Source organism: Nicotiana tabacum, chromosome 5 (assembly GCF_000715075.1).
Source record: "Nicotiana tabacum cultivar K326 chromosome 5, ASM71507v2, whole genome shotgun sequence".
NCBI lineage: Eukaryota > Viridiplantae > Streptophyta > Magnoliopsida > Solanales > Solanaceae > Nicotiana > Nicotiana tabacum.
In genome coordinates this window covers 44,947,446-45,019,534 of record NC_134084.1, presented here as the reverse complement: position 1 = coordinate 45,019,534, position 72,089 = coordinate 44,947,446, and the positions used below count along the sequence as shown (strand labels likewise).

Here is a 72,089-nt window from a genome sequence, read left to right as displayed (position 1 = left end):
CGTTGAGCATATGTGGTCTAATTTGAAAATTTGTGTGAATTCAATATCAATCAGTAGCAATTGGATCTATGTAAATGATATGTGAATTCAGGAGTAAGTCTGGTGACATTCAGCCTGTTTACTAGTAATTTTGTCATTGGTCGTGATAGTGTGATAAAAGGTCTACTTTTGATTAAAGTTTTCTGAAATCGTTTGGTAGGCAAAACATAGTTATTGTTGGGTGATTGGTATCGAAACTAGTTAAAAATCATGAAACAAGATTCATTCATAATTGGTTTGGTTCATTAGAGTAGCAGGTCTTGATAAGTAATTAGTAGGACAAATTGATTTAGTGATTTCGGAATTCACGGCTATCAGCTAAATGAGGGTACGCATTGTCATTATAGTAGTTCGTTGATATTATATCAAATGTGACATTGGAATTGTACCCATATTCATTGGGCTAATTGGGCTGTATCAACGTCGTGAGGCAGGCCCATTTTATTTAAATTTGGTTTTTTAGTTTACTGCAATGTAATTCAAATTCCGAATTTGTTAGTCTTTTAAAGACACATAAATAAGTAGTAAATCATAGTTACTTCGGGATTGCTACTAGCCTCGCCCGAATAAAATCACATACGCAGGCTGTCAACAATTGATTATTAAAAATGTTTAGAATTTGGGAGGGCCATTTAGCGAACTTCACGGCCTTCCCCAAAATAATGTTACATCAGAATCTTTAGGCGCAGTATTAATTAAATTACCTTCTTAAACTCGGGTGCGCATTGATGCGACCCAAATCCAAATCTCGACAAAGTCAAAATGTGTTGACAATCACGGGTGCATTGATTGTGACGTGGTTCGAAACGCGTTTTCACGACGTCGTAATTCTTATAAAATGAATGATGATAGAAAGGAGGTTCACAAATTGAGACGAGCCTCACCGCACAAAAAATAAATAAATGTGGGGCCCTCAATAAATAATTATCGAAAATAATTAGAATTTGGGATGGCCGTTTAGCGAACTTCATGGTTTTTCCCCAAAATAATACTACGTTAGCATCTTTAGGCACGATTTAATTAAATTACCTTCTTAAATTCGGGTGCACATTGATGCGACCCAAATCCAAATCTCGATGAAGTCGAAATGTGTCAACAATCACGGGCGCATTGATTGCGACGAGGTTCGAAACGCGTTTTCATGACATCGTAATTCTTATAAAATAAATAATGATAAAAAGCGGTTTACGAATAAAAGGCACATAAGCTAGCATGTATTAGAATAAGATAAAATCAAATACAACAGTTAAGCGATCGTGCTAGAACCACGGAACCCGGGAATGCCTAACACCTTCTCTCGGGTTAACAGAATTCCCTACTCGGATTTCTGGTTTGCGGACTGTAACAGAGTTATATTCTTCTTCGGTTCGGGATTCAACCGGTGACTTGGGACACCATTAATCTCCCAAGTGGCGACTCTGAATAATTAATAATTAAATTCCGTTCCGATTGTCCTTTAAATGGAAAAACTCCTTTACGCCCTTACCGGTGTAGGTAGAAAAAGGAGGTGTGACACATTCTCTCGAACTACTCTAACTGATAATCTTTGCATCTCTGAATTACCCCACCAAAGTTTCGTTATTTCTAACCCCACTTTTAAATTCTAGTAATGAATCTCTTCAATTACCCAAAAGTGGTGTTGTTCAACAACAATCTAACCTAGTATTCTTTCTCAACCAATACAAGGCGATTAGACACGATTAATTAAGGGTCCATTCAATTAATCATCATACAAAACATAGTTGAACAATCATATAGTAAACCCGGCTCGATTATAACAAAACTGGGTCAAAACTTCATCTAACAATTGGTTCCATCAACCCTAGATTAAATGTTTAGCTACTCATGGTAAAATAAGATAAAATCATTCATAATTCACAAAATAATGATAACAAGAAGAGGAATGAAAAACTCTAATGGTGTCTTGATCTTCTCACACTTGTTCTGCCTTCAATTGAGTCTAAAAACAAGCTTAACCTTGACTTGGGAGAGTTTGTTGAGTTTATATAGGGTTAGGATAAGTTTCCCACACTTTACACTTTAGCCCTTAAACTTTCTTAGCCTTCTCCAGATCGACCGCAGTCGCGGGCCAACCGTGGTAATTTTAGACTTTCTTCTTTCACCGCATTCCAGCCGCGGCCTTACCGCGGTCGCGGTGGACTGTTGCCCAGTTTTTCTTCGCCTTTTCTTGCTTGTTTTCATCCGGGCTCTTCTCGATTGGCCTTGTATTTATATATTTGACCCCAAAACACGCTATATCCTCCTCCTAACTCGGAGTAGTTCTTGCAAAGCATAAAAACCTCAATTAGAGCATTTTGTTATCATTTAGCACTTAAGACACCAATAAAGTATAGTGAACTTCGAGCTTTAATAGCATATACATCGCATAATATAGGCTACCATCATATTCTCCAGAGAAGAATTACTCAAGAAAGACATTGGATGTAGAATAAAAGATTCTAAAGACAAAAGACCAAATAGTTTTACTGTTTTTCTTTTACTTCCTATGAAAAATTGAATAAATTTTGCTCACATAACTCGAGTTTTAAATAATATAGTACATTTATTTACATAAGAAATATATAGATGTTTCATTTTTTCCTTAGCCATGATTTAATGGAAAATCATACTAAAAAATAAAATATGATTATAGTTAACACCTATATATTTCTTATGTTGAAATGGATGTGGCACCCTCTGCTTTCAGATACTATTTACATTTACCATTTGTTATACTATTCGGTAAAATTTACTCCTACCATTATATTATTCGGCTAATTTATTTCTACCATCAACAAACATTTAAAAATTACCCCTCAGTCCATCAGATGACCCAGAATCTCCCAAATTATTTTAATTAAATCATTTAATTAGCCAAATATCTGAAGCGAACTACACATGCAATATGACAACTTCAATTATTTAAAGTTGACATATTGCTTGTGTTGTTCGAACTTTAAGTCTTATAGGTCAAACAAAGATTTCTCTATAGGGGTAAGCAATTCAAGAGGAAAATTGCTCTGACTTCTCTCTAACCCTATAGAGAGAGAACCAACCAAATCACAGAAAATCCACAAAAAATCAAAACAAATCTCATCCATACACATCAATCAACAACAGCCACATCTATGCAATCTCTACAGCAAATCTATACAAAGCAATCAAAGACATTGCAACTCAAACACAGATCATGATGAAGAACAGCACCACAACCAAGGAAGAAAAGGATCTCATTTCACAGAGTGCACACAAACCATTTATGGAAACAAACTACAGAGATACAGTAACCAACAAACAAACTTTTACTTACATGGACTTTGATTATACACTTTTTAGTACACTTATCCTAGAAGAAGAAAACGATAGCCCATCAAATCACCCGAACTTCATACCATCACAGTTGAGGATAAAACTAGACTTTACCAATCCTGGAAACAATCCATAATTATTAAACTACTGGGGAAACGTATGGGGTACAACTTACTGCGCACCAAAATCCGAAAAACTTGGAACTCATCTGAACCCCTTAACTTAATAGACTTGGGCAACGATTACTACCTTATAAAGATCTCTTCCATAGATCACTGCCTAAGAATCATCAACCATAAACCTTGGTTTATTGGATCACAGTACCTTATAGTCAGGAAATAGACACCAAAATTCAACCCAGACGCAAACCACATCAATTTTTCCTCCATCTGGATACGACTTCAATAACTACCCACAGAATATTATGACCTTGAAATGCTAAAAAAATAGGCCAAATGATAGGAAACGTTTTGAAGATTGATAGCTGCACAACCAACACAATCAGGGGACGGTATGCAAGGCTATGTATACTGGCGAAACCACTATCAAAAAATGTCATGATTGAAAAACATCTACGGGATATTCACTACAAAGACACCAACCTACTATGCACAATATAGAGATACCTGGGACACAACCTATATCAATGCCCAAACAAGGCAGCAACTTCCGCAACGACTAAGGAAAGCGACGAACCAGAAAGACCACTTGAACGCTAGAAGACGGTATCATACTCCAACAAAAGGTACACTACTCCAACTTCACTCCCAACAATTATAGAAAAAGAAAAAGAAAAATTAGAAAAAGAAGAAAAAAAAACAAAAATAACATTAACAGAAAAAAAAGATTAAGAAAGTCAAAAAACAAATACTGTTGAAAGAATGGATGGGGAAAAAAAGGAAATTGATTGAGGAAATGACACTTACATCATGACTCCTACTACCTCAATACCTAAAAATACCTCCACACCTACAAGCACCCCAAACTTGGGGACAAAGGCATTTGTTCCCTATTCTACCTCTAAAATATCTCAAGAGTCAACTATCCTTCCACAAAAAAATCAATTCACAATCCTTAGCCAACTAGACTTGGAACATAAACTGCCAAAACAGAAGAAAGAGAAAACTGACATAAAAATCATATCACCAACACCTTCATCTGCCGGCTACAATCAAATCCAAAAAAATTACCTATTTCTATTTTCAGCCCAAACTCCTAACTACCCACCACTTGTACCACAGACAAAAGCAATCTTTTCTGCTAATACTTCTACTACGGCCTGAAAGATACTGACTGCAGCAAACAACAATAATACCAAAAAAGGAACACCCAAAAGTACTCAAGGACAAAAACAAAATGGTTTACATTTTTACCCAATCTGGGAAGCGGCATACTTCTTCTTCTGTGCCCGTCTGATTCGGTGCTGTCTTCCCACTTCACTAAGAAAACCACATGCAGCAACAATAACCCACACGTTCATATTAAAAAAGACAACACCCCTAATACCCCTCCAAAAAAGACTACTTACATGAAATCATATCAACCTATGAAGCCTACTCCCTCCCTACTACCCACCCTCACCCTCTCACTGACGGCCAAGAGCTCTCACATCCATCACTCACCCAATACCCTCCCATCAGTCACCTTACCCACCCATAAGCCCAAGCAACCCCCCCCCCCCATTCTAACTGGCCAATTTATCTCCTTCCGGTCACTCCCTCCCCAAGCACCAGTCTCCATTTCACCTCAACCACAACATGTATTAACAATACCATCAACGTCCCCACTAGCGCTATCACCACCAGTACCTACCGCATATGAGGGAGATCCACCAATACCCTCTATATCAATACAATCACTTCCAAGCACACTACTACTTCCAAACAACAATAGTCCCAATAATGCCAGTTCCTATACTACATCACCCACCACCGACCCATTTGTTGGATGTAGTGGGACTACAACAATATATCATAAAGAACATCCAAGACCTCGTCGACCAGCTACAGGATTGGGGACCCACACAGCAGTGCGAATAGAAACATTGCAGAACATGGAGATGTTACCATTGGAGATGGTAAACCACCTCATAAAAGCCACTCAACGACAGTAACAAATGTAGCGGACCTACCAGCAACCATAGGCACATCAATAATCGCAGGTTTAGATCCATATAGAAGCCCAAGCAGAGCAACAAATTCCTACACCCCCCACCAAACACTTGGTTGCTCTCATCACCAGACACAGAGGAGTTACAGCTACCTGCAAACCTGGACATCGCAGTGGAGGCACCATTAGTGGAGGCAGTAACAATTGAGATACCAACACCGCCATTTTCCCCTTTGAATTCGGAGGCAGACATAATCAACCTAATGAACAACCAAGGAGTGCAGTCACCAAACATCCTAGATCAAATGTTGCAACACATCACTCTATGGGAATAAATGTCGATAACACTTCACAAAAATAGAGAAAAATGATATTTCATCATAATTCAAAAAAATATGCTTCGCATAACATTGAACATCCGTACCTAACCCTTCTTGATTCCCCATAAATATGCAGTTCTGATTCTCCCCAGGAAGACTTACCATTGTCGACACCCAATGGGGAGGATCACCCGCTAGTTGCACACCTGCACATGTCACTGGCCCCCGGTGGGAGCTCACGTATAATAAATGAAACCAAAATGAGGATACTCCTTTGGAACTACAGAGGCTGCAACAACCAAGAATTCAGGTGCAACTTCAAAGACCTTATGTATTGGAAAAATCCCTCTATCATCTGCCTCATTAAAACACGCATGCAAAGCCACTATGATCTCATGGAATTTATTGGTTTTACGGATCTCTTTGAAATTAGCGCAGATGGCTACTCTAGTGGAGCTGTCCTTATATGGAAGTATAAAGAATTTGAGATGGACCTAGTAGTTGTGATAGACCGGGAAATCTATGCAAATATATAGGTCAATAGCAATTCAAAACCTTGGCTGCTCTCCTTGGTTTATGCCAGCATCTTGCTAGCAAATAAAAAAAAATTACGAAATAATCTGGAAATTGTAGCAAAACATAATACCTACCCGTGGGTACTATGTGGAGACTTTAATGAAGTCACATCTGCCTACGAAAAGTTTGGAGGAAGGCCCATAAACAGTAGCAGAAGTACTGTTTTTCTTAACTGTCTTGACAACATTGATATAATTGACTTGGGCTTTGTGGGCCCATGTTTCACAGACAAATTTGAAGGAAATGAAGGCAACACCAAATTTATGAGCAATTAGACAGATTCCTTGGGATTCTAACTGGGTAGAATAATTCCTTTATACGATTGTCACACACTTACCCCATACACATTCGGATCACTGCCCACTAATGCTCAGTCTGACAAAAACTATTAATAAACCTACACCTGTTTTCTGCTTTGAAACAATGTGACTCAATCACCCACTTTTCCTAAACATTGTTAGACAATACTGGAACAACAATACAAATTACACAAATGCTATCACCTGTTTACAGAACACGTGGAAGAATGGAATAGGTCTACTTTTGGGAATATTTTTAAAAAGTAAAAAGACTTCATTTAGAATGTATACGTGGGCTCAAGAACATGGACTCACAACATAAGACCAACTTCCACACTACTCTTGACAACAACCTTATTCATGATTATAACCTTATCTTCCAAAATGAACATGATTTTTGGAAGCTAAAATCAAGAGTACAATGGATAAACGATGGGGATGCAAATACAAAATTCTTCCACCTCTCAGCTATCTAGAGAAGTAGGAAAAACATAGTACTAGGACTTAACGGCAATATTGGGAACTGGACTTTTAACACTAAAGGAATTAATGACATTATTATAAAGCACTTCTTAAACATCTACACAACTGATCTGGAATCATGTACATATTCTACACAAACTAACCCAAGCAACCTAAATACCCTTTCAGAGCAGGACAAAACAGCTCTCACTAGGCCTCTCGCAATAACTGAAATTACCAAAGTTATTAGTAGTTTCAAACCTCTTAAGGCTTCTGGTCCGGATAGTATCCACCCAATTTTCTTCCAAAAATACTGGACAGACACACAATCAGCTATCACATATACTTGTGCTCAAGCTTTTAATACACTATTTATACCCCCCTGACTTAAATATACCTATGTAACTCTCATTCCCTAGGTAAAACACCCCCACAATATCTTCCAATATAGACCCATAAGTATTTGCAACATTGTTTACAAAACTATAACAAAAATTATCGTAAATTGTATTCGCCCTTTCTTAAAAATATTATCAGTCCTAATCAATGTAGTTGTATTCCAGGAAGAAGAGAAACTGACAATGCAATAATTGTCCAAGAAGCAATTCACTCATTCAAGTGTTGTAGGGGTCGGGCTGGGAAAATGATGCTAAAAATTGATCTAGAAAAAGCTTTTGACCGACTTGAATGGTCCTTCATCAGAAGCTCACTGAATGATCTAAATTTCCCATAGGACCTAATCACCCTTATTATGAATTGTATAACCACCACTATAACCTCAATCATTGTCAATGGAAAGCCTACTATTTTTTTAACCGTCAAGAGGCATTCGTCAAGGGGACCCGCTATATCCTTACCTCTTCATCATCTGCATGCAATTGCTAATATCATACATTGACCAACAAATGTATATCTTAAATTGGAAACCAAACACGGCAAACTATTCCTTATAAAAAGGACAAGTGGTCGTTGCAAATATAATTCGATTTACAAGTCCGGAGTCGAATCCCACCGAGAACTAAGGCTTAGCTACATTTGTTCACTATCACCAAGAATACAAGCTTGAACAATTCCTAAATTATAGATATTAAGATTCTTATGTTTAACTAACTAACTAATAAATTAAAATAATAAATTAATAGTAAAGATACTACATGTTGGAGAAAAGATTAAGGAAGTCTAGAGTTATGATTTTCCCAATTGTCGGAATCCTTCCCGCTATGTCTTCTATAATTTTGCCTAAGTATTCTCTACCGATCATGAGCGCTCTACGTGTTGTAATTCTCTCCCAAGTAATTACGACAATTTACTAGACATACTCTCCCGAGTTACACTAGCTGGCTTTAATTACAGATCACTTAGATCGCACCTAAGGTTTCGTTATCCCTAATCCCACCTATAAACCCTTGGTTATTGATTCCTCATATACGTCGGAAGTGATGTTGTTCAACAACTACCTAAATATGCACTCTCTCTCGAGTAATACATACTAAATAGGCACAGCTAATTGAGGGCCCTTCAAACAACCACAAGTATAATATAGTTGAACAAATAGAGAAAATACTACGGCTCAATTATATAAAAATATAACAAGAATTATCCTACAAAAGGTTCCATCAAAACCCTAGATAACAAATTAGCTATTCATAATAGTATGTAAAACTACAATGCTAAAAGTCATAACCAACAATGAAAAATAGGAAGGGTAAGGAAAAACTCGTAGAAGAATTCCCCGCCTTGGTATGTCACGACCCCAGTTCGCCCTCCGTGAACCATCGTGACGGCACCTAGTCTCTACGACTAGGTAAGCCTACACTTGCGGAAGATAACCAAAACCTGCGGAAGTAAAACAATTTAAAAATAGAAATAAGGCAATAACAGTGTTAAATGTGTTGCTCGGCATACACCATATTTATATAGATATCAAAACCAAACATAAATCCAAGACCCGAAAACCCACGAATCACAAGCTAAGAAAAAGAAATACTCTATAGCTCTAACTCCGAAATTTTGTCTAATAAGAACAGAAGTACAAAAGGGCTAAATACTAAAAGCATGAATAGAAAGGGACTTCTCGGTCTGCGGATGCGGCAGGTGTACCTCGAAGTCTCTAAGCAGTCGCCTCTCTCAAGGATGGTAGGCCTAAGTAGAAGTACCTGGATCTGCACATGAAAAACATGCGCAGAAGGGGCATGAGTACACCACAGTGGTACTTAGTAAGTGCCAAGCCTAATCTCGGTCGGGTAGTGACGAGGAATGTCAGGGCCCTACTGAGGTTAAATACAATATAAGGGTTAACAGTGTGGAATAAAATGGTATAAATAAGTGTAACAGTAAGAAATAACATATAATTGACAGAACAACAACTAGAATAGAGACAAAACAAGTCACAGAAAGAAATACAGCTCAACACAGAGATAACAATCGGGGCACCTTCCAGGATACCGTCCTATAGTCCCAATTACAACTATCTAGTGGATCTCCCGGGATACTGTCTCATAGTCCATCATATATATGTCCGAAGGATCTCCCGGGATCCCGTCCCGTAGTCCAACTATCAATGCGCGGGGATCTACCGGAATCCCGATCCGTAGTCCCAAATGTAAATACCCAGAACTGGGGGAATCTACCGGGTGCATTCCCGTAGTTCCATATAGTTGTGCAGGGGCATCTATCGGGAATCTAACCCGCAGTCCCAAACTAAATCTGCAGGGGGATCTATCGGGAATCTAACCCGCAATCCCAAAGTAAACAAACAAAGGGGAGCTACCGGAATCCCACATCCATAGTCCCAATGTAAATACACAGCAGCAGCAAGAAAAATATTCAGAGAAGGGAAATTTCATATTAAAGCAACAAATAATTCTAGTCTAGCATATTGCACAGAGTTCAGGTAAACAGATTGAACAATTAAAGCAATTAAATTACTTAGACATGCTTTCCTAAGCTAATAACGGGATTAATAGTACAAGTAATAAAAGCGGGAGAAGCAACATACTGATAAGTACTTAAAGAAAATTGGATTTCTAACAATTTGCACAAGTACGCACTCGTCACCTCACGTACAAGGCATTTCAATTACCAAATATATCAATCCGAAGGGGGAAGATCCCCCACACAAGGTTAGACAAGTCACTTACCTCGAACCGGCTCAAAATCAACCCAACACCACGCTCTTGACATGCGTACTCGACTCCAAATGGCCCAAATCTATTCAATTCAATCGCATAATGTAAACAACACTTCAGGTAACTGATTCTACAATTAAATTCTAAGCTAATACGTAAAATTATGTAAAATGACCAAAATGCCCCTTAGGCCCATGCCTCGGAATTGGGTGACATTTATATTTTCAGAAACCTCGTACTCTCACGAGTCTATACATAACAAGAACACTGAAAATCGGAGTCCAAATGGCCCCCCAAATCCTCATTTAAAGGCCTCTTAAACTCAAGCTCTAATTACTCATTTTTCCCAAATTTCTCACCACTAATTAGGTCTTTAATTATATAAAAACGAGTTATGAAGTTAAGGATGTTACCTCTAAGCGATTCCCCTTTGTTTTCCTCAAAAATCTCTCTCAAAAGCTTTAAACTGGGATGAAAATGGTGAAATAATCCCTCAAATTCGCGAAGGCAACTATTTATATGTTCTGCCCAGCGATTTCTGCATTTGCGGATGCGGTCCCGCTTCTGCAGAACTAATGTTGCATCTGCGACTTTTCACTTATAGTCCAATTCTCGCATCTGCGACTCCCAATCCGCAGATGTGGTATCGCTTCTGCGGAATTACAACTGCTCTTGCAGTTCATGAAGAAGTCCCCAATTTCCGCTTCTACAGAAAATTGCCCGCATCTGCGAAACCCGAAGAAGAGACCAAAATCCGCTTTTGTGTCCCCTTAGCGGCTTCTGCGGTGCCACATCTGCAGTCCCCAAACTGCAGATGTGAAAATACCAGAAGTCCAGCTGCTGCACAACTTCAACTCAAAAATTTCCTCCGTCAACCATCTGAATTCATCCCGAGGCCCCCGGGACCTCAACCAAAGGTATCAACATATCATAAAACCTTATTCAAACTTGTGTCAATCTTCAAAACACTTCAAACAATATCAAAACAACCAAAACATATCGGATTCAAGCCTAAGTTTCTAAAATCTTCTGAATTCCGCTTTCTATAAAAAACACAACCAAAACACGTCTGAATGACCTGAAATTTTGCACACACACCCCCCAAATGACACAACAGAACTACTGCAACTCTCGGAATTCAATTCTGACACTCAGATCAAAATCTCGCTATCGAACCAGAAACTTCAAAAATTCAACCTTCGGCGTTTCAAGCCTAAATTAGCTACGGACCTCCAAAACACAATCCGAACACGCTCCTAACCCCGAAATCACCCAACGGAGCTAACGGAACCATCGGATTTCCATTCTGAGATCGTCTTCATACTGTTCCAACTACGATCAACCTTCCAACACTTAAGCTCTCATTTAGGGACTAAGTGTCCAAAACTCTCCGAAACTCAAAACCGAACATTCCAACAAATCAAAATAGCAGAAATAAATACGGGAAAAGCAGTTAATAGGGGATCGTGGCATTAATTCTTAAGATGACCGACTGGGTCGTCACATATTGTGTCTCGGCCTCCTTAGGTCGAATCTCGGTTTCCTTAGCTTCCTTAGGTCTAAAATATGTCAAAAGTATGTCCAAGGTCTTCAAAATACCGTTTTTCCATGTATATATATCAAGTAGGGTTGGGCCCAAATAATTACACCTTCTCCTATGCGAAAAAGGACATATTTTCCAGACAGGACGTGCGCGGACGTGCTTGAATCGCGCTCAGACCGCGCATATCCACTTTGATTCTGCCTGACGAGCGCGGCCGCGCTCTTGATGCGTACATTTCACCCTGTTCTGTTTGGAATTTAGAAAAATGTAAAATATGAAAGTTGTAGCCCTTTGAGTTAGATTTCCAACCATATATTGTGGAGCCCAAATGGAGTTCTGAGCAAAAGGTTATGTGTATTTTACTAGATAATTTGTAATATGCCTACTCGATTCTTCGCTTGTTCCAGCTATCATACGTTGACTCCCGAACACGATTCCGGCTTAATTCCTTGAGCTTTTACTCAGACTTCAAAGCTCTAAATCACTTTAATTCATTCCATAACATCTACATAGCTCGGAATCACTCCTACAAGGCATAAAACACACAATTAGTGCAAAACACTAGCGATTAAAGCTCAAACTCAATTAAAGTGCAGTAAATTAGAGTGTAATAAGCTACTAAAATACGCAATTATAGCCTATCATCAATACCCCACACTTAAACCATTGCTCATCCTCGAGCAATCAAACTACACTTTATATAGACACGACCTTTTTAAACAATTCTCCTAACTCATCACACCAAGAATATTTAAAATAGACTAAGCACAAAAGTGTAACAGCTTAACCTCAAGATTTGACTCACAAGTACCACGAATTATTCACAACTCACCCACTTACTCTAACATGTAGGTCACTGACATTACCTTTCCTTCATGAATCAAGTGCCCTCGCACAACAAAAGAGAGTAGTTCCACATACAATACAATTTAAGAACAATGAGGAACTCAAGATAGAAAGAATTCACTCACTCTCAGAATTGACATTCATATGCCACAAAAGATGCACCATAGGCTTGCCCGTAGTGTACTACTCTACAAATTGAGCTTATTCAGTCTAGGATCAAGTAGGACTTTATTTGGTTGTAATATAGACTGCGGAACGGGTAGGATACATTTAGATGTAAGAGTGACTACACCTCCCTAAGCACTTTAATACATATACTTTAACATTCAAATCCCATACTTATGTCAAACCAACTTCGCCTTTACATTAATGTATTTTACCCCAAACTTCTTTAAGCACAAGCACAATTACATCAAGAGTTCACCACTTATCAAGGAATTTTTTTCCACAACAATACAACTTTTTTTTTTCTTTCTTTTCTTTATTTTTTATTCATGTGGCTCTTACTTTTTCAAAATAGTGGACCTTTCTCCTTATTTCATTAGTTCCACTCAAAAGCCAAACAAACCACCCCACACTTTAACTTTTACACGGCTCATAACAATTCAAGTGCTCATGAGAGGTTAGAAGGTTCAAATAGATGGTTAATTCAAACAAATGGGTAAAGCTTATAATGTGGTTGCCAAAGAAACAGGATTATAGGCTCAAAGGGGTTAACTACGATACATAACAATTAGGCGGATAAAAGATACATATCTGGCTCAACAAAGAAACGCCTATATCACTTCTAAGACTGAATAAAACTACTATTTTGCTTTGCAAATACACGGGGCAAGTTCTAGGCATCAAATGCAATGCACAGAATAATACCCAAACCTCACACACACACATGGCACATAACTCACTCAAGATTAGATTCATCAAGACACTCTAGTCAAAGCAGTTAAGCAAAGTTAAAATCATACAATTTAAGGTACTTATACAAGAGTCAAAAACTGAGCCTAAGTGTCACAACCAAAGTACTCACTATTCTCAATGCATAACAAAGTCAAGAGATATTGTTTCATTTCAAAACACAACACAATGGCTCCTATTCCTAAAAAAGACTAACTACACCCGGTTCAAATAAAACTCTTGGAAAAGAACCACGACACAAAGAAAAACCAAAGGAGAATTGCTACACTACCTAACTTTAGACTTAAATCCCTCAAGAAAATTATCTAATAGATCCATCGTCGAGAAAAGTCCAAGCTTTTCAATTTTAAAAAAATCAATTATACTAATATAACTAAAATAGCATAGAAAGTTACCTAGACAATCCCCCCACCCCACACTTAAAATTGTGCATTGTCCCTAATGCACACCCATACATACAAGAGGATAAAAGAAACTCCTTGGTAGGCCAAAGGCCGAAGCACTAGCATCTCATAGGGTACTCAGACTTCTCCCATGCATAGTCCTTCGTGCGGGTACCTCACACTTTGTTCCAACCATCTAGTTTGTTGTTGCATCCTTTCAATAGCTTTGCTTTCCATGCTCCTAGAAAATCAAAAATCGACAATACAAAAATAATATAATAATAATAAAATAATAATAATAATAATAATAATAATAATAATAATAATAAAACAAAAGAAAGCAGTAAAGTTGGGTTGCCTCCCGATAAGCGCTTGATTTAACGTCGCGGCACGATGTGAATCACTTTCTGCCTCCCCTTCGAATTTATGAATTGGACCCCAAGTTTTGATTTTGCTATGTGATCATGCTCCTGGGGTGGTGGAATGAATCTGACTGGCCCAATAAAATAATGTAGTATTCTGCATTTCTTGGCCTTTAGATAAGGTGTGTAATCCCGACTTTCTGGCAAGAAGAATTCCAAAATGTAAGCACCTTGTTCCTGATTTCTTGACTCCTCAAGTGGTTCGGATGACTCTATTTTTATATCATCATCCAAATACAATATGGAAAAATGTTTGGAGTGTGGACCAATGCGCTCAACTACATGAACGTTGGGACTGTCTACATTCTCAACACTAATGACAATAGAGTCAACTAAATATGTATCCTCAATATCCTTGGTTGACTCTAATATCTCTTCTACGATATCGGCATCCTCAAAATCTAGATCGATTGATTGTTGGTGTTCTACTCTAGCCTTCTCCTCTAGCTCATCCTCATATTTTTTTAAATCCTCCAGTATAATGGCAATTTCTGCAGTCAATTCATACTCATATTGGCTATTATCCACAATGTCAACTTGTTGCGATTTACAAGGTTCAATTAATTTATTCGCTTGAGCCTCCAAGTTGTGAATAGTTGCCCCTTGCCTTTGTACCAGCAGTTGTATCTCATCATATTGTTCTATAAGGAACTTTAGCATATCCTCGATCTCTTTCAGGTCCTCATAACTGGGTTCTTTGTTCCTATTAACTTCACCATCAAAGTAAGGGGTTGGGGGAAGATAAGAAATATAAGCACAACCATGAAAGTGACCATATTGACCACCACACATATCACACACATTCCACACATAAGATTGAGTTGGTGCATATAACTCGCTCTCAAGAATATTTTGATAATTTTGCCTTCATGATTTCCTCCACAATATGCATAACGAGGATCAAAAATAGAATTACCAACATCAAAACTCTCATAATTCCAAGTTGTCATGTCTCTTAAATCAAAAATAAAAAAATTAAAAATAAATAATTAATCAAATACACGAAAACAAAAATAAGTTCAAACTTGCAACCTAGAAATATGTACACCTACAGCTACACCGTTAGTTCCCCGGCAACGGCACCAAAATTTGATCACGCCCAACTATGCCTTATAAAAAGGACAAAGCGGTTGTTGCAAATATAATCCAGTTTACAAGTCCGGAGTTGAATCCCACAAAGAACTAAAGCTTAGCTATAGTTGTTCACTATCACCAAGAATACAAGCTTGAACAATTCCTAACTTATAGATATTAAGATTCTTGTGTTTAACTAACTAACTAACAAATTAAAATAATAAATTAATACTAAAGATACTACAGGTTGGAGAAAAGATTAAGGAGGTCTAGAGTTATAATTTCCCCAATTGTCGGAATCCTTCCTGCTATGTCTTCTATAATTTCGCCTAAGTATACTCTACCGACATAAGCGCTCTGCGTGTTGTAATTCTCTCCCGAGTAATTACGATAATTTACTAGACATACTCTCCCGAGTTACGCTAGCTGGCTTTAATTACAACTCACTTAGATCACACACACAATTTCGTTATCCCTAATCCCACCTTTAAACCCTTGGTTATTGATTCCTCACATACATCAGGAGTGATGTTGTTCAACAACTACCTAAATATGCACTCTCTCCCGAGTAACACATACTAAATAGGCACATCTAATTGAGGTCCCTTCAATCAACCACAAGAATAATATAGTTGAACAAATAGAGAAAATACTACGGCTCAATTATATAAAAACATAACAAGAATTTATCCTACAAAAGGATCCATCAAAACCCTAGATAACAAATTAGCTATTCATAATAGTATGTAAAACTACAATGCTAAAAGTCATAACTAACAATGAAAAATAGGAAGGGGAAGGAAAAACTCGTAGAAGAATTCCCCGCCTTGCTCCTATTGTGTCTCTGTCTCCTTAGGTCGAATCTCGGTCTTCTTAGCCTCCTTAGGTCTAAAAAATGTCAAAAGTATGTCCAAGGTCTTCAAAATACCGTTTTTTTCATGTATATATATACCAAGTAGGGTTGGGCCCAAATAATTACACCTTCTCCTACGCGAAAAAGGACATATTTTCCGGATAGGATGTGCGTGACCGCGCTCAGACCGCGCATATCCACTTTGATTCTGCCTGACGAGCGTGGCCACGCTCTTAACGCGCACTTTTCACCTTGTTCCATATGGAATTTAGAAAAACGTAAAACATGAAAGTTTTAGCCCTTTGATTTAGTTTTCCAACCATATATTGTGGATCCCAAATGGAATTCTGAGTAAAAGGTTATGTTCATTTTACTAGATAGTATGCAATATACCTACTCGATTCTTCGTTTGTTCTAACTATCATCCGTTGACCCCTGAACACAATCCCGACTTAATTCCTTGAGCATTTACTCAGACTTCAAAGCTCTAAATCACTTGAATTCATTTCATAACATCTACATAGCTCGGAATCGCTCCTACAAGGCATAAAACACACAATTAGTGCAAAATACTAGCGATTAAAGCTCAAACTCAATTAAAGTGCAGTAAATTAGAATGTAATAAGCGACTAAAATATGCAATTATAGCCTATCATCAGAAACCTATTAAAATAAGTCACAATGTGCCAGCCATATACCACCTCTTTTTTGCGGATGACCTAATCCTATTTGCTAAGGCTGATAACTCTAGCGCAACCTCTATCATTAACATATTCAACTTTATTGCCCACCGATCCGGCCAAAGAATTAATTTTTGAAAACTAAAAATCATTTTTTTTATCTAATGTACCGCCTACAAAACAAGCAACGCTGGCTACAACACTAAACATTAAGATAAAAACAAATGTAGGTAAGTATCTGGGTTTCCCAATCACTAACATGCAACCAAAAAGCTGTGATTACCAATTCATTTTGGACAGGATGAATACTAGACTTAAAGGTTGGAAAGCCAATCTACTGAGCTTATTTGGCAAAGTAACCCTTATACAATTGACTCTCTCAGCAATACCTACACACTCCATGCAAATAAACCTTCTACCAGCTAAGATTAGAAATAATATCAATCGCATACAGTGCAACTTTCTATGGGGGTCAACAATAAGAAAACGAAAAGTTCATCACATCAATTGGAATATAGTAGCTTCTCCTAAAAGAGAGGGTGGACTGGGATTGTATAAAGCAATAGGAAAGAATATTACACTCCTTTCTAACCTACTATGGAGATCACACACAAACCCTGATACCACCAACAATAACAACAATCTAGTATAATCCCACTAGTGGGGTCTGGAGAGGGTAGTGTGTACTCAAACCTTAACCCTACCAAAAGTAGAGAGACTGTTTCTAAATAGACCCTCGACATCCTTCCCTCCAAGAACTCCCCACATTTGCTCTTGGGGTGACTCGAACTCACAACCTCTCGGTTGGAAGTGAGGGTTGCTTACCATCAGAGCAACCCCTCTTGTCTAAAGCGCTGCCAAACAACAAACCTTGACACCCTTTGGGTAAAAACTCTTAAAGAAAAAATATACCAAAACACAAAGAAGAAATCACACGGTTTTCAAAAATAATGACTCCTACATCTGGAAAAGTGTTGCCAAACATACTATTTCTTCTCCAAAGGTATATCCTGGAACATTGGAAGCGGGACAAAAGTACGACTTTGAGAAGATAGGTGGGTTACAGGTAGCCAGGCACTACGGGAATTAATCAAGGGACCACTCAACATGGAAGATTCTACTAAAACAGTTAACATTATCATTACCAATAATATCTGGAATCTAGACACACTAACATATGACCTACCAAATACGATCTCTAACATCATACAACAAACTTACATCCTCTTCTCTGAACACCTAAATGACTCCTTCTTCTGGAAAGAAATTGAGGATTGGAACTTCACAACGAAATCAGTGTACAATCACTTCACTAGACTAACAGGGACTATCCGACAATAGGAACCTTTTTCTCTAGTTCTGGTTATGGAAAGTACACTGCCATAACAAACTAAAAACCTTCCTTTGGCTGCTACTACACCAACGACTACCAACTGCGGCTGTTCTATACCAAAGAAACATAATAGAAAATAATTCTTGCAAACACTGTGGTATAGAGGAAAATAAATACCACCTCATCTTTCAATGTCCCATCAACAGCAACATATGGGGATAACTAAACATCAGTCCACCAACACATTCAAACTATCTTGACTGGATAAAAGAAAATTGTACCTTAGATGCTCGACCAAACAATTTTTCCATACCTTTGGCAATAATAACCCCTATTATCCTTTGGCATATTTGGCTAAATCGCAACCAAAACCTCTTCAATAATGACTCCCACCACATTGATACCAGAAAAATAATTATGTACGCAATGGAATATCTCTGTCTCGCAAATCAGAATTTCAAACACCCAATAATGACCAAAATATTGCTAAAATGGACCCCTAACCACACAACATCTATAAACTCAATTTAAATGGTGCACACCAAAAAAACTCTGATAAAGGAGGAGCAAGCGGAATCATCATAGATTCCAAGGGTCAATGGATTGATGGATTCTCTTACCATACAATGGCCTCATCACCCATCCAAGCTGAAATCATCGCCCTACTAAAAGGATTGAAACTTGCGTTCACAAAAAAATATGGAATACCGCTTATAGTGGAAACCGATTGCTAGGTATTACTACAATTCCTACATGACAATTGTCACACTAAAGCTAATGCTAATCTTCTCCATGATTGCAGGTTCTTGTTAGAAGCACTGGATCAACCGGAAGTTAGGCATGTCTACCGTGAAGGAAATCAAGTGGCGCACACATGAGCGAAGTTTGGAAGCAACTGTAACTCACATGTTAATGCCGAGTGTGGCGAGCACTTCTGGAGTGAACCACCTTTATTTGTTTTCTCTACTTTCTGCAAAGACAAACTAGGGATTGTTCCGATAAGATCAATCCGACACTATAATAACTCTCTTTATTTTTAATTCTTAATAATAATCAGCGCCCCAGGTGCCTTTATAAAAAAAAAATTCTTACCGGTCTAAAGTTAATTCTAAAATGGTTAAATTTTAAAACATTATAAATTATGACTACTCCTTAAATAGCTTCCTAAATATGGCTATTTGTGCACTCGCTTCTGCGAATGACCAACCCAAAAAGTGCCGAAGAGGGTCTAAACTCTAAACCCTCTCGCAGGAGCGCAAGCGCGGAGAGCACTGAGCCATGAACGTCGACGGCATCGTAAGAGATGAAACAAACCTCGCCGGAAAAGCTGAGGAGAAAGAGTACTCATACGAGGAGGAAGAGGAAGAGAGGATGGTTGAAGAGTTAGGAATGTACAGAGGAAAGGTGAGATTGGTGAACAGTGAAGAGCCAGCAGAGGAGACTATGTTGCTTTGGGGAATTCAACAGCCAACGTTTTCAAAGCCCAATGCCTTCGCCCGTCAAACTTCTCTCCAGATCCCTATTGACGCTTGTGGCCGCTCTCTCTCCATTCTTCAGTCCCCTTCTAACCTGGTTTGTGCACTCCCTCTGTCCCAAATTACGTGATTCACTTTCCTTTTTTATTTGTTCCGGAAAAAAATGTACCTTTTTATACGTAGAAACAAGTTAACTTTAAATTTTCATACATGATTTATAGCTCCACCATTATTTATGGCTTGTTTTAGATAGTTTTTCCTTTATTTCTTAATGGATTACTCTTGATTTAACTCGCTTAAGGTCAAAATGAGTACTTTTTTTTTTTTTTTTTTGGGGAGGGGGGTTCTTTCTGGTAGTTTGTTTAATTATCAAATGAAGATAAAGTAAGTTTTTATTCTTTATGGAGAGAAATTGATGAAATTGTCGGGAGAAACTTTTTCTATGCTTAGAAAATTATAAATTGGTTAATTATGATTAGTAGATTATGGGGGTTTTGAGTTAATATTTGGTTGTTTTGGGTATATAATCAGCCAATTAGACTGAATTCCCAAATCCACATCGACTTATCAATTGGCAAGTTTTTAAGGACTTCATGAAGATGAGTGAAAAGAGTGAGCCAGATAAACATGGATTTTGTCATTCTTATAATGAGTTAAGTCTAAAGAGTTAATACCCGAGAAGCAAATTACCACATGAAAGTTATCATCATTGATCAAGTTCCATGGTTTTTAACAGGCAGAAGATCTTATGAGTAGTAACTAGTAACTAAATTTAGCAGTCAATTTTAAGTGCAGCAAAGTCAGTGAAAACAAACTGCCAACCATCCAACGACAAATAGCGTGATCTGACCTTCGAGAAACTTGAGCAAATTTAGGACATGGTCTTTTTTCTCAAGGTTCAATACATGATTATCACAACTAGAACATTTTCAAGAAGTAAGCTTAGGAACAAAGAGGAGTATTGTCTCCTGCTGAACATTAATTGGAGTCTGCGCCCAAAATGGGCTCTGAAATGAACTGCGCTCCACTAATGGGTTCTTCTCTTTTTTTGCCCATTTAGGGCAGTTCACCTATAAAAAATGTGACATGTAGCCCAATAATGATTCTCGTTTCCGTCAAAAAGTTAGTTTACACTAGGCTCAATTTAAAAGTAGATTGCATGCTTCTTACGCTGGTTAAACATGTGACCTACTGTTAAATAGTGCATAAAATAAGCTTAACTTTTTTACTGAAACGGATATCACTATTGGGCTATAGGTCGCATGTTTTATATGTGAACTGCCCATAAAAGGACAAAAGAAAAACAAACCCATTGGTGGAGTGCAGTTCATTTCATAGCCCTTTTTTTGAGAACAGCAGCATGTAATTTTCGTATGCCAAAATTTCATAGCCCATTTCTGGCGCATTATGATACTCATTTGGGAATCATTAGTAAGTTAATTCTGCTGTTACAATCCATCTAGTTCAGCCTACTGTTAATTTTAAGCCAACACTGTTAGCGTTATTTTTTCCTTGTCATTGCCTTTGAAGGTCATTGTCTTATAGGTATGTATTCTTCCCATGTCCTTTCCTTACACAGGACAAAGGAGATACTGGTATTATTGTTAATTGCTAACGGATCAAATCCTCATTACTTCAAATAACCTGCACTCCCCTCCCACTTGTCTGACTTGTACTTCTTGCTACCATGGGCCTCTCGAACAGAATTAGGGCAACATCAGAATCAGTAGCTCGAGATGTTTTATATATAGTAAATCACACCTATTGTATAGTGATAAAAAAAATAACACCTAGTCCTAGTGTATATGAACTTTAGCTGCATATTCTGCTTTTACTCTTGAAAATTATGATGACTTGGCTAAAGTTTGTGTCAGTTAGACACTTGGAATAGTAACTTATGAGATGACTAATAAGCTTTGGCAATGACTTGACCCAGAGGCAATTTAGGTTAGCTGCTGTTAGTTTATCTGCTGAAAGTTGAAATGCTTGTGAAACAATGTGATCTCCTTGCACTGGTAAAGCATTGACATTATTTCGGTTGCTCTCTCTCTCTCTCTCTCTCTCTCTCTCACACACACACACACACACACACACATCAAATTTCTAACGACCAAGCTGTATTTTGTATTTCAGGGTACTCCTGGAGTAACTGGTTCTGTAATGTGGGATAGTGGAGTGGTCCTTGGGAAATTCTTGGAGCACGCTGTAGAATCAGGAAGAATTCATCTTCAAGGCAAGAAGGTTGTTGAGTTGGGCTCTGGCTGTGGATTAGTTGGGTAATGCTGTTTATATTTTATGACATTGATATTTGATTCGCATCCTCTCGAGCCGAGGGGCTTTTGAAAACAGCCCCTCTACCTCCCTAGGGTAGGGGTAAGGTCGGCGTATACACTATCCTTCCCAGACTCCACTTGTGGGATTTCACTGGGTTTGTTGTTGTTGTTGTTGTTGATATCTGATTTGTCAAAATGATTTTCCAGTCATTATTGGTTTAAGCTAGTGGATGGCAGTCAAGAGTTTGAAACGGTGCACTTGCACGTTCCAACAAAATAATGTTTGGATTAGTTCCTATTGTAGTTTCTTGTCTCCGGAATGTGTATGATAAACAAGGCATGGCATGTGCACAAAGTAAAGTACTTGCTCACAAATTTATGTTGGTAGCTAGTAGTAGAAATTAAATGTTTAAATCACTCACTTTACATGGCATAAGTATACTGTTGTTAAATGGTACAATTCTCTTATTAAGTTTCTCATACAATGTTTCCAGCTGCATTGCAGCTCTTTTGGGTGGTCAAGTTATTCTTACTGACCTACCGGATAGACTGAGGCTACTGAAGAAAAATGTAGAGGCTAATTTGTATGGAGATGTAAGAGGTTCTGCAACAGTGGATGAGCTCACATGGGGAGATGAGCTAGATCATGATATAAAGGATCCTTTGCCAGATTATGGTAATAATCTGAGATGGTCTCATTCCCTATAGCATTTTATTCACAATACATAATCAAATACCATATTCTTATATCTGCGGTTGTTTAGTTTCCCTTCACAATGTTGTCGCATATTGCTTTATATTGTTATTTTCTTTTCTTATCCTTATCTTTTCTTTGTGGAGGAGGTGAACTAGAATTAGTTATATACTATTTAACTGTCTAACCACAGAAGTATTATTTTTCCAGAATTCTTGTCAATAATCCTTTTTTCATTTATAGATTAGAAGCCTTATCGAATGAAGGTTTTGTAGAACTTGAAGTTGTTGTTGTGTATATGACTGGCTTCTATTAAGTTGAGACATTTGCCAGCTTTAGGCTTTTAATATATTAGAGCAATCCTGAAAGGCAAAATGGGTAACACCCCCCCCCCTCTTTGAAATCAATTTGTCCGTTGACAAGTGGTGAGTAGATCTATGTATGTAATCAATAGACTAAATATGGAGAAAATTACATCTTCAATAAGAGATATATGTCAATTGGCTACTTTTGTTTTATTTTTTCCTTTTTAAAAAAAAAAAAAATTGATAAGGATGTCAAGTGGCTGCATAACAACTACAAATGAATCAGTTTGTTTTGACCCTTGCTCCTGCTCTTAAGAAGCTTTCTTACAAAGTCCGACCAGAATCAAAACCTAATTTCATTTCTCCCTCACTTGAAAAGTTGCGGTGGGTGTATATGGGTTGTTATGCACTTTGCCATTCTGGAACCGTACCCGGGATTTCCAGGTATGAAGCTAACCACGGACGAACCTCCTCGCCCATTTCTAACTTTTCATTGTAAAGGGACTCATCTTCATCAATGAACCCCAAGTATTCATTCAGTTCCCTCCCGGTGAATACCACATATTTGTTTCTCACCTTGGTCACCTTAGTGACCTTCAAGATATGGGCCACATTGCTGTAAAATTCCTTGACCATATGCTTATTTGCCTTCAAACAATTATCTTTAAAGAACTCCCAACCCGCTCGAGCCTGAAACTATCTATGAACATTGGGGTGTAGGGGTGGAAGTTCTTTGTCAATGAAGCTTCTCTCAAGAATCAACTTCTGTAATGGCCACCATTCCCTAAACTTGTGGAACGCCACCTAGCTGACAAATCGATCTTCCCAAACTTCAGGTTTTCTAGTTCATTCAACACCCCCAACCTGGGGCACACCACTGTCCGGTACCTCATTATCACTATTCGTCCCACCTTCTACACTCTCCCCAGATACTGAAGCTGTGGGGGAGGTGGAGTATTCACCGCTGCCTGTTGTTGAGCCATCAGACAACTCAGACGGTACACGTTGTAGGGCTTGGGAAGTATGTGAAGCTGGGGCTGTAGGAGTTGGCCCTGAATCAGAAGAGATGTATTGAGAGGGTACGTACTCACTCCCCGATTGGTCATCTATAACAATTTGTTTCCTTGTTTTCATTTTAGGTCGGGGAGTGAGTTTAACTTGTTTTCCTTTTCTGAGTTAGCAAGTAGGTATATATAGGTTGTTCGTGCTATCAGTTTTAGACCAGTCCAAAATTGCTGCTGAGCGTATATGGGTTGTTGATACTCTTATCTTTTTTTTTTTTAGAATTTGTTGGGTCTGATTAATTTTGCCTATTTATGAAACACTGTTGCCACCTAATCTTGCAAAGAAAATGGATGTTCTTACCTACAGCTTTACACCCTCTCACCGCTCCCTCTACCCATAGCAAAACATGGGACACCACCTCAATGTTTTCTACGTTGACATGCCAAAAGATTTTTTAGGGACCCTCAGGGTTTGGTGCAGAGGTAAGACTGCAGCATATGATGTGTGGGTTGAGCAGACGAGTTTGAACCCTGTCATGGATAAAAGTCTGTATTTAAGTGGAGAAGGATAGAGGGACTGATCCATTATCCACTTAGTTTCGAATTGCGAGCCAGCTAGCCCTAGGGGATTTCTCTGTTATTTAAAAAATATCACATACTCAGCGTGATAGCTCACATACCACCCCCTTTCTCTTCTTTCATGTTCCAAAGGCCAGGTAAATGGTCTCTGGTCACTTGTCCAGTTTGCATATCCTTGATTTTAGTTTACTGTTTCATGTTCTGAATATATTTGTATTTCAGTACTTGGATCAGACGTGATTTATAGTGAGGGAGCTGTCATGGATTTGTTAGCAACACTTCTCAACCTCTCTGGTACTCAGACAACAGTTATTTTAGCTGGAGAACTCCGGAACGGTATAGACTCTGGATATTACTAAACTTCAGATGGTCTGGAGATAGATATATATCATGTGATTTTCTTGTGGCAGATGCTATCCTTGAGTACTTCTTACAAGCAGCTGCAGAGGATTTCACTATTGGCCGTGTAGATCAAAACCAGTGGCATCCAGATTGTTGCAGTCCTCGAGTGGTAATATATGTTTTGGTGAAGAAGTGGAGAAAAGAAAAGTAAGAATCAAGGCTGACAAAGAAATGGCACGAGCCATTAGAACATTGGAGACTCATTCACAAAATGGAACCAACGATATACCTGTGCTTCACATATGATCTGCTAAAGTGTTCTACTGGCTTTCTTTCTGTGTAATCCAGTTGTACCATTGGGTAGATAAACCAATGACCTAATTGTTTTTCCTCATTGACGATTTAGTGATTTTCAGTCATGTAAATGTCATGTCCATCTGTTAAATAGTGGGGCTTGTTATGCAAAGGTCTATGCATTTGGCTTTGGTTCATTCTCTTGTTAATGGTTGAATCATTTGAAGGTTGTGCTTGGAAATTATTAATATCTCTTATTTGGTATATTTGGCTAACTAGTTTCTTGGTTCTGTTTTCTTACTTTCTTTTGGGATCAACAGTGTTTTGTGGAAATTTCTTCATGTAGATTATATTTGCAGAGATGGAAATACTCAAAAAAAAACGTCTTAATTGGCAATAGCTAGAAAAAAAATAAAGGACTTGAACTAAACAAAGAAATAGTTTATCGGTTCAAATAAATTACTGGGCTATTTATTGGAACTCATTTGAATAGCTGCCAGCTAAAGGAATTTTTTAATCTTTTCATGCTTCGATGTCCAACAAAAAGTTAGCCATGGAATTTTTGATTGTTAGCATGATAAAGATGCTTCATTTTATTAACACTTCATCCTGTATTATCATTTTAGGATGTCATTTAAATCCTAAGATGATACTAGAATTTTTGACTCTTAGGTGTGTTTGGTATGACAGAAAATGTTTTCCTTCATACCAAACACACTCTTACACGTCCATATTTTACTCATGATTGTATCAGGTTAGAAGCCATGCAGGTACCCTGCCTGGTAGGGATTTATTTATAAAAAAACAAGTATATTTTTGGAACCAAAAAAGTACGCTATTGTGCAATTCTTAAAGTTAAGAACATAGTCAGATACAAGTCAAAAAAAAAAAAAAAAGCTCCCTTGGAACTATAGCTTGTATGACCAAGATTCTCCAAAGCCAAAAGCATTTTCTTTTTCTTTCAAAAAAGTACTTTTTTTTAAAATTAAAGTATTTGGCCAGATACTAATTGCTGCTCAAAAGTGATTTTTAAATTAATTAACTAAATACAAACCGCTTCTTACTAAAAGTAGTTTTGAAAAAAAGCATTTTAGAAAGAAAAAAATACTTGTCAAAATTAGTTTATTTTAGAAACTTATCCTAAGCACTTTTCATTTGTTTGACTTCACAAACCTTAGAAAATGCTCCACATCACCAAGCATGTTTACCAGGTTGTGCAAATTTTGATGCTCCAAGGCAAGAAATTACTGGTCGGGATAGTAGAAATTATTCGGAGAGAGCACATTCCCTTTTGGTAGCAAGAATGATGATGACAAATGGTTGTTGTTTGACCAAAAAGTATTAAACCCTTTTGTCAAACTAATTATCAGAGATATAGAAGGTAAATCTTAGCCAAACATAATTAATTTTAGATCCAAATATGATGAATACGAAAATCGAAGAAGAATAAGAACGTGTAATATTTCTTAATATAATTATTGTACATCGAATATGAATGATAGGCTTACATCTAAGACAGATTTGCACCATGATCATGGAAGTAAGGAAGGAGAAGAAATTATGGGGGACGAAGAGATTCCCCTTGTTGACTCTATTGTGATGGCTATCAAGAATCACCCCCCTTTCTCTAGGCTCAGCTCCCCCTATATATATTAGCAATTTTTCTTTTATCCAATGATCTTTGACCGGCGTACTTTCTTATGATTGTACCCTTTATCGCTCGCTCAAACATTACGCTTCTTCTGCGATGTAAGCTTTCCGACGATTTGACCCCGGCAGTGACCGAGATGCTCTTTGCTATCACGCCTCGAGGGCATGATTACGGCTTGGGCGACCCCTTGTCGTTCCCTTTAAGAACAACCATTCTATGATCAGATTTTGACCCATAGAGTTAGTCCTTCCGTCCACAACGGGTGGACTCTATCGATTCAATAATTAGGAGAAATTTAATAGCATTGAACGAGGTCCTTAAATCGAGGCGGCGACGTGATGCTTCAGTGGTATCATCGGACTGTTATGTCAGTTCGGAGCTGAATCGTTGCATCGATTCGAGATATCATGGATACCCATTATGCATCATTATGGCGCACGTTTCCCAAGAACCGTATCGTTTCCCGTGCCCTTTCAATTTTTTGATTGGCGGCTCTTGGGTTTCCCACTTAGGACATTCATGTTCCTATAAATAGGGGGAACCTATCATTCGATTGTTACACTTTTCGGTTTACCTGAGGAATTTTGCAAACTTCCACCCTCTTCAATATTTCATACTTTCGATTTCATACTTCTGCTTTCGTCTGAATTTGACGTGACCATCTTCTCTTTTCCTTCATCACTCTTGTTTATTTCAATCAAGTTAGTCAAATAGTTGGTACTCCTTCCCAGACCGACAAATTCGTCGAAGCTCCGGTGCTGGAAAATGAAGTACCTCCTCTTAGAGAGGGAGTGGAGGTGACGGAAGATGAGGGAGTTCCGATAATGGCTGAGATACTACCCTACCTGGGGAAATTATGGACTGATTTTAACAGCATCACCGGAGAAGAACCAGAACCTGTCCCTTCTACCATGGATAAAGTGGCGATTATGGCGCTCAAGACCAAGTGGGGAATTCCAAACCATATCGAAATGGCGCCGGCGACGGGAACGGACATTGTGCACTTGCACCGCCCGGGGTACTGCCCATTTTACGCGTATCCTTTTATTGTCGGATATATGTTTCCTCCCCCCTCTCTAGTGGTGGACTTCTGTCGTTTTTACGAAGTGTGCCCGGTTTAGCTTTCAACGTACGCATACAAGCTCTTCCTCATGCTTCTCAAGTATGTGGAGCTCGCCGGTCGAGGGATCACTTTGGGGCATATTCTTAATATTTTTGTCCCTCAATTTATTTTAGGCACGATGATCCACATGTGTCATCAAAGAACCAAGAGTTTGATGGTGAAGATGGATGATAAGGCTAATCACCGCTTCTAGGAAAGCTATTTTTATGTGCGGATAAAACACCTTATGGCGGACTCGGCGGGGTTCCTTGAGACGTGGAACTTCACACGTAAGTTTTCCTTTGTTTATTTTGCGATTCTAAGGCGATCGTCGACCGTTCTTCTTTAGATGGCATTGCTAATGACTTGTTTTCGCTTTCGTAGCCGAGAGATTGCCTCCCCTGCCAGTTGACGACATCCGTGAGTGGGTAAACGCCATTCTTCCCTATACAATGGGGGTTTGCGTGTGGGCGTCCTTCTATGAGAGATATAGGCGTAAGCCTCTCACTGGTGAGTGAGCCCATTGCAGTTCTTTGTTCTTTGCCTTATAGTTTGATTTTGTCGTTGTATGACCGTATTTCATTACTGACAGGGAGGGTGCGAAGGACGAGGGCTCCTCTGCTTGCGTTGCGTCAACCAGCGCCTTCTATTCATCCTACGCTGAGGGCTACTGCATGTCCTGTATCAAGAACTACTCAGCCTGCACCTATGGCCGAAGCTGCATGTTCGGAGATTACTCCCCCCTGCACCCTGTCCAGTCGACGAATCTTCTCGCGTAAGTAGTAAGGAGGACCCACCGAAGAGACGAAGGGTGGTGTTGAAAGAGGTTTCCCCGGCCGATACTTCTTTGAGGGGTACCCTTACCCTGGCGTTGATAGAAATCAGAGATGATGTCAGCCCTGCTGTGGACACAGCACCTGTTGTGAGTGGTCAATAGGCTGATGTGGTGGAGAGACGGAGTCCCAGGATTTCAATTACTATCTTGGGCGGCCCTTCGTCTTCCTGGCCGAACCGCACTTCTTCTTTGGCCAAAGAGGGGGGGAAAGGCATCATGGTGGACGATTACGAGTTTGAATCTGACCTCGATCCTAACTATGTTAGGATGTTCGAGGAGGGCTTTACGCGAACTGTGGTAAGAGCGAGAGGTCCTTCCCGAATACTCGAAATCCCGTCGAATCTCAACCTTCTGCAAGATACGGTGGATTTTGTGCCGCAGTTTGGCCTTCTATGCTCTGCCACAAAAAGCGGGTCTCTTCAGGAAGTTAGCGATGCCAAACTATCGCAAGGTGTGGCCGCGTTAGGCTTGAGGGTAAGTTTCTCTTCTTTGTTTGTTTTTTTACTTTGGCTCTTATCGACTCTCTTCTCCTTGCTATTTTTAGACTTACATGCTGGAGATAGAGAGTGCTTGCAGGGCCGAGACCCGGGCCAAGATTTTTCTGATGATGCTTGAAAAGTATCGGCGTTATCGCAAAAAATGTCGTGATATGCATGAGCGGCTCAGAGCGAGCACTGTCAATCAATCTCTCGGGGAGGAGTTGGAGAAAAGGGATAAGAAGCTGATGTAGTCCATTCGCATGTGTAGTGAGCTCGAGGAGCTACTTCATGCTAAGGACGAGGAACTTGAGTTGGGAAAGGGGGTCGCTATAGAGTGCGAGCATCTTTAGGACGAGGAACTTGAGTGCTGTTGTTGCAAGCCGAACTCGATCAGAATGCTGCCAGAGTTGAGGCTTTGAGTGTAGAATGTATGGGGGAAGTTAGCCGAGCTGGAGAGAAAAGTAGATGAGTTGGATAATGCCGAGAACCCTCGAGCGTCAGCTTTATCAAGTGTGACGGCGTTGGAGGACACTATCCATATCCTTCAGTCTAAGCAGGAGTCCGAGATGGCAATGACCACACTAAGGGAGGCGAGGCTCGAAGAGCGCATCAACGAGATCGATTGGGAGGATTCGATCCTAGGCGACCGGGTCGTGGCACTTGAGGCTGAGAGGGCGTAGTTGTTAGCTCAAGTTGAATCTGTCTCTGCCGCTGTTCCTCGTCAATTGCATGAGCTTTGGGTCCATGCCGATGCCCAACGAGATATATACAAGGATTTTGGGAGACGAGCAATGTTTCTGAGGCTGCTTATGAAGAAGCCCGAGTGAAGGCACAAGAGACTCGTGTCAACTACGGCTACGACCCTGCGATATCGGAGGTCGGTGATGAGGCTGATGTTGAGGAGGAGTTTCTTGCGGACAATGATGGGGAGAACGACGGTGATGATGCCGAGTGAAAAGTTGTTACTGCTTTAGTATATATTATTTTTTTTGTTCATCTTTGTCTTTTTGTCGGGCTCGTTTTGGCCTTTTGTAAGGTGCGGCTATTGCGCACGTATATATAAATAAAGAAGTTGTTTCGCCTTTGTATATCCTTTGATTTTCTTTCCCTTCCCCTTGCTTGTTACATCTTTTTGTTTTGGCGTAGCTTCGGATTTTGTGTGGCGAGTCCCTAATTTTTCGATTTGGGAATCCGACCTTGACCGGATCGAGTAGGGTCTCGTTGCGTGAGTCCGAATGGAGCTTCTTCGGACTTGCACATTCGGGCGAGATTTATTTCTAATTTGTCTCTTTAGGCGGTATCATCCTTGATTCTAACAAGGTTGAATTCGGATCCGTCCTTTCGGTCAAAGCTATTTTTGACTCGAACATTCGAGTGGGACTAAGTTCAAACTTGCTGACTTAGGCAGAATTAATTTTTTAGTGTGTACTTGACCGGGGTTGAGTTTGGAACCGTCATCTAGAGCGAGGCCAATTTCTAACTTTATTTGAACGAGATCGAATTTGGAGTCGCTGTTTTGGGCAAAGTCAATTTTTGACTTATACTTGAATGACGCCAGCCTTTTCCTTTTATTTGACTGTAGCCGGCGGCCGTAAAAGGTGTTGTTCCAAACGAGGTTGGATTGTGACCTACTTGTTTTGACAATGGCCGGTGGCCGTAAAGGTGTTATTTTGTGGAAGATCAAAATAGTAACCTATTCGATTCGGTGATGGCCATCCGCTGTAAGGGTGTTATTTTGAACTAAGGTCGAAATGTTAACCCATTGTAATTCGAGCGAGGTCAAATTCTTCTTTTGGCGGTGGCCGTTGGCCGTACGGGTGTTATTTCGAGCTAAGGTCGAAATGTTAACCCGTTGTAATTCGAGCGAGGTCGAATTCTCCTTTTGGCGGTGGCCGTTGGCCGTAGGTGTGTTATTTAGAGCTAAGGTCGAAATGTTAACTTGTTGTAATTCGAGCGAGGTCGAATTCTTCTTTTGGCGGTGGCCATTGGCCGTAGGGGTGTTATTTCGAGCTAAGGTCAAAATATTAACCCGTTGTAATTCGAACGAGGTCGAATTATTCTTTTGGCGGTGTCCGTTGGCCATAAAGGTGTTATTTCGAGCTAAGGTCGAAATGTTAACCCGTTGTAATTCGAGCGAGGTCGAATTCTTCTTTTGGCGGTGGCAATTGGCCGTAGGGGTGTTATTTCACACTAAGGTCGAAATATTAACTCGTTGTCTCGGCTTTGTTTTTACTAGAGAATATTGGGTGTTCCCTGGGTGAGTCCCTATTTTGCTTAGCTTCTGCGTTTCCTAGGTGAGTCCCAGTTTGCTTTTGTGCGCTTGCATTGGAGAATACTATGCGTTTCCTAGGTGAGTCCCCGTTTGCTTTTGTGCGCTTCCTGGGTGAGTCCCAGTTTAGCTTAACTTCGCATGTATTGGAGGATATCTTGGTGGAGAGTACAAAATGTTGCTCTATTTCATTTACTAGAAAATGTTATACATGTTCGTTCCATGCATATATTGGAGAAGTTTCCATGTATCTAGTCCTTTCATCGCCCGGCCTGGGGAAGCAGTCAGCAGGCAGGGTGATGAATCATACTTGAACTTTGAGACGTCCCTTTCGTCACCTCGCCAGAAATCTCCCCGAGAAGACCCAATTAGGACAAAACCCGGGTGGGGGAAAAAGGGTACGACTTGAGGGGTGTCCTTTTTACGAAGTTGAAGTATTTGAGGTGGGCAACATTTTAATTGTTTTGTAGTAGCTTTCCTTCCATTGTTTCTAGTTGGAATGCTCCTTTGCTTGCCCATGCGAGTGCTCGCATTCCTGTTCGAACCAACACAAGAGTGAAGATAAACCAAAATGAAATTTTTCGTTACCTCGACCCAATGAGTCAGTGAAAGAAGGAGTGACATTGTAGTGTTACTCGCTTCTCTTGGTGCTCGAATGGTGGTTTCAGATTTAGCAGCCGTGTTCGGCTCCATCTTTAACAGCGTCTAGGCTTTGCATGGGTTGGATCCACCTCACTCGCTGAAGTGGTGAAATCGAGTCCTGGTCCGATCTCGTCCGATTTGTACCAACAACAAGGGAAACATGTCATACTTCGTTCATAGACCATCCAATGTGTGGGAGAATGTAAAAATAGGGCAGGATGTGCCAATTTTTTCAAAAGACCGCGCAATAAGCTGTCATCCCCTCCCAAGGGGTGGGAATGCGGGTCAATATATAAGGTAAATACGTCAAATGGGGCTATGGTCATGCCAGATGACCATAATCCTATTTTGATCGTGCGTACGTCGTGCCAAACCCATCGTTACAGGCGAGACATGGGTTTTGCATAGACATTGGTTATAACTTCTACTTTATGTAGCAGCCTGACCTAGTTTGGTACTGTTGTCTCGAAGGCTTACTTACCGCTCTTTCGAGTAGGTAGTGACATTTCGCCGGTTCTAGATCTAAAAGAAACTAAGAAATTTGGCTAAGAAATCCCCCCAAACGGTGCCAAATTGTTTGACCAAAAAGTATTAAACCCTTTTGTCAAACTAATTATCGAGATATAGAAGGTAAATCTTAGCCAAACATAATTAATTCTAGATCCAAATATGCTGAATACGGAAATCGAAGAAGAACAAGAATGTGTAATATTTCTTAATATAATTATTGTACTTCGAATATGAATGATAGGCTTACATCTAAGACATATTTGCACCATGATCATGGAAGTAAGGAAGGAGAAGAGAAGAAACTGTGGGTGACGAAGAGATTGTCCTTATTGACTCTATCGTAGAATCATCCCCCATTTCTCTTGGCTCAGCTCCCCTATATATATTAGCAATTTTCTTCATCGCTCGCTCAAACATTACGCTTGTTCTGCAATATAAGTTTTCCGACGGTTTGACCCCGACAGTGACCGAGATGCTCTTTGCTATCATGCCACATGGGCGTGATTACGGCTTGGGCGACCCCTTGTCGTTCCCTTTAAGAACAACCATCCTATGGTCAGATTTTGACCCATACAATTGTTAGTTATTTGTGTCACAATCCAGCTTCCTATGGGGAATGTGTATCGGCTGGGCAACTTGCCCTTAGGAAGTAAAACGCTTGTCTTTGACTAGGTATATATTAATATTCCGTTTGCTTTTACTTGTGTATTATATTAAAAATATATTTTTATTTTTACTTATTTATTTTAGCAAATCAAGAGAAAAAAATACTTTTTTTCCTATTCTACACTTATCATTAACTACTCATTTTTTAAATTATTTTTCAAATCTTTTTAAAATGCTATAATTATTATGAGTATTATGATAAAATATGTACTTCATATATTATTTATTAAGGGTAGTGCAAAGATCATTGTAAACAAGTAAAAGTGAAAGAGGGAATATACTAAACCATGTTAAATACCGTGATTGATTGATAAATTAAACTAAGATTACATAGTAATTAGCATGTAAGAATTATGATGAGGTATATATAATCCCGCCACTTTTAATTAAAGATCTTGTCTTTGAAAATAAAAAAATTATGATCGGCATTCGGGAGCACTTTTCCATTTAATAAGCATTTTAGGAATCTAAATATATATTTGGTATGTTGCACACACTTTTATTTCTAGACTAGACACCAAGATTCTCGAGAATTACATTCTAAAAGTTTAATCAATCAAACTAATACTTCTAATTTTTACACACTTCCTCCTCGTCACGACGGGCACATACACACTCTCTGTCTCCCTCAGAATACCCTGCCTTATATATCGTCTCCCCGAAGTTTTCCCGAGCTCTCTCTCTCCCACACACGCGCCATTTCAACAGCTGCTGTGGATTCCGTTTGTTTATTTCCCTTTTCTGGAGATCTTATCTTAAAAGCTAAACCAGAAACCGTGTAAGAAAATTATCCTTTCCTTTATGCTGATTTTTATCCTTTTTTTTATGGTTTTAAAAATGCTCATTTTCCCTTTCTGTTGTTCCTCTCTTTTTGGCGTGTGCAAAAATTCCTAGAAAAACCATTGAAAACATTGAATTCTAGGGCATATTCTTTCAAAATAGTACTAACATTTATGCTTTCTAAAACTCCAATCTTTATTTCACAATTTTCCATTTTGCAGGGTGCATTTTACAGGAGAATGATTATTGAAAAAATTGTGGATTACAGGGGTTTCTGCTAATTTTTAGTAACTTTTTTGGTAAATATTTGAATACCCATCTTTCAGTTATGTTGAAAAATGCAAGCTCTGTCTTGTGAGTTGTAATTTTCAACTTGAGGGTTTCTTGCTATTTGTATTCAAGATTGCATATTCGGAGCTATTATGTTTCAAGATTATTAAGTATGGATAAAGAGAAGTGTGTAGGGGGTTTATTGCCTCCATCAGGAAACTATTCGCTCTTTTTGCCTTCCGGGAGTAGTTATAGTGTAAAGTCTGAGCCATCTGGATCATCTAATTTACCTCCTTTAGGGCCTGTACCTGCTTCAGAACTAAAAGCAAACCAATTTAGTCATGATATTAGTCGAATGCCAGATAACCCACCTAAGAATTTGGGTCATCGACGTGCCCATTCGGAGATTCTTACACTTCCTGATGATATAAGTTTCGATAGTGATCTTGGTGTTGTTGGTGGACTGGATGGACCGTCTTTGTCTGATGAGACTGAGGAGGATTTCCTCTCTATGTATCTTGATATGGATAAAGTTTAACTCTTCATCTGCTACTTCTTCATTCCAAGTGGGTGAGTCATCTTCGGGCTCATTGCAAGCTCCAGTGATGGGTTTTACAGCTTCAAGGACTGACAATGTTACTGCCGCTGTTAGTGAAAAGCCAAGAGTCAGACATCAGCATAGTCAGTCCATGGATGGTTCAACTATAATCAAGCCGGAGATGCTTATGTCAGGAGGAGAAGATCCATCTTCAGCTGAGACTAAGAAAGCCATGTCCGCAGCAAAGCTTGCTGAGCTCGCTCTTATTGATCCGAAACGTGCGAAGAGGTAACTCCATCTGTTGCAACAACAACAACAACAACGACCCAGTATAATCCCACAAGAACTCCATCTGTTGCTCCTTTGTTTTTTGCTGTCTCTGACATTATTCACAATTTAACCAATATCAAAGCTTGAGCAACCATTTGGATTTGCTTCTATAATACTTTGTCATGCACGAGATGAAATCCTCGTTGGAGATTTGGCAGCTGAAAATGGTGGAGGCGGGGGGAGCTAAAGCTGTGAACATCCTGATATGATCTGGTTATTATACTGCAATGTAGTTTGTTAAATGAATACTTTCTGTATTTGTTGACTTTAATTAGTGTTTTATTGGTGGTGAGTTCATTTTAGTGATGTTTCGTTTTCAACTGTTTATTACCTCCAATCACTTTGCTCCTCGAACTTTTCTGATTTTTAGTATTTTGAAGCATTCGCTCTTCACTCTTTCTAAAGTCTTCGCCCAGGGCCTCTTCTGTCAACTTTTCGCTTTAATGGCTGAAAGATAAAAAAAATCCTATTAGCAGTTGAATTTAGACATGCTGTTCACAAGATTTACCTATAAGAAGTAAGAAGCCAAAAACAGTTGTTTGAAGCCCTTCATATTAGCTTATCTTGGCCTTCATTGATGGGAAGGATGTCAAGCTACTATTGTTAGCCCCCTATCGGTAATTTTGTTTGAGATAGATGCTGGGGTGCAAATTGCTTTATTTATGCTTCATTATTCTCGTCAGCACCCAATTCTATAAGACCGCGACATAGTACCTAGTGGGCTAATTGACCACGCGAATGTTGTGTTTCATACTAGCTAACATTACAACCTTGAGTATAGCTAGCTCTTGTGAGTGATATAAAGTACTATGATGGAGTTAACATATACAACTCCAGTCTTAAATCGAACTGAAATACACCCATTACCAAGCTCATGGAACATGACTGCAGATTTCAGACAACTGTCAAAAAAGGAAAGTCTGGATAACCCATAAAGGCACTCTGAATAAGAAGTGAGGTTCACCGTTCACCAACTTTAGAAGTAAAGAGTGAGTCTAATGATCCACTGAACAGATAATCTTCCTTAAACTATCGGGTCAAGAGTTAGATAGCCACGTGCAATGCCATACTGAAGCTGAAAACTAGTAATAGTAAATATATTCTGAAAGTATGGCATTGGAATTCCTTCCTTCAGAATATATTTACAGTTACTTGTTTTCAGCAGAGAGGACTTCCAATGCCAATACTATTAGAATTTTCTGAAGGGAGGACTTCCAATGCCATTTTCTGAAAGTGGGGTATCTGAAGTCCTCCCTCCAGTGTTCCTTGCTCTTTAGGTCCTTGTGTTGATATATCTTGGTCTCATCACTTGTCTCTAATGAATCTTTCAAGAATTTATCAAGAACAAATAAACCTGTGGTTCATTGTTAGATTTGTCCTAATTTTCTGCCTCTCAAAGATGAGGAATTTCGAGTCAATGTTATCCAAGTGTAAATAGTATTATATTAGAGTTTTATATTGCATGAACTAGGTAACAATAAATAGTGACTTATGAAATAGTAGGATTATTTGTCAAAAAATGAAAATTGTGCTGTTAGCTGCTTTAGTAGGATGAGATACATGGTTCGCCGGGCGGATCATCCCATTAGATGCATGTTGCTACCTTATATAATTGGGTTGTGACAAATATGGCATTAGAGCTTGTTTTGCAGTAAGATAGTGAGACAAAACCTCAGAATGGATACTGAGTCGCTAAGGGATATTTATATGACATCCATAATAGAGGGTGAACTGATGAGAGTGGGTCGAGTAAATGACTGTCAGTCTTATAGGTTGGGAAGCTTTTGAAGGAGAGGTGCATATGACACCTTAGACAAACTCCACTTTGAAAATGGAAGTGATATATAAGATATAGCACAAGTTCACACGGTATGCCCACATTTAGGCTCGAATCTCCAAGGGACAAATTCGTGAATTCTGTTGGACCGAAGCAGACGGTACACACCATAAGTTTAAGTTGTGACATTTTCTTAAGGGTTGGTTTAATGTTTGGCTTGTTTGCCAAAGGAAATGTGCGCTTTTTTCTTTCCTCGTCTCCTGCTCTTCCTTTTTATGATGGTGGGGGAACAGGGCACTGGATTTGGGTGGGAAGGAGGCGGATGGGATACAAACTCGGTCTGTTTCCTTTCCCCGTATGTAATTACTTCAGATGTTTCTGAGGTTAATTGAAAACTATCACTCTTTGTATTCAACATTCAATTTCTCCAGTCTTGCTTTCTTTTGGATATCAATACTTGTTTATAGAGTAATAAAAGGAGGTCAAGAGAGGGGTATGAGTTTCTCAGGCTTTGTTTTTCTTTCAAAATGTTATGAATGTGCTCTATATTGCGTAATATGGCACTGACTATTCGGAAGTCATGTTAGCAGTGTTATCAAAGGCGCGCTTAAGCCCTATAGTGAGGCTCAAAACATATTGAGCGCTTCGTTTCGCTTAGCGGGCGCTTTAGTGTTGTCATCAAGGGACCAAAACATACTTTTCCATGCCAATGAGTGTAATCCTGAAGAAGAGACACTAAACAATTGATATTTCACTTTATCATAAAGTTTCTTCAATTTATTTGTCCATGTATTTGGTATTCATGCTTATAGATATTAGTCTTGGACAACACAAACACATTTGTAATTTTTCTCAATTTGCACCTTTCTTCATTAAAGCTCACGCTTTATTTGCGCTTTGTGCTTAAAGCCCCAAAAGACCTTAGAGCTTTTTTTGCGCTTGCCTTTGATAACACTGCATGTTAGGAAACTGTAGCTATTTGGAAGTTCTATTAGGTTATATGCATTCCTTTCCCGAATAACATTGTGTTCTTTTAATATTAGTTATATAGGCAGGTGTGGCTCTGGTGCTCATTTTTAAGTTGCATTGTTGGAAGTTAGTCTGAAAGCTGATTGTTCGGATGGCTTAAAATTCTGAAAAGTTTTTTGTGTGGTAAGCAAAATATCTTGTATTATGAAATATTACACCATTGCTATTTTAGATAGGTACTACACCATTGTTCTTCTGGATCATTTATCCTTTCCTTATCTACCGAGAAAAAAAGGTGTCCTCCCTTTCCAGGGTGATCCGTTTTTTCCTTTTACTGCGTGTAGTAAAAGTTATTAATCCTGGTTTTCTTAACTTCCTCCGCCATCTGACTTATGCCTTCTTCCTCCCAAGGTCTCAAATTTGGTGTCCAACAAACTCTTAAAAGTGACTGAGGATTCTAAACATCTGCATTTGATGTCTTAATTCTATTTAGTTTAACGGGAAATTTTTTTGTTTGCTTGTTGAAGTATTTTTTAATGCTTTAAGTCGTCCAATGCTTTGAAGTCTCTCTCTCACTCTCTCTCACACACACACTTACTCTCATTTTGAAAATTGTCTGGCATGGTTCAAAATTCAAGTAAATTTAATACTCAAACAAATGTCCTACTACTGCTGCATTCTCACATTCTTGTCTGTGCTTCACTATACAGAATTTGGGCAAACAGGCAGTCAGCTGCCAGATCAAAGGAAAGGAAGATGAGATATATAGCAGAGCTCGAGAGGAGAGTGCAAGCTCTGCAAACAGAAGCGACTTCTTTGTCTGCTCAGTTGACCCTGTTGCAGGTATACATCAGAGCTTTCACAGCTATGCAGTTCCTTTTTTTTTTTTTTAAAACTTGTATTGCATTCTTTTCATGGACATGGTTGAAGAGATGGAAGTAAGTAAATCCTTGTTTTCTTGGTCTTGTATATGCATAGCATATGAATGTATATACATAAATACATATATAAATGCATATTCAACTTCTTCTATTTCTCTAATGTGCAATACGCACATATAAAAAGCTAGGTTTTGATATATCTGCTATTGTTTTCCATATGGAACAGAGAGATACAAATGGTCTGAGTGCTGAAAACAATGAACTTAAATTGCGCTTGCAGACAATGGAACAACAGGTGCACTTGCAAGATGGTAAGAAACTAAACATGACTTCGTCTTCTCTCTCAGAAAACTGACTAGTTTCTTCATCTCTTACTCCGGATGTCAGATAGTTCTCCCCTTTCTTCCCGCCTCCTGATTTTGCTGGAAAATGTGCCGTTTCATCAACATCCCCTTTGAATCTATATAGTTCAGATAATTCATGCTGATTCAAATAGGATTACTATTTGGATCTGATAAGTATTATGGCGTGCTTTGTTTTCAAGTATACTTTAATTTTAGGAAAAAGTTAAGTGAAATCAAAGTTGAAATACTTCTTCAGCTTCACATTGCATGTTTGATTGACTTTTCTGGTTAAACTAATGCAGTAGTTCCGTAAGTGCTCTTCATCTTTGTTGTCCATAAGCGCAGGATCCAAAACTGGTTGACCCTAATATTGAACAGTTCTTGCAATTAAAATATCGATAATAATTCGTAGTGAAGTCTGCGAATTCTAATAGTTAGGTTGTGGAGGTTCGGATGCATGCCGATAATTTAAAGTGGATTCTTTTAGATATAATGTTTTGGTTTTGAAGGTTTGGTTATTTCAGATATTTTTTTTTTGAATTGGTAACTATTGCATATATTAAAAACATCAGTACATAGGTTGCACTGAAAACCAAATTTACATGAAGAGGATTAGTAGATGTTCTAATTCGAGACCTAGCAAGATCCTAGTACGTCTATGATTGTCAATATATCTTCTATGTAAATTTGTTTGCACCAAAAACAAAAAAGAAGAATACAATTGAGTTTGATCTTCTGCACTGGATTGCTTCTATCTTCAAAACATCTAGCGTTCCTTTCCCTCCAAACTGTCCACCAGATACAAGCCGGGATAGTCCTCCATCTATCTCTACTAGTTGCTTCAGCTCCAGCTTCTTCCCAGCTATAAAGGACATCTTTAAGCCTGTATAGCATTGACCATGAAATACCCCTAAGACTAATAAAGATTTTCCATAGTTGGTCTGTAATCTTGCAATGTAGAAACAAATGTGTGACAGTTTCAGCATTTTCCCCGCACAGAAAACATCTTGAGCACAGAGAAATTCCCCTTTTTATGAGATTATCCTGGGTTAATACCGCCTCCTTTGCTAGTAGCCAAGTGAAGCAAGCTACCTTGTATGGAATCTTTGTTTTCCATATATGTTTCCAAGGCCATGGGTCCACCTGTTGATTATTATGATTCAAAATCTTATATGCATCCTTCACCCGGTAAACCCCTCTATTGTGCCTCTTCCACCAAAGTGAATCAAAACCTTCCTGTAATCCTTTAAATGCTTCCAGCTCTTTGTAAAGGTTAGCTAATCTTGTTATCTCCCAGTCATTCAACTGTCTTCTTAGAGCGATTTCCCATCTTTGATGACTCCTCATATCAACTACTGTCTTATGCTGGTTTTGTGCTAAACCAAACATATCGGGGTATCTTTCCTTTAAGCTTCCGTTTCCTAACCAATTATCATTCCAGAATGATGTGTTCCTTCCGTTGTTCACTCTTATGGAGGAGTGATTCTTCATTATAGGCCAAAGTTCTCTGATGGATTTCCACACACTTACTCCATATGATGTTCTGACTTTTTTTGACACCCATTATTTTCCTCACCATACTTTGCTTTGATCACTTTGCCCCATAAAGATTGGGGTTCTTGAGAGTACTTCCATAACCATTTCATTCTAAGAGCCTTGCTATGATTCTTCAAATTCCTTATTCCTAAACCACCTTGTTTTTTATCCATTGTGAGTGTCTTCCATTTAACTAAATGGAAGACCTTTTTCTCCTTATTACCTTGCCAAAGGAATGATCTTCGGAGTTTGTCCAATCTCTGTAAAATGCCTGCTGGAATTAGGAACAAAGACATCATATAAGTAGGAAGTGAGTCTAATACTGAGTTGATTAGAACTAGCCTGCCCCCCAATGATAGGTATTGTGATTTCCATCTTGACAGCTTCTTCTCACACTTTTCTATGACTGAATTCCAGATTTCTTTTGATTTGGATCTTGCACCAAGAGGCATCCCAAGGTAAACAGTTGGTAGGGACCCAACTTCTCCTCCCAATATCTGTGTCAGTTGCTCCATGTTGTTAACTTCATTAATGGGAAAAATATTGCTCTTTCTCCAGTTGATGTGTAATCCTGAGACTCCCTCAAATAAGACCAAAATGATTCTTAGGAATCTAAGTTGGTCCTTTTCGGCATCACAGAAGACTAGAGTATCATCAGCATATTGGAGATGTGTGATCTCTAGATTGTTTGCCCCACTCCTGTTTACCTCAAAACCTTTAACCCATCCACTGACTTTAGCCGTTTTGATCATGTTGTTCAATCCTTCCATGGCTATAATGAATAGAAAGGGAGATAAAGGATCACCTTGTCTTAGACCTCTGTGTGAATGGAAAAAACCTTTAGGAGATCCATTTATGAGAATGGAGAATTTTACAGTAGATATGCAAAATTTCATCCATCTATTCCATTTCTGCCCAAAACCCATTAGTTCTAACATTCTGAGTAGGAAGCTCCAATTTACATGATCATAGGCCTTCTCAATATCTAATTTGCATAAGATTCCAGGTTCCTTCTTTTTTATTCTTGAATCCACAGCTTCGTTGGCAATCAACACTGCATCTATTATTTGTCTTCCTTTGATGAAAGCCATTTGTTGAGCATCGACAATTTTCCCTACCACCCTCTTAAGTCTTTCGGTTAAGACTTTTGAGAGCAATTTGTAGAAGCTCCCTATCAGACTGATCGGTCTGAAATCTCTCAATTCTTTCGCACCTGTCTTCTTTGGAATCAAAGCTATATATGTTGCATTGAAGCTTTTCTCAAACATCTCCTGAGAATGGAAGTTGTTGAAGGCCGCCATGATGTCTTCCTTCAAAATGTCCCAACACTTTCTGAAAAAACCCATTGTGTATCCATCGGACCTGGGGCCTTGTCACTTGCACACATCTTCAGACAGGTCAAAACTTCTTGTTCCTCAAAGTTACTCTGTAAAAACTCCCTTTCCGATTCAGAAATTCTTGAGCTATTTTCGAAATTGACCGTTGGTCTCCACTCTTCAGGTTCTTTGTATAACTCCTTGTAGAATTCAGTTATCTCAATCTCTATTCTGTCTGGATCCTCGACTACTTCATGTCGAATCATTAGTTGATCAATGTTGTTGTTTCTCTTGTGTGCATTTGCAGTGCGATGGAAAAATTTTGTATTCCTGTCCCCTTCTTTGAGCCACAGAGCTCTTGATTTTTGTCCCCATACAATTTCTTCATTCTTGAGTTGTTCCTCAATCTCTATTAGAGTAGCTGCTTTCCTCACTGATTCCTCCTCTGTCAGCGCTCTTAGTTGTTGTGTTGTCTCAAAACCTGCTAGTTGACTTAGCAATTTTGTTTTTTGCAGTCCCAAATTACCTTCATAAACTCTGCTCCATTCTTTTAGCTTGCCCTTGAGAGCTTTTAACTTGCAAGCTAAAATGTAATCTGGTCTTCCTGAGAATTCAAAAGATGTCCACCAGTCACTAATTCTGTCATCAAAACCTTCCACATTCAGCCACCAATTTTCAAACTTAAAGTATGATTTAGCTTGTTCCCACGCACCACAATATAGAGCCACAGGTGAATGGTCCGAAATCAACCTTTGTTGGATAGTTTGCTTGATGTTTCTGAAGCTTTCATCCCATTCTTCTGAAATGAGAAATCTATCAATTCTTGAAGCGGCTGTATGATTGTCCCCTTTGAACCAAGTATAGTAGCCTCCTTCAAGTCGTAGATCTATCAACTCCATATCTTCTATAAAATCCGAGAATTCCACCATCGCTTTGGACCTCCTTGAACATTCCCGTTTTTGAAAAGGGTACCTTGTAACGTTAAAATCGCCACAAACAGCCCAAGGACCTTCCATCAATCCCCTCAAGGGCATACACTCCTGTTATGTGACATTGAAAATTCTGTAAAAGAGCCTCGAACTTGCAAGTCAAAGTGTATGCACCAATCTGTAACACCTCCCCTTTCCATACTCTGCAATCCCATAATAACAAAATCCCCCCTCTCGTGCCGCTAGCTTCTAATCTTGCATACCTCACCCATCTACCACCCCATATTTGACTGACTATTTCCTTAATATCCCCCTCCACTTTTGTCTCTTGCATGCATATAATGTCTGCCCTCCAGTTCTGCACTTGACTTTTTATGATCTCCCTTTTCTTCTTGTCGTTTAATCCCCTTATATTCCAGGAAATTACTTTGATCTTCATATTGAAATGATTGATAGATCTCTTCCCATACTCCTTTTCCCGTCACTCTTGAATTTGACATCAAACAAAGTTAAACCTTTTAATTCCAGTGATCCTTTGAATCTTTGTTTCTTCGCCTCCAACTCTGTCTCCACCCTTCTAACCTGTCTGCAACTGTCAATTTGCATTAACAACTCCAATGCTTCTTCTTCATGGCCTTGAAAATCTACTCCAAACATTTTCCCCAATTTGATCATATTTTGATGGACCCATAGTGTTGCATCTATGTCTTTATCCATTAATGGATTGTGTTGATTAATGGATTGTGTTGCTGAACTGCTATAGGATTCACCTCCTCGATTTCCCAATCTTGGATAGAGCTAAGGTGCTTTAGTTGTTCCAAAGCACTTCCAACTTGATCTTCCCCCATATTTGTGTTTATGCTCTGCTCCCCTGTCTTCTGTTCCAGTCTTGCTATCTCTGCTCCACCTTCTGGCTGACTGCAACTGTTAAGTGTTGCCTTTGGCATACTTTCAAGGTTTTCATTGGGGATTGGATCCCCTGGAGTGGACTCTTTTGCCCCCAGGTAAGAAGGTCCTCCCATTTCCTCAATACAAGGCTTCAGCCTAATATCACCAGAAAACTCACACGATAGATCATTAAAAATGACTTGTGCAGCCAAGTCGGAGTCATAGGATTTCAGCTCATTGTTTGTCACTTTACTGCTCTGATTCATCGAACTCGAACCTTGTGTAAGTTGCACGCTTGCCTTTCCTTTATCAGTGTTTTGCAATATGGTGCACCCCACTTGATTGTTCAAATATCTCTCTATTTCAAAACATTGTTCGTTTTCTTGCATCTTCAGCTCATATCTTGTCTGTCTTTCAGCCCAGATTGGGATGAAAAATTTGATACCGTCTCTTTCAATCCCAACCTCATTGGGAGTCTTTCTGCCATCACCAACAATTTTAATTCTTGCCCACTTAAGATGATTTTTGAGATCAGTTTCTTCTTCAGTAGCTATCCATCCCCCACAGAGATCTCCTATTTCTTTGAAGATCTTTTGTGACCATAGATGTAAAGGAATCCCCATGGCTCTAATCCAACATGTTTCCTCGATTTGTGAGTTTGGAATGCATCCAGCAGTATGACTCCACCATTCCAGATGAAGCTTGAACTTTTTCCAACTCCATTCTCCTTGCATAATCTGCTCCGCCATGAATCTGTTTGGAAATTCAAAAAGAAACATGTTACATGTCATTTCATACATGTTTACTCCATATGCTTTGTTCCATGACGCACTAGCCCATCGCCTTATGTCTGCTAAAGTGGGTCTCTCATTGATTTCTTTCCCAAAAAAACCCGACAATGCATCTTTTTAGTAAACCAGAATCCTCGCTACCTGTCGGTTCCACAACAGAGATATCTCCATTGTTTATGCTGACCTTTGCCTCTCGAAGGGTATTGGATTGCCATTTACTCTCCTTGATTGCTTTGACATAAAGGTAGTTGTCCACAATGATTCTAGGTGGGGCTGTGAGATTCATTTTGGGGGTCTGATGTATGAATCTTTCTATCTTAGCTGCTATGTCTTTCCAACCTGCATTCAAGGCTAACTCTGGAATTATAATAACAGACCTCCCTTCTCCCTTCAGTGACAGAATGCTCTTGTATCTTCCATGAATGTTGAATTTCCTGGTACAGAAATGTTATGTCATATGTTCCTTGTACTTCCATCGCTTCACTAAATTCATTTGATCTTTCGACGCTTCTTTAAGTACAAAACAAATCCATTCCATTACCTTTCTGCCATGGATGAACGTCTCATCATGCTGCGGCTTCTCTCCACCCATTCGAACCATACCTCTTTGTTGGAATTCCATCTGGTGATGTCAAAAGATTTGAATCCTGCGTTGAAATAAATCCGGTTGTCTCCCATATTGTACAACCCAGCTGTTCAGGTTATGGAAATTATAAGGAGTATTTGATGGTCATCACAGTTGAGCTGTTGAGGTAAAAGAAACTGAAATTTGGGCTAAAACAGTGGTTTCCCGCTCCCGGAAAAATAAAAGTCGTCGGAAATCTGAAAAAATTGTACCGATCTGGTCGGAATTAGCAGTACAGGAAGCTGTCCAAATTTTTTTTTCGAAAAGCTGCCGAAAATTGGCTCACGCGCCCGGCGCGTGGGGAAGGGTCGCCGGAAAGTGCCGCGCGTGGCGGCGCGTGGAGGCTGCTTCGTCGGAAAAATTTCAGTGGAGTGGTCGGAATTTCGAGGGCTGTCTAATGGTGTTCATGGAAAGCTAAAAATTCTTGTACTCAGGCTCCTCGGGGAGTGTGCCTGAGAGCTAAAAAGTAAATGTCTTGAGAAAGCTTGATATTTCACTTTCTTTTAATTTGTGCTGGTTATTTCAGATATTTGAACTTTCAAAACTTTTGTTTGTCTAGCCAAGCACTGTCATTATAGTATTATTGATTATTCAGAAAATATATATTTTATTCTCCTTGATAGGCGCCAGTATATTAGGTCCTATTCTGTTAATTGGTATTAGTTACTTTTAAAATTTGAATAGGCATACATTTCTAAGTAAGATAATATCCTAAACAAGTAATTCTAAGGCGGTGCCGCACTTTCCTATTCTAGAATGCCAGTCCCAAATTAAAATCACCTTAGAAAGGAGAGTGCATCACATAAGAAAAGAAGGCTAACTTTGGTAAATAATTGTTTTCAGGTTGTGGGATGCAACCTTATAATTCAGAGAGAAATTTTTCTTCACCTAGTGGATTCAAAGAAATAGACCAAGTCAGAAAGATAACGCAATATGGCCGCTATCTTTTAGCCCATTAATGGGCCTTTACATATAAGAAGAGGACATGAATACATGCCGCATCTCACGGGATTAAACTGAATTATTTTCCACGGGATTAAGCATATTACTTAAGTTTTAAAGATCATTGGGAAGGAAAGTCAGCACTGAATTCAAGGTTTAGTGTGACTTTTGCAATCTCTTACCAGTCCAATCAAAGTCCAGCAGTTTGACAGAGCTTTAACAATGTTGGGCATCACCAAGTAAATGCCTAAATTAGCATAATTAGTGTGCCAGAAATCAGTTACCTCCTGTAGCAAAGGAGCAAATATATGCACCCTCTGCTACTTCTGTTGTCGTGCATTAATTGGTCAACATGTTCTCCAGCTCCTGTTGTGTCTGATTTACTTTTACCTCTTCATTTTTCTTGTCAAACTGCATCCTAGTCTTGTACAACGCTGACAATTCACAACTGTGGAAACCCGAAGGCATAGAGATAGATGTGTTAAATACCTCGTTGCTACAACTGATTAGGAGGTTCCACCTGACTAACTTAGTGGTTAAGTGCTTCTGTGCAGACTTTCTATGTGAAATGGTGTTCCTTGGTCTATGATTTCCCTGTAGTGCTTATTGGGTTCTTGAATGCATGACCTAAAATATTTAAGCAATTTTTTTTTTGAACATTGTTCTCTTTGTTTTTTCTGCATGTATGTAGCATTGAATGATGCACTTAAGGAGGAAATACAACATCTCAAAGTGCTAACTGGCCAAGGCTTAGCAAATGCTGGACCTATGATGAACTTTCCAGCCTCCAATAATGGAGGCAATCAGCAATTTTACTCTAACAACCATGCAATACATGCGTTATTGACGGCACAACAGCTTCAACAGCTCCAGATACATTCTCACAAGCAGCAACACCAGTTTCAGCACCATCAGCTCCACCAGCAGCAACAGCAGGAACAACAATTGCAGCAAGCTGGAGATATAAAATTGAGAAGTTCAAGTTCATCTGCTCAAAATGACCATGCTTCTGATAACGGAATGGATTAAAAAGTGCAGACAGACATGGCCGGACCAGGCAATGAAGATTTAGTGCATGTTCGAGCCTTCATGATGTCATATTGCTCAGCTTTGTTTTGATTAGCTTTCATTAGCTATCTCCGACGTTATACTGCTCCCTAGGGTCTTGGTGAAATTGTAGTTGAAATTGCGAAGCTGCATTCATTTTGCATGTCGTATTTGACATGGACTTGTTCATATAACCTGTATCTTTAGGCTTAGCTCATTTGTACTTAAACACTAAGCACCTACTGTGCTTTCAGTGTATCATCTGTTCAGCAATGGAGTCAACGTGTTTTGGTGGTATCTCTGATACTAAGTGCCAATGCGATTTTCCTTTCGGCAAGCGCCGGCATGGGAACCGCACTAAACTTGGCTACTGAGAATGCTGGTCAGGTCCTCAAATGAGTAGGGATAACGAGTTTGATGCAAGTATCTTTTCCGTAGCTTTTTGCCTTGTTTTCCATTTTAAGTCATGATGCCATTGACATGACAAACGTGGAAAGATATAATTAGCATTCTGAAAACTACACGACCTTTCAAGCCTTATCTTGATCTAGCTGCAACTTGAAGAAGAGCAGTATTGAGTTTCTTTCCACCAAAATTTAAGAAGAAGAAAATAATAGGAAAAAAAAAGCAGAACAACAGTAGTGGTTTATTGTTTTTCTTTGAGAAAATGACGCTGTATAACTGCTCTCAAAATAATAATTAAATAAAAAAAATAGTATGAAGTGTGGCAATTTATGCTTATACATCTCTTTTCATTCTTATATACAAATTTTATACACTTTTACGGCTACCGAATATAAATAATTTCGACTAAAGGCAAAAAGCGTTCTTTGCACTTTTTCTTTCTCAGGCAATATTGGTGTGCTTAATGGCAAGTTTTCAATGTGTGATCATTGGTTTTTGTTGTTCATGACCAAAGGTGCTTCGTCTCTGGACCGCATGAGAGCAATTGCCGCTCTGTACAATGTAATAATTACATTAATAAAATTTATAAATGATTTAAATATTATTACTGTTGTTCTTTATGTTTAATTCAACATGAATTTGAGGAAATTGTACTTATAATTAGCAAAAAGTACATGTTTTTGAGTATGCTTGTGTTGTGTCCCATGTATTGTGTGATGTGATGTAGATTCAATGATTATATGAATGATCTATGCTCATTTCGTGTTTCTTATATGTAGGCACATGTTTGCACGAAAGTGGGTCAAAAGCGGTTGATTTAGAGCGAAACGGGACGCGAAGAACCAAGAAGGAAGAGCTGAAGGCTTCTCGTCCAAAGCCGAGCGTCGCTAGAGAGAGGGACAAGCCGGAGGAGTCAGCCTCATTCAAAGCAGTGAACTGAAGACCATCGCGCGAGCCAGCGCGAGAAAAAAAGAAAAGAAGATGAAAAAGCTAATTGTGAGCTCGTTCAAGGTCCTTGCGTTGTGCGGATGCCAAACGTGGTCCCCAGTTTCCTTTATAAGTTGGGATTGGTCTAAATCGTTTATTTCACCCATAAATACACCCTAAACATGATTTTTACATAACTTTGGATCTATGAAGAGCAGGGAATGGTGTGGAGCTTGAAGTTCATCTTTTCTTCCACCAAGATTGGTGATTTTTATGTTTCATTGGATGATTGGTCGTTTGGCTACCATGTCTATGTGGAGTTAAACTTCACATTCTAAGGATTGCGGTTCTTTCATGACTATTATTGTTTGAATATTAATTTCAATTTTTTGAGTTATCATATTTATTTATTTAATCATGCACTTTATTATTTGATTGTTTGATCACCAGTTGAACATTATCTACGAATCAAGAGCTGAACTCGAAAGAGAGAATTCCATATTGTAAAAAGGATTGAGTAGAGCATGTTTCTGAACCCGTGACTTGGAAGATAATTTCGCGGTTAGAATAGGGATGTACCTAACCATCTTGCTTAGTTGAATGCCGTATTTTATTTATTCCTGATAGATTTGATACTATAGGGACATATGGTTGATATATTTTGAATATGCGAGTAGTACTGCGGGAGCATGCTAGCCATATGCACAATTTCAGCAAGTAAACTAGATAGAATAAGAAGTTAAAATAGTTGAAGAATACACTAGTATTATTAGATATCCCATAACTCTAGATTGAGTTCATCACACTAATAACATAAAAACTGCTCTTTTTTGTTTAGAATTCATAAGTTATTTTCTTTTTAGTTTAATTAGTTTAGCGGTACCACTCTTAGGTTTAATTTTTATTTAGATTATTAGGATAGTTTAATCTGGTATTTGGTTAAATTATAAGTTTATGTGGGTACGACATCTATCTCACTATTTTATACTTGAAGACTGCGTATACCTGCACGTGCATTTGGCCGCAATAAATTGTTGGCATTGTTGACATGGACTTAAAAATTAACTATGTTTTTCTAGATTAGATTTTTACTTTTTATCTATCTAAGTTTTATTTTTGGAATTTTATTTGTGTAAATATTTGCATTGCTTTTTTGACATGAATCGCCTCTCTTGTCATGACTTGGCATCTTAGGAGTACCAGTTTGAGCAAGGGAGTAAAAGTTAGCTTATGGAAGAATATATGCGATTAGAAAAATATGCATGGTGACGTCGTTTACTAAAAGGTTTGGTGAATAACTTAGTTTGAAGACAAATTGAGTCGAGATATTGACAGGTTTGGCTTAGCTATTCACAACTTTAACGATAATTTGATTTCAAAGGTTGATGCGTCTAACATCCAACAAATTAGTTACAAGTTGTGTGAAGCTGAAAGAATTGACAAGCCAAATTGCGGAGCTAAAGCAGAGAGCCAATCATTTTATCATATTTTTGCTGATGATGTCAATAATAAGAAGAATTCATTAGAGTCATGTGAAGAAGTAGATAATATAATGTTTGAAGACTCTAGTGTGTGTATATATGGTGATGTGTGTCGCACCTCCTTTTTGCCGCGCCCGCAGGGCGCGTGGGGAGTTTTCTCCAATTAAAGGACAGTCGAAACAGGATTTGTTTGTTTATTTTAGAGTCGCCACTTGGGAATTTTAAGGCGTCCCAAGTCACCAATTTCAATCCCTGAATCGAGGAGAATATGACTCTGTTTATTATTCTGCGAACCAGAAATCCTGAGTAAGGAATTCTGTTAATCCGGAAGAAGGTGTTAGACATTTCCGAATTCCGTGGTTCTAGCACGGTCGCTTAACTGTTTTTATTATTGGCTTAATTATCTTGATTTTTATTAAATACTTTTTGTTACGTGATTTTTCTACCGCTTTTACTTATCGTGATTAAGGACCCTTCTTTGAATCGAATTACGCGTACGTATATTTCGTGTTACAAATTTAAAAATGCGGAATTGTGTCACGCGTACGTGTACACAATAACTTTTGATAATATATACAGCAATCATTTTTCCGAGATTGTGTTGAATCAAAAATATTTGTTTTTCTTGAATAATGAACCGTACATCTCGTTTTTTTATGAAATTGATTTAACGCCTTTGGAAAAATCCTTTTATTAAATATTATTCGAAATTGCGCGTACGCATAATCCGAATTTTTACTTTTAAAAATATAATCAGGGTACGCGAACGTATCCCTAATCGCGCGACATATTTGGAATGATATTACGGATTTTTCCATAAAATGTTTATTATATTATGAGAAATTTTCCTCTAAGATATCCTTAATTTTTGAAAAAAAATAATTTATTGAATGTTACCCATTGATTATAATTTCCGCATATAACATGTTTATCCAAGACTACTCAAATTCAAAGAACGGAATAAAAATATGATTAATACTATTTTTAAACAAATATGACATATATATATATATATATATATATGCCAAATAATAAATTGCATATGGAACTGAAAATAAATGATTCATAAAGGAAGGAAATATTTTCCGAGAATTTTCATTATTTACTTAATGCAAATTCTACTTTTAATTATCATTGGTATGAAGTGTGGCAATTTATGCTTATACATCTCTTTTCATTCTTATATGCTTGCTTTTAATCTAATAGGCCTAATTACTTGGTTAATTTGTTTTATGAAGGTAGATAGACATCGAGCTATAATGGCCGAATTATTATACAAGTTAATTCAATAAAATTACCTTACATGCAACTTAACTGTATATCGTATTCATAACGTATTGTAATAAGCTACATCATATCGCCTTTCGCCCACTTTTATACACACATCTATTATCTTATCAACATCACCATAAATATCACTACTATAGTTATCTTGGCACTTTCTACATCACTTCTTACTTAACCAACAACAAAATTTAAATAATGACCAACATTCATACCATATTCCCTACTTCGACAATTATTATTGATTAAACTAATGAGATAATGAGCTAATGTTATTACAAATCTTTATACGAACTTTCACAGCAAGACAATTAGCTCATAGCTATCAAATTGAATTCACTACTAATTAACTAACATAAAATAAAAATGAAATTTAAATTGATGAACTTGGACAAATAAAAAACAGAATTTCAATTCAAACTTCATTGATGAGTCATGTTGAATCTCTTTCCAACTTAAAATTTAAAAGGCATGTACCTGAAAATGGAGGTAGAAGAAATGAATTTCAGCAGTGACAACAGCAGCAAAGCAGCGAAATATATCAGTATTTCCACAGATTTGAGCCACAAAAACAGGACCCGAGGAACCCAGATGCACAAGAGTAAAGCTTCTTGAAGAATTTCAGATTTTAAAACCCAGCAGTATCAACAAACAAAACCCGGACAGATTCCAAAAAAATAATGTTTCAGATTTTTTTTCTTTCTGTTTTTCTTCTTTCTTTTCAGATTTTTGTTTCTGCTTCTGTGTGTTTTCCTCTGTATGTTCCTGTCCAGATTTCTCTCTCTCTCTCTCTCTTAAAATTCTCTCTTTGTCTTAAAACTGATCAAGACTCCCTCTTAGGATTCCTTTAAAACTCTCCTAAAAAATCTTTCTCTCCCTTAAAAACTGATCCTGAAAACTGATCCTAAAATCTGTTTGCTTTCCCAATTTCACACTCTCTTTTTCTCTTAAAACTCTTAAAGACTGCCCTCTTAAAATTCCTTCCAAACTCTCCTAAAAATTCTCTAGGGTCTTAAAAACTGATCCTCTTTTTAAAGTCTGTCCAGCTCCTGTATTTATACAGGGCTGGTTCTATACTCATTAGTATTGGAGGGACCCTTTATCCCTTTAACAACCAGAAAGTTTCCATTGAAACTTCTTTTTAATACTTTATGTGATCCTAACATGATTTTCAGCAGCCCCATTATCCCTTGTTCCCCCTTTATTACTTAAATATAGCCATTAACATTACATTATAATACACTAGCACTAACACCCTGTTTTTACTGTTTTATTCCCAGAAATGCCCCTGACCTACTGTTTTTACTTGAAAAATCAGAACCCACTGTAAAACAGATTCTACAATCTGTATAGACTTAACTATCCTTCTGATTTACAGCTATAACCAATCCTATGACTTTGAGACAGTATATTACATTCTAATAACTGATTGACAAAAACTGCATTTAAATAGGGAATTCCCAACTGAATACTGAATAAAAACAACCTTAACATTATACAGAATATGCAGGATTATTTCCACTGGAATTCAAAACTGAATTAAAAGCAAACAAATACAGGAGCATTGTCAATATACTGACAATGTCCTGTTTAGAAAACAACAATACAACATACATTTGAATTCACTGATTCACAAACAAACATGATTCAATTGACGAGTACTAATCAATTGACTATTTACAACATTTGTCAAATATTAGTCTAAACAATAGAAGCAGACTGTTTCAGTTAATATTTTCAGAAATGAAAATTCGTAATATAACTAATCGACGAACTTAATCGAGTCGATTACACACATTGTAAACAATCACAACCAATAAAAACAATTCACATTCAGATCAAATAGCTAGGTAGGAGACAGAAATGACAGAATTGATCAAAACAAATATGAAAAATCAAAAAACTATTGACACAGACAACAATATACCTAGAATACACAAAATAATAGAAAATAATACCTCTGAATTTTAATCAGACTCGAACTCAACTTGGATTTCGGATTTTTTTTTTGTTTGAAATCAAACTGACCTTAGTCGAAGTATTTTCCACTGAAAATACTTCGACTAAGGTCGATTAAACCTCAATCTTCATCATAATCTGATCAGAATCCGGAAGTTTGGTATTTTTAGGGTTCTTAAAAACTCGATTTGGGATTTAACCATTTCTGGTCAGATTCGAGAAGAACCAAACATGACACAATGGTGAGGGTAGCCTGGGGGTCATTTGGTGTTAGTTTGAAACGGATCTGAGCCTGTTCTTGTTTGGTCCGAATCTTCAAAAGAAGATTCGAGAAGTTCCGCACTGATTCGAACCAAACAAACGATAGATCCATATTCAGGGTGACTAGGGGAAGCTGTGGTGTCGATTTGGGACTGTTAGGTCTAGATCTGAACTTGGCTCGAATCTTCAAATGAAGATTCGAGAACCTCCAGGGAGATTCGAACCAAGCTGGTAACATATTCGGATAGAGGGTGTTCAGGGGGTCCTAGGGTGTTAAGTTGGTGACCGGCGGCGTTGATGCCACCGGGTTTCAGGCGAAGGGGAATAGGGGCGGCTAGGGTTAGAGGTCTGTTTGGAACGATGATGAACAGGAGCGGAGAGGGGGGGGGGTGTTTAGTTAGGGGGCCGGGTAAAGGGTTACGGGTTTATATAGGGGTGGGGTGGATTGATGTTATCCGTCCGATCAAGTAAGATGAAAGGCCAGGATTAATCCACTAATCCGAACGACGTCGTTTGGTCTAAGTTCAGGGTCGGCCTGTATTGGGTCAAAGGGTCGGGTTACAGGTTTCGGGTAAGGGTAGGAGATCTCGTCCGTTGATTGGATTTGATCGAACGGTCCATGCTGAACCGCGACTAAACGCTGTCGTATTGATTCTTTTCGGACTGGACCGGACCTGGGCTAAAGGGGGGGGGGGTAATTTGGTTTGGGCTGTTGGGGTAATTAATTCACTTGGGCCTGGATTTTAATCCAGGTCCAATATTCTTTCACAATTACATATATTTTCTAATTAAAAAAAATCCTAATAAAAATTATAAAACAATTTTTAACCTTACACAAAAAATATTAATTACTTCATAACAATTATTTAACACATAGTCAAAACATCAATCACACAATGAAACATTAAAATTAGAACAAACACATATTTTTGTGATTTTATTTAAATTATCTCTTAAATGCATAATTAAATCCTATATGCATGCAATATGTATTTTATTTTATTTTTTGATTTATTTTGACAAAATAAACATTTACGGACATAACACAAACATTTAACACCACGCAAATTCAAAAATTACACAGTAAAAGAAATTTATTTTATTTTTTGATTTATTTTTGGAGTAGTTTTCGTTAAAGCAAAAATCACGTGCTCACAGCTGCCCCTCTTTGTGCGGAAACTCGAAGAGTTTTCGTGCAAAGATAAAGTGAGCGGATACGAGCGATTTTTGCCCGTTCGAATACTCCGTGGGAAGCATTTTTAGAAAGATTTGACCGAACCTCTGCTTCAAAGGTTTCCTACATATCCTTGGCTATAAAGGAATCAGGTCAGTGTAGTTCGGGAATTTTTGGGTAGCTGGGACTACCGTGGGACTGTGATGTTACTGCTGTTTCGTGCTGTTTTTACTGCTTGCTGACCTCCTTATCACACCTTACTTTAAAGGAAATACAAAAAGCTAAACTAGATTATGGTACAGGAATTGTAAAAATCTTATCTAGATCATGCCCTTGCGTTTCTTGTTGTCTTGATATCTTGGTGACTCTTGGGCATTTGGCTTATTCCGTATTCTTTTTCATTATGTCCCGTATTTTCTTTTGGGACTCTTGTTGTTTCTTGCTGGGGATTCTGTTGGACCCCTCTGCTTTATTGATTCTAAGTGTGCTCCTTTCTCATATGAGCAGGCCTTTTGATTTAAACACTTCAATTTCATTCCCTCGTTCTTCAGGTGGATGCCTTGACTGCTTCTTTTCTTTTTTCATCTTCATTTTATAGGTGGACGCCTGACTTCTTCTCTTCTTTGTCCTCATTATCCAAGTGAACGCCTGACTTCTTCTTTTTCTCATCCTCATTCTCCAGGTGGACGCCTGACTTCTTTAATTCTTCATCCTCATTCTCCAGGTGGACGCCTGACTTCTTTAATTCTTCATCCTCATTCTCCAGGTGGACGCCTGACTTCTTCAATTTTTTCATCCTCATTCTCCAGGTGGACGCCTGACTTCTTCAATTTTTTCATCCTCATTCTCTAGGTGGACGCCTGACTTTTCAATTCTTTATCCTCATTCTCCAGGTGGACGCCTGACTTCTTTAATTCTTATCCTCATTCTCCAGGTGGACGCCTGACTTCTTTAATTCTTCATCCTCATTCTCCAGGTGGACGCCTGACTTCTTCTTTTCTTCATCCTCATTCTCCAGGTGGACGCCTGACTTCTTTTAATTTCTTCATCCTCATTCTCCAGGTGGACGCCTGATTTCTTTAATTCTTCATCCTCATTCTCCAGGTGGACGCCTGACTTCTTCAATTTTTTCATCCTCATTCTCCAGGTGGACGCCTGACTTCTTCAATTTTTTCATCCTCATTCTCCAGGTGGACGCCTGACTTTTCAATTCTTTATACTCATTCTCCAGGTGGACGCCTGACTTCTTTAATTCTTCATCCTCATTCTCCAGGTGGACGCCTGACTTCTTCTTTTCTCATCCTCATTCTCCAGGTGGACGCCTGATTTCTTTAATTCTTTATCCTCATTCTCCAGGTGGACGCCTGACTTCTTCTTTTCCTCATCCTCATTCTCCAGGTGGACGCCTGACTTCTTCTTTTCTCATCCTCATTCTCCAGGTGGACGCCTGATTTCTTTAATTCTTCATCCTCATTCTCCAGGTGGACGCCTGACTTCTTCAATTTTTTCATCCTCATTCTCCAGGTGGACGCCTGACTTCTTCAATTTTTTCATCCTCATTCTCCAGGTGGACGCCTGACTTTTCAATTCTTTATCCTCATTCTCCAGGTGGACGCCTGACTTCTTTAATTCTTCATCCTCATTCTCCAGGTGGACGCCTGACTTCTTCTTTTCTCATCCTCATTCTCCAGGTGGACGCCTGATTTCTTTAATTCTTTATCCTCATTCTCCAGGTGGACGCCTGACTTCTTCTTTTCCTCATCCTCATTCTCCAGGTGGACGCCTGACTTCTTCAATTTCTCATCCTCATTCTCCAGGTGGACGCCTGATTTCTTTAATTCCCATCCTCATTCTCCAGGTGGACGCCTGACTTTTCAATTCTTCATCCTCATTCTCCAGGTGGACGCCTGACTTCTTCTTTTCTTCATCCTCATTCTCCAGGTGGACGCCTGATTTCTTTAATTCTTTATCCTCATTCTCCAGGTGGACGCCTGACTTCTTCTTTTCTTTACGAGGTATTTCCTGACACAAATATTGTTTTTGCCCCTGTTTTAAATCAAAGAAAACTTCGTTAGTTTAAAGCAGGGTGGTTGGCTGTGGTATTCTTGCAGATGGTGATGTTTCTCTTCGTCTCTCTTTTGCCTTGGGATGATTGAAAAGACTGTTTTGTCTTTGTAATTGAGCCTTGACTATAGGATTCCCCTCTGTGTCTTTTTCCTTCAAAACCTTTCAACTGTAATCATGTGCCTCTTTTGACTTTGCTGATCCACTTTTGATTTCATCTTTCTTACACCCGTATTTTATCTCCCACCTTTCGTGGCTGTATTTTGTAACCTTGAATCTTGGTAGTATACCTTGACATTCCTTCTTATTTGTTTGGAATAAAACTTATCTCAAAGCTTGGAGAAAGTAAGATTATTAGTAACGAAATACGCTGATTTCGACAATTATAGAATGAAAAGAAAAATCCAATTTTTGGATGACTGTTGGAAAAGGAATAAAGGACTTATCTGATTGGAATTACTGGCACCAATGATCAGGGTATGCATTTCGGATTAATCAACCCAGTCTTTTAATCAATCTCCTCTCAATTGTCTCAAGGAGTTTTCATCGATAAATTTTCTCGTTTTTCACTTCTCATTTCCTTTTCGCCTTGTGGTGCCTACAAAGGTTTTCACCAATAAGACTCTCTCATTTTTATTTTTTTCTCTCAACTTCTGTCGCCTTATGGTGCCCATTTGGGTTTTCACCTATAAGACTCTCTTGTTTTTACTTTCTTTTCTTGTTTGTACCAGAATGTTATGAACCATTAGCATTTTTTCTAAGATTGGTCGAAAGGTCTTTTTGGTATGGGGTTCTTAGGTGAAAAGCTTAAACAATTTTGGTATGTGTTTGAAATTACAACTCTTGGAATCTTTTCTTATTCCTAATACAATTCTTGCCCTAGTTCCTTGATTGGGGTCGCTTAATGTTTCTTTTTGTGCACATTTTATGTATGTTGTGCACCCTATGACCGAGCCGTGAAGCGCCTACGTATCCTTCTTTGAGGAATCAGGTCAAACGTAGTTCACCACATAATAGTGAAGATTTTGATCTCTTTTTTTTATTGATTCCAAGAGAGGGTAGGAAAGAAACAAGTATGGCTCAAAGGGGAAGCAAATGGTATAGTGTTTGGATAGCAGAATAAATTGCCTTTGTCATTTCAATCTTCGAAATAGTGCTAAATACAAACATTCAAAAAGTTATGCATAATATCTCTTTACCGCGTCAGAATTGATCGCCATATCTATGCATTTGCCTTCAATATCTGTTAAACATAGTGCACCATTCGATAATACTCTGGTCACAATGAATGGTCCTTGCCAATTCGGGGCAAATTTGCCTTTTGCTTCAACCTGATGTGGAAGAATACGTTTCAGCACATGCTGACCTACTTCAAACTTCCGGGGACGTACCTTTTTGTTGTATGCTCTTTCTATTCTTCTTTGATATAATTGACCATGGTATACTGCGGTCAATCGTTTTTCGTCAATCAAGTTTAACTGTTCTAGACGGGTTTTGACCCATTCATCATCATCAATCTTTGCTTCGGCGATGATCCGAAGGGAAGGAATCTCAATTTCTGCAGGAATTACTGCTTCAGTGCCGTATACCAACAAATAAGGAGTTGCTCCTACTGAAGTGCGAACGGTAGTGCGATATCCCAATAATGCAAATGGTAATTTTTCATGCCATTGTTTCGAACCTTCTACCATTTTCCGAAGTATCTTCTTTATGTTTTTGTTGGCTGCTTCTACTGCTCCATTCGCCTTGGGCCGATATGGGGTAGAGTTACGATGTGTAATCTTAAACTGTTGACATACTTCTCTCATTAAGTTGCTGTTAAGATTAGCACCGTTATCTGTGATGATCACCTTCGGGATTCCGAATCGACATATGATATTTGAGTGGACAAAATCGACCACAGCTTTCTTGGTCACTGATTTGAATGTCTTGGCCTCAACCCATTTGGTAAAATAATCAATAGCTACCAGAATGAATCTGTGTCCATTGGATGCTGCCGGCTCAATTGGTCCAATCACATCCATGCCCCAAGCAACGAAAGGCCATGGTGCCGACATTGTGTGCAACTCGGATGGTAGAGAATGAATCAAATCTCCGTGTATTTGGCATTGATGACACTTGCATACAAAACTGATACAATCTCTCTCCATGGTAAGCCAATAGTAACCAGCTCAGAGGATTTTCTTTGCCAACACATATCCACTCATGTGGGGTCCGCACACTCCTGAATGTACTTCAGACACGACAGTTGTAGCTTGTCTGGCATCTATGCATCTTAATAATCCGAGATCTGGTGTTCTTTTATACAAAACTCCTCCGCTCAAGAAGAATCCATTTGCTAATCGCCTAATGGTCCTCTTTTGATCTCCTGTGGCTTGTGCAGGATATATACCCATCCTGATATATTCCTTGATGTCGTGGAACCATGGTTCTCCATCAAATTCTTCCTCAACCATATTGCAATAAGCGTGCTGATTGTGGACTTGAATATGTATTGGGTCTACATAAGCTTTGTCCGGATGGCGCAACATTGATGCTAGGGTAGCCAACGCATCGGCAACCTCATTATGGATTCTTGGAATATGTTGGAATTCCACTGATTGAAACCGCTGACAAAGATCATGTAGACATTGCCGGTATGGGATGAGCTTCAAGTCTCGGGTTTCCCATTCTCCTTGAATTTGATGTACCAAAAGATCCGAATCTCCCATGACTAAGATTTCTCGGATACCCATATCGGCGGCTAGCCTTAACCCCAAAATGCAAGCTTCATGTTCAGCCATATTATTGGTGCAATAAAATCGTAGTTGAGCCGTAACAGGATAGTGATGCCCTGTTTCAGAAATGATTACAGCTCCTATTCCGACTCCTTTCATGTTAGCGGCTCCATCAAAGAAAAGTTTCCAACCAGGTTTTTCAATTTTCTCCACCTCGTCGATATGCATTGTGTCCTCATCAGGAAAATAAGTCTTCAACGGCTCATATTCCTCATCGACCGGGTTTTCGGCTAAATGATCGGCCAGTGCTTGAGCCTTCATTGCAGTTCGAGTCACATAGATGATGTCGAATTCTGTGAGCAATATCTGCCACTTTGCAAGTCTTCCTGTTGGCATAGGCTTTTGAAAAATGTATTTCAATGGATCCAACCGAGAAATGAGGTAAGTGGTGTAGGATGACAAATAGTGTTTCAATTTTTGAGCTACCCATGTTAGGGCGCAACATGTCTTTTCCAGATGAGTATACTTAACCTCATAAGCTGTGAACTTCTTGCTAAGGTAGTAGATGGCCTGTTCTTTTCTGCCCGTGAGGTCATGTTGCCCCAATACACAACCAAATGAATTCTCCAAGACCGTTAAGTAAAGAATCAAAGGTCTTCCTGGCTCTGGCGGGACCAACACGGGTGGTTTCGACAAGTACCCTTTTATCTTATCGAACGCTTCTTGACACTCATCAGTCCATTTGACCGCAACATCCTTTTTCAACAATTTGAAAATTGGCTCACAAGTTGTTGTGAGCTGAGCAATAAACCTGCTGATATAATTTAACCTTCCCAACAAACTCATTACTTCAGTTTTGTTTCTTGGGGGTGGTAGTTCTTGGATGGCTTTGATCTTTGATGGGTCTAGCTCGATGCCTCGTCGACTGACTATGAATCCCAATAACTTTCCAGATGGAACTCCAAATGCACACTTGGCAGGGTTAAGCTTGAGGTTGTACCTGCGAAGTCTTAAGAAGAACTTCCTCAAATCCCCAACGTGGTTGGCCTGATGTTTTGATTTTATGATCACATCGTCCACGTATACCTCAATCTCCTTGTGTATCATATCATGAAACACTGTGGTCATTGCTCTCATATAGGTTGCTCCGGCGTTCTTTAAACCGAATGGCATTACCCGGTAGCAATAAGTTCCCCATGGTGTGATGAATGCCGTCTTTTCTGCATCTTCTTCATCCATTAGAATTTGATGATATCCGGCATAACAATCCACGAAAGATCCTATATCATGCTTGGCACAATTGTCGATCAAAATATGGATATTGGGTAATGGGAAATTATCCTTTGGACTTGCTTTGTTGAGATTGCGATAGTCGACGCATACTCTAATTTTGCCGTCTTTCTTTGGCACAGGAACGACATTAGCTAACCAAATAGGATATCGAGTGACTCGAATGACCTTTGCTTCCAATTGTTTGGTGATTTCTTCCTTAATTCTCATACTCATATCAGGCTTGAATTTTCTCAGCCTCTGCTTGACAGGAGTCACCGTTGGATCGATGGGCAATTTGTGGACCACTAAATCAGTGCTCAAACCCGGCATGTCGTCATATGACCATGCAAAAACATCTTTGAATTCTATGAGTGCTTTAATTAACTCTTCTCGGATCTTTGGTTCGAGATGGACACTTATTTTAGTTTCTCGGATATTACTCGTGTCCCCTATATTGATGTCCTCGGTATCACTCAAGTTAGGTTTGATTTTTTCCTCAAAGTGAATTAACTCTTTACTAATCTCTTCAAAACCCTCATCTTCATCATATTCTGATTCGTAATCACAATATATTTCTTGAATTATTACTTCAGAACCAGATTGATTTTTAAGACTGGGCTGAAGATTCCTCATGTATGCCATATCACTAGAGCCAGCGTAAAAAGAACTGTATAGAAAAGAAGAAAAAGAAAAGAAAGCTATTAGGAATGATAATAAAAAGGAAACTGCTTTTTATTGGATAATGAAAGATAACAAGGTTTTGCACACTTCAAACCAACTGTAAGATAAACTTTGGGATTACAACCTTGAAATATCCCAAACAAACTGAAAGAAAATCAAAATAAACTACCAAGACTCCTTTCGAATTGGGAGAGGAGTGGCTTTCCAATTATTGAGCTTTGTTTCTGGTCCAACGAATTGAACTTCTGCGTTGCTACACCCTTCTCCGCCTTCCAGCATATTCACATCACTAAACAATTTCTCGAACCTTTCAATTAATTCCTCCTCAGGATTGACCCGGGATTTAGGAATTGTTGTTATCGGACGATTTTTAGCACCGGTCTTGACAAAAGACTTCGACAGCTGTGGTACTGGTTTTGGAAGAACCCATGCTTGGTGTTTCAACTTCCTGGCCCTTATCACGTCATTGGTGGTAGGTGTGAACCCTAAACCGAATGTTCCCCAGTTCTCGGGGAGAGATACTGGTTGTACAATTCCTTGCAAAGATAAGCCCAGACCTTTGCTGGGTATAAAGCCATTCTTCAGCATTTCATAAGCTACCATGACTGATGCAGAGGATACCTTTGGATTCGAAAGGTATTTTCCTTCTGGAATTTTTTCTACCGTCACCGTGTCGGACACTTGGTATACCCATGGTCCTTGGTCAATTTCTGCTCCCTCGACTGGTACAATGGTGCTGTTGTGAGCATTTAAACTTTCTTCTCCATGCACGACTATTTGTTGATGGTCCCCTTCAAACTTGACAGCCTGATGTAGTGTTGACGGGACTGCTTTAGCAGCATGGATCCATGGTCGACCCAACAACAAGTTGTAAGAGACAGTTATGTCCAACACTTGGAATTCCATTGTGAATTCAACTGGCCCTAAAGTTAGTTCCAACACTATGTCGCCAAATGAATCTCTGCTTCCACTGTCAAATCCTCGTACGCAGATACTATTCTTTTGGATCCTCTCCTCTTTAATTTTTAATTTGTTTAAAGTGGAGAGAGGGCATATGTTTGCACTGGACCCATTGTCGACCAATACCCGGGTTACTACGGAGTTTTCACATTTCACGATGAGGTAAAGAGCTCTGTTGTGCTCGGTGCCTTCCACGGGTAATTCATCATCAGCAAATGTAATTCTATTTGTCTCAAAGATTCTGTTGGCTATTTTTGCCCAAATGATTTACAGAGATCTTTTCAGGAACATGAGCTTCATTCAGGATTTTCATCAACGCCAGACGGTGTTCCTCTGAATGGATTAGTAATGACAACAATGAAATTTGAGCGGGGGTTTTCTTTAATTGATCCACAACAGAATAATCATGGAGCTTCATTTTTCTTAAAAACTCCTCCGCCTCTTCTTCCGTCACAGCTTTCTTTGTTGGTATTGGATTGTTTTTAGTTTTTCTCAGCTCTTCGGGAGTAAAACATCTTCCCGAACGAGTCAAGCCTTGCACCTCACACACTTCTTCCTTGATTTCTTTGCCCTTGTACATTACGGTCACCCGTTCATAGTTCCATGGGATGGTTTTATTGTTGATGATTGGCAGCTGGATTACAGGTGCAATAATAACCCGATCTGTACGTGCTTCTTCCACGAATACAACGGGTTTGTTAGCAACCCCTGGTACTATCACCTTCGGCCTCTCTTGTTTTGCGGCAACTTTGCTCGAAGATCCCTCATCGACTATCATAGACGGTTCATCACCATTCTTGTTATGCTTAGACACCGGCTTCTCCTCCATTAACTGCTTATCTGGCTTGGTTTCATGAGACTTGATCATCATGACAGTTTGTGACGGTTTCTTTGTCTCCCCATCAGCTTGTATGATTTCTATCATGTTAGCCTCTTGATGGGCTGGCATTGGATTTCTATTGATATTTGGAGCTTCGGGGGTTTGAACCTCGATTTTATTAGTATCAATCAGCTCTTGTATTGCATTTTTCAAATGCCAACATTTCTCCGTATCATGGCCTGGTGCACCGGAGCAATATTCACAGCTAAGGGTGTAATCCAGATTCTTTGGTGGAGGATTGGGTAGCTTGGATTGTATTGGTCTCAGCATGTCTAACTGTCTCAGCCTGTGGAACAGACTAGTGTAAGACTCTCCCAATGGAGTGTAAGTTTTCTTTTTCTGTTCCCTTTCTCCCCTGAATGCTGGCCTAGGCCTGAAACCTGGTCCGGGATAAGCTCGGGGGTAAATATTTGGTGTGACATGAGCACGCCAATTGGTGTGAACAGGTGGCTGATTGTATGCTTGAGCATGGTTAATGGCAAACTGAGGCTCTGAAGGGTGATAGTAGTGTTGGGATGAATCATAGTGGTAAGCTGATTGGCGAGGTCGTTGTTGATTATAGTAAAGTGGTGAACCTCTGGGTCCCGGCCAAATTCCTGAATCAACTACTGCTGTTTCCTCCCTTTTCTTTCTTCTGATTCCTCCTACCCCGCCTTGAATGGCTTGAGTAGTTGCCTTAATTGCTGAATAACTCATGATTTTATTTGTCTTGAGGCCTTCTTCCACCATACCTCCCATCTTCACTACTTCGTTGAATGATTTCCCAACCGCTGAAACCAAATGGGCATAGTAAGTTGGTTCCAAGGTTTGGAGGAAGTAGTCTACCATTTCGCTCTCCTTCATAGGAGGATCTACTCTTGCTGCCTGTTCTCTCCACCGAAAACCATACTCTCTGAAACTCTCATTGTGTTTCTTCTCAAATTTGGTCAAAGATAACCGATCTGGGATGATTTCCAAATTGTATTGGAAATGGTATGCGAATGCCTGTGCCAGGTCATCCCAGGTGTACCATTTTCCATGGTCCTGGCGTGTATACCACTCCAAAGCTGATCCGCTTAGACTTTGACTGAAGTAAGCCATCAACAATTCATCCTTTCCCCCAGCTCCTCGCATCTTGCTACAGAAACCCCTTAAGTGGGCTACTGGGTCGCCGTGCCCACTGTATAGGTCAAATTTGGGCATCTTGAAGCCGAATGGCAATTGTACATTAGGGAATAAGCATAAATCTTTGTATGCTACACTGACTTGCCCACCTAATCCCCGCATGTCTCGGAACGATTGTTCTAGACTTTTGACCTTTCGGAACATCTCTTCTTGCTCAGCACTTTTGGCTGGCTTGTCAATTTCGGTTGGGAGATCAAAATGAGGAGTGGTTGAATGAATTTCGGAGGCTTTGAGGGTGGGCTCCGGAGGGTAATATTGGTTGTCCTGGGCTTGGAATGTAGGCTCACTAGGAGATTTGTGAAATGTAGCAGGGGGAGGTGCTACGAAAACAGGAGTCATAGGTGGAGGAAAGTATGGGACTGGCTTTGGAGGTGGAGACTGTGGTGTCTGAGAGGTAGTGCCTCAGTAGTGTTGATAAATGGGAAAACTTGGGGATAATTCAGTGGTGATATTATCCTGAGTTTGAGTCATTGATGGAGCAGGGTTATTTGGGTAAGATGGGGGTAACTGTCCTGTAGACCAAGCTTGGTACATTTCAGCCATTTGCTGCTTGAGCTTAAACATCTCTTCTTTCATTTTCCCGACATCCATCTCTTCTATCTCCATACCTGTGTCAACATCTGGGATAGACATACTTTCGGGTATTGGTCCTTTGGATCTTGTGTGATAGTGATAATATGCCAGTATACTCTTTAGAGAAACTAACTGGTTGAATTCTGAATTCTGAAAATGGACAAACTTGTTAGTTTTGAGAGTTTAACACATATATAATCACACGTTGAGATGCAATGCTCCTAGACAAATAATCCCTTTCTATTATGCATTCGCTCGGTTGCTTGTGTCGTCCCAGCTTTCTTGAAATTAAAAAAATTGTCATTCGCTTTTATTTACTATATATATCTTTATCGTGGTGGTCGAATCTTAGAGATTGCCTACGTATCATGCCAAACATGAATCAGACCTTGCGTAGTTCGGACCACAGGCAATTATGTTTATTCATTACACAAAGATGGAGTTACATTTGAAAATTTTAAGAAAATAGCTTTGAAATTCACACACTTAAATCAAAAATAAAAGATACAATTCATAACATCTCACAACATGCCCCACTTTCCACTTTTGTTCTCAAATATTGGATTATCTGCTCAATGTGGGGCTTGGCCCGGATGGCCTCCTAGCGTACGATACATCCTTTCCAACTCCATTGCTAGATGACGAGCAAAAGTGGGCGCATGTTTTGTAAACCTTTCATAATCCATTCCTTGGCAGTTTACATAACTTTGAGATGTGAAGACTGCCAGGTCGTGGATCTGTGCCCTGAAACCTTGGAGACGTTGGTCTTGGTCTTGTAATTGCTGCTGACGAGTGGTGGCTATGTCTCTGACACGATTTTCACGATCTAAAGCTGATTCTAATAGAGCTCGGAGTCTGGACTGCTCTAATCTTGCTTGCGATCTTTCCCTGTCGAGGTCTGCTTGTTGATATTCTCTATTGCATTTTCTTGCCTCTTCTAGTTGTGCACGAAGCTGGTCTTCTGATCGCATCCAATAATCTTTTTCCTTCTTGAATTGAGCCTTGTCTTTTTTGGATTGCCTATCTTGGCGTTCTTTGTTAGATCTGGCTTCTTCGTTTAATTGTTGGATCCTTTCTTTTGCTTTGCTCAATGCCCTTTCGTTTTCCGCAAGCATGGAATCATAATCTTGCATTTTTTCGAAGAGATTGGCGATGGTTTTTTGATCCTTCCAGCTCCTCTTTGGCGTTTCAGAGACTCTTTTCATTTTTTGGAATCGAGCATGAAGATTTTCATTCTCACAAACTAGACTCTTTTTCTCGCCTTTGGCTTCTTGTTCTTGCAAATCTTTCTCCAAACTGAGGCTTCTTAGATTTTCTTTTAGGGCATGGATAGTTGCTTTGTACCCTTTTTCTTTTTCTCCCCAGATCAACCGCTCTTGGATTTTATCATTGAAGTTTTGAACGTGGGGTCTTTTTGTTGGCCTTTTTAGCTCAGGTTCTGGTACATCATCCACGCGAGACCGCTTTTCGAACCACCTTGCATATCCAGGATTTATCTCACCCTTGGTAGTGTCTAGGACTTGAGTATCACTTTTCAAGTATCGACACCCATTCCACATTTGCTGAAGTAAAGCTTCGGGAATAGTGGCTTCTGGGTGTAATTCGATTACTTGCGTACTCAAATCTTCCTCATCAGGAACTATTTGATATCTCCCTAGTTGCCTTAGGACTCTTAGTGGTGCATACGGTTGAATGCTTCTCAATCCCAATAGTAGTAGATAACTATTTGAGGTTGACATATGTATTACTTCTCTCATCGGGAGCCATCCCAGAGTCCATTCAATTTGATTTGCCGTTAAAGCCTTTAGATGAGATACCCATGCTTCTATCCCTTCTGGAGCTTGATAATTTTTTGTTCTTTCCTCATAGCTCTCGATGCAATTAGCTTTGTTCGACCCATACTGTATGATCTTGGGTTGTTGTTGGAGATGTTCAATCACCCACATTTGCAACAAAATTTTGCATCCTTCGAAAACTTTCGCTCCTGATTTGCATAAAGTCAAAGCCCGATAAATATCTGATAGAATGATGGGGACAAGGGTGTGATTTTCTTTAGTGGTGAGGATTTGCACAACTTTTGCGGTGCGAATATCAATTGTTCGCTCTTTATTTGGGAAGACCATGACTCCTAGAAAAGCCACCATGAAAGCAAATCGACGGTGCATCTGCCAAGTGTCTTTGTTTTGCTTATTAGTAAGGCCTTTCTCATGAATTTCGAACCCATCTGACTTTCCAAACCTGGAATACAAAAAATTGAAGGAACAACATCCATTGATGACATTGCTTTTCCTGATTTGACTGCTGATGTTCAGAAGACCGAAGAATCGATGTATTGAAGGAGCCTTTGTGAATATCAAGCTTTGATTTCTTAAACTTCCGTCAAAACCAACATAGCCAGCTATCTCCTCTAATGTAGGAGTAAGCTCGAAGTCAGAGAAACGAAAAACATTGTGAACAGGATCCCAGAAAGTTACTAATGCCGTAATCAGATCATCTCGAGGCTCAACTTTCATAATGTCCGTGAGATTTCCCAAATGCTTAACGACCCATTTTTGACCGTCTTCGCCTAAATCATACCACCACATTTGAAGTTGACATAGAAATTCCTCCGTACTTGTGGATGAGGGGCTTTGTGTAGTGCTCATTTTGTATCTGAAATTTAATTTTAATAAAGTCAAAATTTATACTAAAAATCATTTTTCGAAATTTTTTCTTTTATTTATTAATTTTTTTTTTAAAAACTATATTTTTTCGAAATTTTTAAAACAACCCATTTTATTCCTTTCTCCTTATCAAGATTTTATTTAAGCTGGTCAACAAGCATGTTCGAGGCAAATGAATGCACAAGTAACAAGTAGGATGCATCATGATGGTCTTTTAATTTTGGGTTCACCTGTCCTAGACAGACCCAACCCCTATGTTGAGTCTCCAAGGCCAAATGCATATGATGCAAATATTCGTTCCTACTAGGGATCAAGTACATGGCTGAGTTATTCTAAGTGTAAAATCTTAGGTTGATTGTTCTAAACCTGGCTTACCCAAACAGACAGTTTGAGCCGAAGCGGGGGTAATGTACCAGGAGCATGAAAGTCTGCCCGGCCTAGTTACTTGTCCCAACTCCGTCTTATTTGGTATGACTTTAACAGAAAGGTGGGTCACGCACACGTGTACACCATAAATTCAGAAGACTCAGAAAGAAGGGGGTTTCGTAGCAGTTGTATATATTCACAATTCAAATATTATTAAAGCGGTAAAAATAAATATTTAGCATATTAGCATATAAATAGTTAAAAATTATATAGTGAGTAAAGCCAATAAAAACAGATACTTTAAGCTCGAATTCTTTAAACCCTGGACCAATGGTTCTGGGTTATAGTAACTTGGTCTCCCCAGCAGAGTCGCCAGAGTTGTTGCACCTCCTTTTTGCCGCGCCCGCGGGGCGCGTGAGGAGTTTTCTCCAATTAAAGGACAGTCGAAACGGGATTTGTTTGTTTATTTTAGAGTCGCCACTTGGGAATTTTAAGGCGTCCCAAGTCACCAATTTCAATCCCTGAATCGAGGAGAATATGACTCTGTTTATTATTCTGCGAACCAGAAATCCTGAGTAAGGAATTCTGTTAATCCGGAAGAAGGTGTTAGGCATTTCCGAATTCCGTGGTTCTAGCACGGTCGCTTAACTGTTTTTATTATTGGCTTAATTATCTTGATTTTTATTAAATACTTTTTGTTACGTGATTTTTCTACCGGCTTTTACTTATCGTGATTAAGGACCCTTCTTTGAATCGAATTACGCGTACGTATATTTCGTGTTACAAATTTAAAAATGCGGAATTGTGTCACGCGTACGTGTACACAATAACTTTTGATAATATATACAGCAATCATTTTTCCGAGATTGTGTTGAATAAAAAATATTTGTTTTTCTTGAATAATGAACCGTACATCTCGTTTTTTTATGAAATTGATTTAACGCCTTTGGAAAAATCCTTTTATTAAATATTATTCGAAATTGCGCGTACGCATAATCCGAATTTTTACTTTTAAAAATATAATCAGGGTACGCGAACGTATCCCTAATCGCGCGACATATTTGGAATGATATTACGGATTTTTCCATAAAATGTTTATTATATTATGAGAAATTTTCCTCTAAGATATCCTTAATTTTTGAAAAAAAATAATTTATTGAATGTTACCCATTGATTATAATTTCCGCATATAACATGTTTATCCAAGACTACTCAAATTCAAAGAACGGAATAAAAATATGATTAATACTATTTTTAAACAAATATGACATATATATATATATATATATATATATATGCCAAATAATAAATTGCATATGGAACTGAAAATAAATGATTCATAAAGGAAGGAAATATTTTCCGAGAATTTTCATTATTTACTTAATGCAAATTCTACTTTTAATTATCATTGGTATGAAGTGTGGCAATTTATGCTTATACATCTCTTTTCATTCTTATATACAAATTTTATACACTTTTACGGCTACCGAATATAAATAATTTCGACTAAAGGCAAAAAGCGTTCTTTGCACTTTTTCTTTCTCAGGCAATATTGGTGTGCTTAATGGCAAGTTTTCAATGTGTGATCATTGGTTTTTGTTGTTCATGACCAAAGGTGCTTCGTCTCTGGACCGCATGAGAGCAATTGCCGCTCTGTACAATGTAATAATTACATTAATAAAATTTATAAATGATTTAAATATTATTACTGTTGTTCTTTATGTTTAATTCAACATGAATTTGAGGAAATTGTACTTATAATTAGCAAAAAGTACATGTTTTTGAGTATGCTTGTGTTGTGTCCCATGTATTGTGTGATGTGATGTAGATTCAATGATTATATGAATGATCTATGCTCATTTCGTGTTTCTTATATGTAGGCACATGTTTGCACGAAAGTGGGTCAAAAGCGGTTGATTTAGAGCGAAACGGGACGCGAAGAACCAAGAAGGAAGAGCTGAAGGCTTCTCGTCCAAAGCCGAGCGTCGCTAGAGAGAGGGACAAGCCGGAGGAGTCAGCCTCATTCAAAGCAGTGAACTGAAGACCATCGCGCGAGCCAGCGCGAGAAAAAAAGAAAAGAAGATGAAAAAGCTAATTGTGAGCTCGTTCAAGGTCCTTGCGTTGTGCGGATGCCAAACGTGGTCCCCAGTTTCCTTTATAAGTTGGGATTGGTCTAAATCGTTTATTTCACCCATAAATACACCCTAAACATGATTTTTACATAACTTTGGATCTATGAAGAGCAGGGAATGGTGTGGAGCTTGAAGTTCATCTTTTCTTCCACCAAGATTGGTGATTTTTATGTTTCATTGGATGATTGGTCGTTTGGCTACCATGTCTATGTGGAGTTAAACTTCACATTCTAAGGATTGCGGTTCTTTCATGACTATTATTGTTTGAATATTAATTTCAATTTTTTGAGTTATCATATTTATTTATTTAATCATGCACTTTATTATTTGATTGTTTGATCACCAGTTGAACATTATCTACGAATCAAGAGCTGAACTCGAAAGAGAGAATTCCATATTGTAAAAAGGATTGAGTAGAGCATGTTTCTGAACCCGTGACTTGGAAGATAATTTCGCGGTTAGAATAGGGATGTACCTAACCATCTTGCTTAGTTGAATGCCGTATTTTATTTATTCCTGATAGATTTGATACTATAGGGACATATGGTTGATATATTTTGAATATGCGAGTAGTACTGCGGGAGCATGCTAGCCATATGCACAATTTCAGCAAGTAAACTAGATAGAATAAGAAGTTAAAATAGTTGAAGAATACACTAGTATTATTAGATATCCCATAACTCTAGATTGAGTTCATCACACTAATAACATAAAAACTGCTCTTTTTTGTTTAGAATTCATAAGTTATTTTCTTTTTAGTTTAATTAGTTTAGCGGTACCACTCTTAGGTTTAATTTTTATTTAGATTATTAGGATAGTTTAATCTGGTATTTGGTTAAATTATAAGTTTATGTGGGTACGACATCTATCTCACTATTTTATACTTGAAGACTGCGTATACCTGCACGTGCATTTGGCCGCAATAAATTGTTGGCATTGTTGACATGGACTTAAAAATTAACTATGTTTTTCTAGATTAGATTTTTACTTTTTATCTATCTAAGTTTTATTTTTGGAATTTTATTTGTGTAAATATTTGCATTGCTTTTTTGACATGAATCGCCTCTCTTGTCATGACTTGGCATCTTAGGAGTACCAGTTTGAGCAAGGGAGTAAAAGTTAGCTTATGGAAGAATATATGCGATTAGAAAAATATGCATGGTGACGTCGTTTACTAAAAGGTTTGGTGAATAACTTAGTTTGAAGACAAATTGAGTCGAGATATTGACAGGTTTGGCTTAGCTATTCACAACTTTAACGATAATTTGATTTCAAAGGTTGATGCGTCTAACATCCAACAAATTAGTTACAAGTTGTGTGAAGCTGAAAGAATTGACAAGCCAAATTGCGGAGCTAAAGCAGAGAGCCAATCATTTTATCATATTTTTGCTGATGATGTCAATAATAAGAAGAATTCATTAGAGTCATGTGAAGAAGTAGATAATATAATGTTTGAAGACTCTAGTGTGTGTATATATGGTGATGTGTGTCGCACCTCCTTTTTGCCGCGCCCGCAGGGCGCGTGGGGAGTTTTCTCCAATTAAAGGACAGTCGAAACAGGATTTGTTTGTTTATTTTAGAGTCGCCACTTGGGAATTTTAAGGCGTCCCAAGTCACCAATTTCAATCCCTGAATCGAGGAGAATATGACTCTGTTTATTATTCTGCGAACCAGAAATCCTGAGTAAGGAATTCTGTTAATCCGGAAGAAGGTGTTAGACATTTCCGAATTCCGTGGTTCTAGCACGGTCGC

At 38.8% G+C, this 72,089-nt stretch overlaps 2 protein-coding genes across 2 annotated transcripts; both read left to right on the top strand.

Annotated features, from left to right (window-relative positions):
- Window positions 1-19,457: 19,457 nt before the first annotated feature.
- Window positions 19,458-25,454, top strand: LOC107798406 (uncharacterized). Its single transcript, XM_016621389.2, has 5 exons — window positions 19,458-19,863; window positions 21,900-22,042; window positions 22,534-22,715; window positions 24,844-24,957; window positions 25,032-25,454. The coding sequence occupies exons 1-5, from the start codon at window positions 19,570-19,572 to the stop codon at window positions 25,172-25,174; spliced, it is 876 nt and encodes a 291-aa protein (XP_016476875.2). The 5' UTR covers window positions 19,458-19,569; the 3' UTR covers window positions 25,175-25,454.
- Window positions 25,455-33,939: 8,485 nt separating this feature from the next.
- On the top strand, window positions 33,940-47,668 carry LOC107798407 (putative transcription factor PosF21). Its single transcript, XM_075253513.1, is given in 6 exon segments — window positions 33,940-34,189; window positions 34,413-34,996; window positions 34,998-35,287; window positions 38,786-38,918; window positions 39,183-39,267; window positions 47,019-47,668. Coding segments are annotated over 5 exon segments (1,209 nt in total). The 5' UTR covers window positions 33,940-34,189; window positions 34,413-34,633; the 3' UTR covers window positions 47,357-47,668.
- The last annotated feature ends 24,421 nt before the right edge of the window (window positions 47,669-72,089 follow it).

Bases quoted from the DNA above. Each gene is read 5' to 3' on its own strand.
- LOC107798406 (XM_016621389.2), top strand. From the start codon at position 19,570: ATGAACGTCGACGGCATCGTAAGAGATGAAACAAACCTCGCCGGAAAA. The intron at 22,716-24,843 runs GTAATAATCTGA...TTTGTATTTCAG, and splicing joins GGATCCTTTGCCAGATTATG to TACTTGGATCAGACGTGATT. The intron at 24,958-25,031 runs GTATAGACTCTG...TTCTTGTGGCAG, and splicing joins AGCTGGAGAACTCCGGAACG to ATGCTATCCTTGAGTACTTC.